A 60948-nucleotide genomic window follows, 5' to 3' on the forward strand; every position below is an offset into this window, starting at 1 on the left:
AAGAGTTTTAATGGAAAGATTCTTGTTTTCTAGAAGTTATTTGTTTCTATCTGTGACCATTCAATAATTAGCAGTGATGATTTACACTTTTGTAATTATTTTTTCTACAAAAAAGTGTTTTAGAACATTAATAAAACATCCAAAGACTTACTCTTTGTTATATGCAGGTGAATCACTTGGTGAAAGTTTTGAAAGACGCTAATTACTCTATATATATATATATATATATATATATATATATATATATATATATGACTCTTTTGTAAATTAAATACAGAATTTTGAAAAGCTGTTTTCAAACAAAATATAAAAACATTTGGTTTTGAAATCATCCCAACGTAACAATTTAGAAATAGCCTACTTATTAATCAAAAGCTTGAAGATACGAGGAAAGGTTTAAAAGTTTCGGAAATATTTACCTGTAGGGTATTCAAGCAATGATTTGCTGATAAGAAAATTCCTCTTCCCTGCAGTTGGCAACACTACTGGTGAAAGTGCCCAAGCCCTTAGCAGCTTCTTTCAGTGTCTCCCGTCAATACATGTAGGTCGTTTAAGATAAAAGAGATATATTCATTTGTCAGCTTTTGAAATGAAATCAATATTAGATTAAAATCATTATAGTTCAATAGTGTTACTGCTATTAAAATTATCTTGTACCAAAACCTTCTACTTGTTGAATTTAGCATTGGATATGAACCTGTTTTCAACATGTGTCAGAACAAAAATGAATCAAAATTTTGGTTCAATTGTGTTGTTTATGTTCTGCAGCTACTGTTCTATTGTGTTTTGTTACTACTGTTTAGTGTTTTGTCGTTTAGCCCAGTAAATGTTGTATTGTAATACTATTAATAACCTTATAAAACAATTAAATACTTAAATTTTTTAGCTTAATATCACACATAAAACATAAAATATCTATACACTGAATGGTTTTCCTTTTTTCATTCTTAGGTATCAGTGAAGTTATCAGCCAGAGTAGCCAATCAAAATTTAAACATTAGGCCTATTAACATATTCTGCTTGCCCTCCTGAACAAAAATATACAGAGTATTCACAAAAGGAAAAGCGGGTCATAAACTTCTGTTGCTGATAGTACTCATAATTTTAAACAAAATTATCATAAAAACATAGATTGAAAAATGACTTGCTTAAACGCTAGCTGCCATTTCATATTTTTATTACAAAATTATTACCTCTAAAACTAGTTAAGCTACAAATACAAATTTTGGCATAGAGGTTTGAACAGATAAGAGCAAATTTAAAAAAATAATACTGTTATTTTCTTTAATATTATCAAAATAACATCTGTTGAAAACATTTAAAGTCACATAACAAAAACACCAGTATAGTTATAAAACATTTACTAGACATTAACTATTTTAACACTTTCATTACAATTCTAATGGTAGGCCTACTTGTTTTAAGCTCTCAAAGCACAAGCGAGCACGAATACTTTTAAGGCAGGCTTGCAAAGCTGGGAGCAACAAACAACTGATACCTATCAACTGCAACATGTTTGTTGCAAGCATATCTTTAAAGTGGTCGTGCTCACTTATGCATTGATGGATTTCGTTGGAAACAGTAGTGTTGGAATTGGTAAAACAGTTATAAAATAGTTGGCAATTTGTACAATGTTTATAATCTATAAAAACAGCTGATGCCTACCAAAAGAGAAATGTTTGCTGCTCCCAGCTTGTGCAAGCCTACCTTTAAAGGGGAAAAGGAGTAAAAATTGTGTCTTAAAAATGGATATGTTATAATACACACACACACACATATATGTGTATATATATATATATATATATATATATATATATATATATATATATATATATATATATCAATAATGAAATTTAGAGATGGGTAAATAAACCCATTTTAGTGAGTTGATGGCATAGAATGACCCAGCAACAGGTTAATAACGCGAAACTTGTATTTTGCTACTCTGGCCGTTAAGTTCACAATTAGGCTACCTCTTATATTTTATATTTAGATAAAATATTTTTTTATTGTATAGTTTCCATTTTAGACAAACAAAATTTTAAAATGTACTTCTTCAAATAGGCTAGATATTTTATTATTTATTTCCTAAACTACTATTTTCTGGGTAAAATTAGCAGCACTTAGTTACGAAAGTAGACCTAAGGCTTAATGACATCAATTAGAACAAAATACAAATTTAAAAAAAATGTATAGCCATTTTTCCTCAGGAATTAAATATATCAGTTATAGCCTAGGGTTAAAATTTTGTTAATTTTATTCAAGCAAGATACTTGTTTTTTTAATTATCTTCTACGTAAATAAATGCTTACCTTACCAATAATTCTAAAACTAGACACTATTAAATTTTATACCTTTGACAATCTAAAAATATCTTGTTACATCTAGAACATTAGTAAGTAGCCTTGGCAATGCTAATAAAAAAATTGATCCATCCCACCACACAAAATTACAAATCTAAAATTACTTATTGGCGGTATAAAGTTATGGGAGGGATATTTAAATAAGCAATATGAATCCTTCAATTCCAAATAATTAACCTAAAAAGTATTCACCTCTTGCATCCATTCAGGTAACCTCCTTTTCTCCATGGATGTTTTAGATGTGCTAATATGAGATTTCGGATTAATCTTTCACAAAACTTTTGGGTTAGAAAGAAATAAGCCTAGACCTACCAGTAACGTAGTCTGATATGTTATTTAAAAATATAAATTTGTGGTAGTACATTTAATAAACATAAGCAACGAGTATTTATATTTATATATTCACCTTTAACCTATATTCGTTCTTTATGATTTTAAACTCATTCACGATTCAGTGTTTTTTTTTTTTTTTTTTTTTTTTTTTTTTTTTTTCTTTAAAGGCTATGACTTTGTCATTTAGCCCCGTTGTCCACTGAGTTTTTATAATTAAAATTTCTTCTGTGGTTGAAGGTCATTCTTTTTCTTTTACATCTGAAAAAATTACATTTAAATATTTAGTTACATAAATGTATGTTCATGTTAGAGTATAATATTAGTAAAAGTGGGATGTAGGGAAGTTTAAAAGTATGATAGAGGTTAAAAGGAGTCTTCTCGTCATGGGTCTATATGACATTTCTAACCCGAAAGGGGACGACCACGGATGAAGAATCCCAGTGAAATAGGTATACATAAATGTTCTTGTGTTTTATAAATGTTTTTGTATTATGTTCAAAAAGTCGCATAATTTTCTGTAAATGTCTGTGTTGTTAGTTTGCAAAATGTCTTCACTGGATGTGTTTTATCTTGAAATGTCTGTTTGATTTTATTTAATTCTACTCTAGCATGTTCATATTGGGGACAATCTATGATGATATGGTCTATTGTTTCCTCAGTTCCCATGTTGCATTTAAGGCAGAGGGGTGTAAAATATTTCTTTATTTTGTATAATTTACTGTTGATGTTAGCATGTCCAAATCTCATTCTATTAATATTTACTATGTCATTTCTTTTCCATTTTATGTGTTTATAAACCATGGGTTGGGCTTAGTGATGTCTAAAATGTGTTTGTACCAAATGGCTTTGTTTGTTGATATTAGTTGATTATTTACTTTTTCTTTATAATATCTCTTTCTGAGATTTTTAAAATCTTCATGGGGAATAAATGAATTTTTTAGCTCTATTCCTTCTATAACTGCCCTTTTTGCTAATTTATCAACATGTTCATTATGGTTTATGCCACTATGACCTGGAACCCACATAATATTTATATTTTTGCCTTCTGATAGTACTGTTTTGAAAATGTCAAGTACTAATCCGTCTGTTCTTTTGCCCCCGTTCACCGCGTCTATTGCTCGAACAGATGATATAGTGAGTCAGTGCAAACTATGATATTATTTTCGTCTATTTCATTAATAAACTGCAATGCTTTATATATTGCAAGCATTTCTGCGTTGTACGAGGAAAATGTGCTGTTAATTTTGTACATTTTTGCTATGCCGTGTTGAGGTATATAGAAGGCAATTGCCACACGCCTCTAGTAGTCTTTGATGCATCCGTAAATTACTTGTAAACAATGACCAAATTTTAGGTTAAGCATTTCATTGACTAATTGTCTCAGATAGGTTATGTTTGTTTCCTTTTTACTTTGATTATAATTTTCTAAGGTTGAGATACATTTAACTATTTTGTCTGTCATAAATAAGGGCAAGTCAAAATCCCAATATGTTGTGTTGTCTGTCCATAGTGTGTATATTAGGGTTATCTTGTTCTATATTGTTGTAAGAATTTATATACAGTGGTTGTTTATTATGTATCCAGTATTGTGAATGAGTGCAGAGTAGATTTAGATAACTAATGCTGTTTGAAAATAGGATGGTTTTTTTTCTGTGACAATCTTGTATACAAGTCTATCTGTAAGCATTTGTCTTCTCAAGTTTAATGGCATGAGGGAGGATTCGATTTCTAGTGCAACAATTGGTGTAGATGTAAAAGCACCCAATGAAATTCTCATAGCCTGATTTTGTATAAAATTGAGTTTTTTCAATTCACTATAAGGTAGGTTACCATAAATAAAAACAACAGTAGTCTAGTTTGGACCTTATTTAAACTTTTGTATATTTGTAGGGCAAAATCTGGGTGTGCACCGTATCTACCACCTGTTATTGATTTAATTATATTTAGGTCTTTTAAACACTTTTTGAATACATTGTTAATTTGGGGTTTTAAAAGTAAAAGCTTTATCCACTATAATGCCTAGTATCCTTAGACTGTCTACAATGGGCACTTTTTCGGTGTGAATAAGGAAAGGCGTTCTCAATTCATTATTTCTTTTTCTGGAAATTATGATGGTATTACTTTTACTAGCATTAAATTCAAGGCCAATGCTTTCAAAGTTAGTACACACATGTTATTTAGGGTGCATTGCATTATTTCATGTAATATATCATTATTCTTACCGCAAGAATATATTACAATTATCATCTGCGTATTGTAAGCACTTTACGTTTCTTTCAATTGTACATTGTATGTCCGCTACATAAATAGAAAAATAATAGAGCGGACTTAAACACGCTTCCTTGGGGTAAGCCCCTACATGTTTGTCTTGTAAAATTGGCTTTTGGCGTAATCATCTGTATTTGTCTATCCATCAGCCATTCTCTGACAGTACGTCACAAATCTTTTTGGAATCCCAACTTTGTTCATTTTATTTAATAATGTTGGTATATAAACTTTGTCATAGGCATTAGATATATCTAACGATGTTACAACTATATTTTCATTATGTGACAAAGCTATGTTGATGTCGCATATAAGATTAAGAATGTAATCGTTACAGCCTCGTTTTTTTCTAAACCCTTATTGGAAACTGGGTATAATGTTGTGCTTTTCAACTAACCATTCTAGTCTGTTTTTTACCATAGTATTAAATATTTTCATATCATGCAAGGTATGAGTGATATCGGTCTGTATGAAGTGGATAAATGTTTTTCTTTATTTGGTTTTAACAGGGCCTATTACTTTAAATTTTTTCCATACCTCTGGGATGTTACATTGTTCATTCCAAATCATATTGTATATATTAAGTAAATATTTTAACGCTATTAAAGGCATATGTCTTAACATGCTATATGTAATGCCATCTGGTCCTGGGGCCGTATCTTTATTTTTGGAATTTATAGCTATTTGTAATTCTTTAATAGTAAAGTTAACTTTCCAGATTATTATTTTGGTTGTATTCCAATTTATTTTGGGCTTAAGTTCGGTTTCATGCGGGACATAGTCTTGTATTATATTTTTCATAAAACTATTACATAGTTCCTCATTATATTGTATATCTGACATGTTAATAGCAAGTTTATTGTTACTTTTTAGTTTTTTTAATTATTTGCCATGTATAAGAGGTGGTATTTTTTTCACTAATTAAATTACATATGTTTTGCCATGCAGTTTGTTTTGCTAATCTAATTGTTTCTCTGGTGGTATACTGGGCATATTGATAATTTTGAAAATTCAGTGGTGTCATGTTGTGTTTGAATTTAGAAAATGTTAATCTTCTGTGAGCGACAGCCCGGGAAACAGTCTTCATTCCACCAAGGTTTTGGTGAGGGACTTTCCACTTTTTATTTTAAATTTGGGAATGGCTAAATTAGCTGCATCTTCTAAAATGTTATATAAAAATTTTAATACAAGGATCTTGTACATTTTCTAACAATTCTTTAAATTGTTTTTGAATAACTTCAGTATATAGTTCCCAATTGGCTTTTTTCATATTTCTTTTATTATTTGTTACCCAAGTGTAGTGGGGGTTTTCGGTTACGATAGCTGAAGTTTGAAATGTTATAAAAATTGGTAAATGGTTTGCTTCCTACAGAATCTGTTCCAACTTCCCAGTTTTTGAGAATTGCATGTAATTTAGGTGATGCAAATGTTAAGTCAATAGTCGAAGACTGTTGATTATAGTGGGAATTGTTGTATGTAAATTATTATTTAATAAAATAAATGCTGAGTTTGAATATGCATTGAAGATATCATTACCCCTTTTGTTTGCCTTTTTATCACTCCAATATGGATGGTGGGCATTAAAATCCCCACATAAGACAGTGAGACCATTATCATTATTAAAATATGTGATCATTCCATAAATCAGGTGTTATCTTTTTGTCTGTAGCATATATATTAAATATTTGTATTGGATGATCATAGTTGTTGATTTTTATTGCTAAAACTTGTATTACATTGTCATTGTATGAATAGATTTTTGTAATGGATATTGATTTTGTGTATTATAAATGCTACACCGCCATAGTTATCATTCCTACACAAGTTTGTTAGTTTATAATTGTTGTCATTTAAATTGTCATTTTCGTTCATCCAGGTTTCCTGAATGACTCCAATGTGTATGTTATTTTTATTTAAAATATTTATCAATTCAAGGAATTTTGGTTTTAAAGATCTGGCATTCCACTGTAATATTTTTAATTCATTTGGTTTTACCTGAGACATTTCTGTCAACTGTTAAAACCATGAGTAGAGTTTTTACTACTAGATGTTTTCATATTTTTATCAGTTGATTTGTTTTTAGAAAGTATTTCCTGGTCCATGTACGGTATTAATATTTCTACCATTTGTTTTTTTAAGGTGGCAGATAATGTTGTGCTGTTAATTTTGTAACGTATTTCAGCTAATTTTTCATGTAAGAGATTTCTTAAAATGTTCTCTAATTTGAGGGTCAAGTTTGTAATCTGGCTTGTGTAAATTTTGTAGTGAAGTGGTTTTTTTTATAGACTTTTCTTGTGTTTTATTGGTAGTTTGGGGTCTACTTATGCTACTGTGAAATTTATCAAATTGTTTTGTGTTGGGATTACTAAGTAATTTGTTATAAGTTTGATGCGGCTGATTATTTTCAGATGTTACTTGGATTTTCATTAGAGGTGAGTATTTATTGTAATTAGGTAGGCCTGATTTGTGAGTTTGTAAAGGGTCACATGGGTGTATTGAGTTTTCAGGTAATCTAGGGAAAAAATTTTCATCCAAGTTAGTTCTGGTTATTTGAGCATATGATGGGTTTTTGTTGTACTTTATGGATTTATAAGTAATGGGGATACAAAATACTAGCCGTATTGAAGTCTTCCTTAAATAGATTCATGCGGGTTTTTATTTTTCTCTGTCTGATATACTCAGGGCATTGTTTAGAGTTACTGCAGTGATCTGCAAAGCAGTAAATACATTTTATGGGATTTTTCACATTGATCGAGAATGATACTTATCTCCACAGCTGCGACAAAGGGCGCTGTCTCTCACACGGTTGCACTTGCTACGTGCCCATATGCAAAGCAGCGGTAGCATTGTTTTACTGGAATTATATATGTTTCTACTTTTAAGCCTTAGATAATTCATATAAACTACCTCTGGTAGTTCATCTGTATCAAATGTTACTTTAACAAATTGACTATTGATCAGATCTTTACCTACTTTCTTTTTAATTCTTTTGCACCGATAAGATGTCCACATTCAGTTACCAAATCTGTCAAAATGTCATTTTCGGTTATATCCGAGTCTATGTTTAAAACTCCTATGGAGGTTATTGTTTGAGGGTACAAAAACATTGTATTCAGGAAGATAAGGTGAGTTAACCAATTCATTGGCAGAAGTATAATTCTTACAGATAACTGATAAATTTTTACCTGAGCGGTTACTATATTCTATGTCATTATGATGGGTAATTAGAATTTTACCTACTTGAAATGGATTTATCTTTTTTTTTATCTTTACGTTGAACTATTACTTCAAATGGTCCTTTATGTTCGGGTTTGTAAACACGTTGGATGTGTATTCGTTTTAGTGTCTGGTGAGGGGGGTTTTGTCATTATTAGAGGAATGTGTTTTTTTCATTGTTAAGTGCTAATGCTGTACGCTTTCGGTTTTGTGTTGGGGTTTGGTCTAAATGTTTAGGGTTGATTGTGTCTGTTTCCATATTTGTATTCTGATTTAATTCTGCATTTAATGTTAATGATTCTGAATTGTCATCATTTGTACAATAATTATGTTCTATTATGGAGTTAATGGCTATTTCTGTTTCCTAATGAGGGCAGTATCCTGTCCCGCCATGGCTAGACCTGTTGCTGTGCAATCAGGTCCAGCCTTACGGAAGCGGTGTGGGTTTGTATTAAATTGGATAAATGTTACTGTATGTCTAATAAAATGTATTTGTTTTACTTACGGTTTTTTTTTTACACCACCTAACTTTACCAGGTTAGTTTTACATAATTACAAATTAGTTTACAAATTACAGTGTAAGTTATAAAATTGCGTGCTGATACGGTTAAAACACACTTTGATTATTCAACCACAGATGTCTATTCAACGAGGTACACTACGCGACTGGATTCAGTGTTTGAATTCTCCAATGAAATTGTAGGTCAGTTCAGGCCTTGATTATAGACCTTCTGATCTATAGTATGTATATATATATATGTATATATATATATATATATATGTATATATATATATATATATATATATATATATATATATATATATATATATATATATATATATATATATATGTGTATATATATGTGTGATATATATACAGGGTGATTCATGAAGTTCTCCCCCCACTTCTACAGCACATTGTACTAGTAAAAAATAATGAAAAAATGTTGTATAAACATAGGTCCGAAAACGCTTCGTTAGCGAGTTACAGCTAGCGAAAGATTTCGCCTGAATTCCTGGGGTAAAGAGTAAAATAAAGCCATACTGAACTTTTGGAAAGGTTAATTAAGTAAGAAATATCGTGGATTCTTATGTATTTTTACCTGATAAAGCTAATAACAATAGGTTTCAGAACTGTACCTGTAGTAGTTTTTGAGGGATTCAGGGTTAAATGCAAAAAATTGGGGCACGAAACAATGTTTTTTTAAGTTTGATGTACAATAACTTTGTTAAATTGGTAATAAATACATAAAATCAACAAACATTAATTGTAGAGAATTTAAATTCTGAGAAAATTGATATAATCAAAGTCTAAAATAAAACAGAAATAAGTACCAAAAAATCGATTTTATTCAGTATAATACATTACTAGCTGTAAAGAAATTACCGTACGGTATTTAGTTAAAATAAAAACAAAAACAAAATGTTTGTTCCTTAATGATGAGATAAATTGAGAAAACAAGATTAACTGTTAAATAAATTTGTTTGTAAATAAAAAAATCATGTTTTATTACGTTGTATTTTTTTTAATAAAAATTTACATCAAATGTTCGAAAATAAATGAAGCAAACATTTTCCCATTATTGTTTACTAATCATCGAAATGCAGTTTTTTGTTTTATTAATTTCTAAGTTGGTAACGCACGAATAACAGCTGATCAACAATGGTATTCTGTACTGTTACGTTAGAACTGTGTATTAGTGGTGTTTTGCAAGCTACAGCAGGAGATCGGGTTCTGTGAATTGTGTTATTAAATGCAATTTTTCTGTGAGTTATAATTCGATTGTTTATTCAGCGAAAAAATGCCTTACTTATTTACATCAGAGGAATACGCTGATATGGTTTTTATTTTGGGTTACTGTAATGGTAATGCTAGAGCTGCTGTAGAAGAATATGAACTACGTTACCCTAATAGGAGGATTCCAGATTACCAAAACAATTTCAGGAACTTTTCGTACTCTTCGGGAAACAGGATCACTACCAAGTACTAGAAACCAATTATGAACGAGCTGTCCAACTTGATGATGATATTGTTATTAATGTTGTTCATCGCAGTCCAGGTTGTAAGTACACGACGTATTTCTAGGCGGATAGGAGTTTCGCAGTCAAAGGTGTGGAGGTCACTTAATCGAAACAAATTTTATCCGTTTCATAAAACAAAAGGTTCAACATCTACAGCTAGGGGATGGTCCGGCTTCGCTTGGAGTTTTGCAACTTTTTGAATATTAATAATCAACTCTACAAGCGTATTTTGTTTACGGATGAGGCACAATTCACTCGGGATGGTGTTCAATAACTTGCACAAATGAACACTCATGGGCAGAAGAAAATCCACATGAGGTAGTGGAATTAGAACTTTCAACAACCGATTTAGCGTCAATGTCTGGTGTGGCCTTTTGCACAATCGGCTGATTGGACCTTTCATATTACCTGGACGCCTAAATGCTGAGTTCTATTTGCAATTCCTTCAAGAAGAGTTTGCCGCAGCTGTTAGAGAATGTTCCTTTACATCTCAGACAAAATTTGTACTTCCAGCATGACGGAGCACCTCCCCACTTTTCACGTGCCGTTTCTGCTTACTTAAATCATCAATTTCCTGGATACTGGATTGGTCCGTGGAGGGCCTCACCCTTGGCCACCAAGATCACCAGATCTATCTCCATTGGATTATTCCATCTGGGGATGGATGAAAGACATTGTATACAAGACAAAAGTGAATTCTCGTGTATGAATTACTTGCCCGTATTTATGGATTCGGCTGTGCAGATACAGGGAAGTCCTGAAAAATTAAGAAAACGCAACAAAAGCAATACACAAACGTGTGCTGCAAAATGTATTGATAATGATGGCCTCATTTTCGAACATCTATTATAAAAAGGTGCGTACGGTTGGCCCAACCTGATTAATTTTGCTTAAAACTAGTAATGTATTATACTGAATAAAATCGATTTTTTGGTACTTATTTCTGTTTTATTTTAGACTTTGATTATATCAATTTTCTCAGAATTAAATTCTCTACAATTAATGTTTGTTGATTTTATGTATTTATTACCAATTTAACAAAGTTATTGTACATCAAACTTAAAAAAACATTGTTTCGTGCCCCAATTTTTTGCATTTAACCCTGAATCCCTCAAAAACTACTACAGGTACAGTTCTGAAACCTATTTTATTAGCTTTATCAGGTAAAAATACATAAGAATCCACGATATTTCTTACTTAATTAACCTTTCCAAAAGTTCAGTATGGCTTTATTTTACTCTTTACCCAGGAATTCAGGCGAAATCTTTCGCTAGCTGTAACTCGCTAACGAAGCGTTTTCGGACCTACATTATTTTTATTAACATATAACATTTTTTCATTATTTTTACTAGTACAATGTGCTGTAGAAGTGGGGGGAGAACTTCATGAATCACCCTGTATATACGCTCTTATTAACAGCTACCCTGTGATGTGGAAGAACCATATCCGTGGAGGGTCAGCAATTTTTATACGTGTAAATATTGAATTTAGAATTATAGACGTAAGTGATTTATGTAGAGTAATCTTTGAAGTGGCCGTTATTGCACTTGATGTGTGCAAATTAACGACTTATCAGATAGGCTGTTATTGTTACTTTCTAAATGGGATGATTATACAATTGTGGTTGGAGGTGATTTAAACGCTGACTTTGATGTAAATCAATCCAACCGTAAAGTGTCATGACCTTTTTAATCTATTAAGACAATATAATTGCTACTGTTTAAATAATACACGAACTAGAGGAAGTGCCTGTCTGGATAATCTTTTTTCCAACAATACAGATAGGATTACTGATTGTCATATTTTAAAAAACTTTGTTTTCTCAGATCATGATGGGTTAGTTGTTAAAATAAAAAATAACAGAAGCCTTGATAATACAAATGATATCCCTCACGAGGCTTGTAAAAATCCTAGGTTTGTGTTTCCTAAAAGAAATGTGCCGTTACTGGTAGATAAGCTTAATAGTGTAGATTGGAATATTATGTTGCAGCATATTTCAGATGGTTCTTTAATGTTTACTACTTTCTTTACATCTGTAACTAAGGTTGTCTTGGATTTAGTTTTGTTAAAGACAGCGAGTGGTAAAAATTTCAAGCCTAGTAAAAGTAGAAAGTGGTACACATCTGAGTTGCAGGCTATAAAAAACAAATTAATTGATATCCATTACTTGTATCGTTTGACAAATAGTCCCAGTCTTAAAAGTAAATTAGATGAGATGAAAAATCTTTACAAACACAAAATTTCTGAGGCTAAACTTAGGTATAATAATTTGTATATTGATCAGAGTTCTAATAAATTTAAAGCGGCCTGGAGTCTAATAAAGAATGAATGTTCTTTTCATAATAGGCCTAATGTTGTGGCCAAGGTGTCCCCTACAGTTTTCAATGAATTCTGCAATGAATCTGTGAGGAATATAAAAAAATAAAAATCACCTACTAGTAATACTGTTTTAGATTTAGTAAGAAGTGGCAATGTTTGTAATACTGAATTTGAATGGAGAGTGGTGACTTCTGAGGATGTATTAAGAGCAGTTAAAACACTGAACAACTCTGATAGTCAAGATTTGTATTTTATGTCAAATAATATCATGAAACAAATAATAAGTAGCATTGTTAGTCCTTGACTATCTGTATAAACAAATGTCTGTTAGAAGGAAATTTTCCCAAGAAACTTAAAGTCTCTCGTGTCTGTCCGGTGTTTAAGAAGGGTCCTAAAGATAAACCAGAAAGTTTTCGTCCTGTTTCAATTGTTCCCATTTTCTCTAAAGTGTTTGAAATCATTATCCATGATCGGTTAAGTAGTTTCTTTGAAAGTCATTCTATGTTGTCTAAATTTCAATTTGGTTTCCGTAAAGGGAGAGCGACCATGGATGCCATAGAGGAATTGGTTTGCCAAGTGTTGTATGTGTTCGAGAACAGGCTCTTTGCTCAGGCAACTTTATGCGACCTCAGTAAGGCCTTCGACCCAGTATGTCATAATGATCTATTACTGAAGCTTGAATACTATGGTATACATGAAACTGCTCTGAGCCTTCTCAAATCCTATCTTGATAGCCGCAGACAGAGAGTGTGTATCAATGGGGAGTGGTCACAGTATATTGAACTCGAGTTTGGAGTACTCCAAGGTTTAGTTCTTGGCCCTCTTCTGTTCTTGATTAGTATTAATGATATACCTTGTAATGTTAAGACCAAAACATTTTTGTACGCTGATGACACGACTTTTATTAGCATAAGTAATAGTATTAACGACCTTAAAAATACTGTCCATTCTGTGATGGCTGATGCATCTGTATGGTTTCGAACAAATGGCTTTTATCTTAAACAAAATAAAACTCAAAATATTGTGTTTACCTTAAGGCCTTTTGATCCAACTGACAGTAATCTAGTAACTGTAAATGATGTAAAATTTTTGGGTGTTGTCATAGATAATCAGCTTACCTGGGGTAGTCATGTAGACCACATTGTACCCAAGTTATCTCGTGTGATCTGTCTTGTCGGCGTTTAAAGTCACTTGTTACCTTAGACTATCTTAGACTACTTTGCTTATTTCCAGTCTGTTATTAAGTATGGTCTGTGATTATGGGGAAATTCAGGTCGGTTAAGTGAAATTTTAATTCTTCAAAAGAAAGCTGTAAGAATCATTGCTAATGCTGAACGGCTTGACCACTGTAAACCTATTTTTAAAGAACTTAGAATTACTACTATTGTAAATCTTTATATTTTCGATCTTGTTGTATATGCTATTAACAAATATGTTGACTGGTTGTTTAACGAGGATGTTCATGCTCATAACACGAGAAATAAAAAATAATTTATCCTTTGTACACTGCAGGCTAAGTAAAACCTTGAAAAGTTATACTGTTTTGTCAAAGAAAGTTTATAATAAGTTAAGTCACCTCATTAAAATGTACAATACTCAAATCTTGAAAAATAAGTTAGTAGTGTGGTCGTTGAAGAACCCATTTTATCCTTTGAACGAATTCTTTACATTTCAAAGTATATATTTTTAATTTTGTACAGTAGGGTATTTTTAACCTATACAAAAAAATTTAATTTCAAATATTTTTAACTAGGCCTATTTGTTTATTTAAAAATGTTATTTGTTATCTTGTTACCTATATAAAACTTTTATAAAACTTGTTAATTTCTCTAAATGTTTTAACGAAACTTGCTATTTTTTATTGTTATTTAATTTTAATATGTTGTGTGTTACATATATTGTTTTTAACGTAAACCTAAAAAAATGTTAATTTTTTTTGTTAGGCTATGTTTGAATTTTCAATTAGTTTGTAACCCAAACTAGGACTTATGCCAAGTTTGACTGCTACCAGTTTGTGATTGACAAAACCTGTTGGTAGATAATTTTGACGTTGTCAATGCATGTAACTGCCTTAAGACAATAAAGAGAGATTTGATTTGATTTGATTGTATATACACGTGTGTGTGTGTTTGTGTGTGTTGCGCTCGCGCGCAGAATCAAGAATCTGTATTAAGTTTTCACTTCAACACCTCTTGATAGATATAACAAGTCAAATTGCGAAATCTAGGAGTAGCATATAGAATCGGAGTAATTTAAAAGTAGTACTAGCAGTTATACCTGTTACTGGAAGGTGAGACGGTATTTCACTAATCAGTACTTTGTAACGGTAACTTTTTACCAGTATCTGTAACGAATACTGGGAACCAAACATACTGATGACAGATACTCTGTATCTAGTACTAGATATGGTTAAAAATACTGATATTTGATCGTACTAATACTAAATTACTCTTATCCTCACTGATACCGAATACTAAAATACTGATTTGAACCTAACAAATAAAAAAAATACCGCGATCGTACCGCTCCAACTGGAAAATATTGCTACTTCACAATGTTTTAGATACGAGTACTATCTTATTTTAGTGTATTAAAATGAGTTTGTTCCATTTTTCGTAAACGTTCAATTTATCGTACAATGCATTAAGTACATCTCAAATAATATAAATGTGTTTCATAGTAATAAATTATATTTATACATTTTTTTTAATAAATGCGTTGTACTTTTGAATAATATTGATTACGTAAAAGCACTTACAAAACTGTGTTTACTAGGAAAATACTCAGTATTTTAAACGAGTACTGAAATACTGATTTAGAGTCTGTATTATTTACCAGTACGGAAATACTGATTTAAAGTCTTCTACACATTAGAGTAAGGGTATTCGGTTTTGTATTCAGCACCGCCGAGTAACGGTATCAGAACTAACGGATACAAGTTTGTACTGATTTAACCCACCTTTACTGGAAAGAATAGGTAAACCCATCACTCACTACCAGTGATTCTTCTAAGTTATGAATGTTTATAAGAACCCGGAGGTTCTCCAAAAAAGTTCACACCGCAGTAATTTATGTGCAGCGGCGTAAACGGCGCGACGAAACAGAATTGGAGTAAGGAATGATCAGTTGAACCACTATATGAATAACATTTCTTGCCGTTCAAAAAACGAGTTATAAAAAACGATAATTGAAGAGGAAAACATAAACTAATCCTGAACTGCAAACGGGTTCTCGTGACATATGTGCGGGTTTTGATGGTACGTGGCAGCGTAGAGGCCACCAATCCCTAAATGGTGTGGTCACATGTACCAGCATTGACAGTGGCAAGGTGATGGACATTGAGGTTCTATCCAAGTATTGCCTTTGCCTGAATAAAACTAACCATGAGATAGCTTGTGCAGCAAACCATCAGGGCTCAAGCGGCAGCATGGAAGGCGTGGGTGCAAAAAATATCTTTAGCAGGTCAATAGATAAGTACAATGTCAAATATGTGAAATAATTAGGTGATGGGGATAGCAATAGTGTTTCTGGTATAGTTGCTAATAGTCCCTATGGAAACACTAAAATAGAAAAATTAGAATGTGTGAATCATGTTATGAAACGTATGGGTGCAAGACTACGTACACTAAAGACGGACATGAAAAAGAAAAAACTAGATTATTTATAGTAAACTTACAATTATTGTAAGTTTACTATAAATATTATTGCTTAACGTTTCCTTCTTTATGGACAAACTTAAACGATGGTAAAGTTATTTTTCTCAAAGTATATTTAAATCAAATAGGTATTTCTGATAAATATAAATATAAAATACAAAAGATGTTTAGTAACAGTAACATAAGTACTCTACATCAGCGCATCTGTGTGGGAATGTAAGAACTAACGGCTAACTACTAGCACTGCTAGCGCTACCCCGAAGGAAAGTATGAACTATATATTTGATGTTCGTACATAGAATAATTAACTATGAAAAACGGTTTAAGGGGAGGCGGAATCCCTATCTCTGTAATGCTAAAATAAGGAACATTTTCTCAAAACCTACTAAGCCTATTGTTTTGAAATTTTTGTCAGTTATTCATATACCTTTTTTATACATAGCCTGAGTTTTTTTAAGTAGTTATATAAAAAAAATAAGTATGTTATAATTTTTTTCCCATGACACCTAAAATATTCAGATTTTTTTTTAGATTTAATTTTTTTTTACCAAATTAGTTAACTTAAGGCCACAAAAAAACTCAGGGTGTGTACAACTATTACATACATATTGTGTAAAAATTTGAACTCTCTATCTTCAGTATTTCCAGAGAAAATGTACCTTATGTCAAAAAAATATCGATTTTCGGAAAAACGGCTAAAAACTAAAACTGTGCATTTATTTACTTACATTAGTACATTCCACTCTTATATGCAGGGTTTTCATCTTCCACCTCTTCAAGCCTTCTCTTCAGAATCCTCTCTTTTCTTCTTGCCAGCCTCAAGAAGTATGAAATGGCTTTTTCAGCTCTTCGGATGCGTTCTGAGTCTAGAGATTTCATCGCGTTTATTAATCGGACACCAGGTTCAAGTCCATTGAGTGCAGGAACTCTGCATTTGGTAACCTGCCCATCATTGTAACTGGCCACTGCCTCATATACACCACGTTCCAGGGTTTTAATAGTCACAAAAAGTGTTTTTAGGAACCCTTGACCATATCACACTATTAACACTCTCGTTCACATTTTGAGTTGTTCCGTGTAAACACTTTTTCAGCAAGTCTCGATGGACCAACGCCTTAAAAGTTGGTTTGATTGCATTTATTATAGGCTCTGGTAAACTATTTAAATGTAGGCCTACTAGAGGTTTGTTTTCTGCTTTGGCTTTATTGTACTTGCACCATGATTTATTACCCTCTGGACATAGCAGATGTTGTGGTTTCTCATCTGATGAGCCTATGTGACAAAAAATAGCCCATATGGCCCTTCGCATCCCTTCTAAGTCAGTTTTGTTCTCTTTTATGGCTTTAAACCATAATAAAGACTGGATTTGATCTATTTTACTGTCAGTTAGGCGATTTTTCCCTCCCAAACTTTTACCATCCTCTAGTTTTTTCTTTTTCATGTCCGTCTTTAGTGTACGTAGTCTTGCACCCATTACGTTTCATAACATGATTCACACATTCTAATTTTTTCTATTTTAGTGTTTCCATAGGGACTATTAGGCAACTATACCAGAAAAACTATTGCTATCCCCATCACCTAAGTATTTCACATATTTGACATTGTACTTATCTATTGACCTGCTAAAGATATTTTTTGCACCCCACGCCTTCCATGCTGCCGCTTGAGCCCTGATGGTTTGCTGCACAAGCTATCTCATGGTTAGTTTTATTCAGGCAAAGGCAATACTTGGATAGAACCTCAATGTCCATCACCTTGCCACTGTCAATGCTGGTACATGTGACCACACCATTTAGGGATTGGTGGCCTCTGCGCTGCCACGTACCATCAAAAACCCGCACATATGTCACGAGAATCCGTTTGCAGTTCAGGATTAGTTATTTTTCCTCTTCAATTATAGCTTTATTTTCTTCTACAGCTCCTTCAACAGCTCTGGTCATAGATTCTAAAGCCACCTGTTTACATTTTTCGTGCAATACCGTGTTATATAGGGTCGGAATTTTGTAGGAGGCTGGGGGAGGTTCAGGATGCCGCATAAAGTTTGCGCAGCGGTCTGACCTTTTCCAATGCATCGCAGGCCATACACTAATCTAATATTTTCATCAAAAAAACTTCTTACTTGCTACATTAGGTATTTCAACCTTTTTAGAGTTGTTAAATTCTTCACAAAAGTTACAATGTGTGCAAAAGAGTTCTAGTTTCGACACTAAGCCAACATAATTCATGGAACGCAACTGTAAACCATTTTCTTACAGTTTTTGCAAAGAGAACATTCTTGGAGTTTCTCTGATAGTATACTGATATCTATAATTTCATTCTTACAGCTATGATCTGTAGCATATTGGCTATACTCCGAAAGTCAATGTTCTTTAATGAGCTCGACGCTTTGGTAGGCCTATGCCTAGGAGAGCTAGGAACACTAGCAGATGAATGTACAGGTACACCTTGTACTACCTTCTTTTTTCCACGTCCACCAACTCCTTTCCTGCTTTTAGTTGTTTTATAAGTAGGTCTAGGGCATTATGAATATAAATTACAACCAATAAACGAAACTGTAAGAATCACAAACGTTAGTAAAAACTTTCACAGAAACTAATAACGTCTATAAACAATAACAAACAAACAGGTTATGTTTACAACATTTATTCCTTAGCAACAGAAGACAGTATGCAGTTGTCTATATTCAGTGTTGCCAAATGAAGCAAAATTAAATAGCAACAGAAATGATGGGTAGATATACGTATGTATGCAAGCGAAAATATTCTAGTAAAAACTGACCCTGCAACAAAAGTTCAAGGATTTTATTTTGTAATGAAATATTTAGATAACCCAGGTGTATTATATATCAATGAACTCGGAAAAAATGTATATTTTAATAAAATACAATAAAAAAAGTTTGAAAAAAAAATATTTTTTTTTTTTTGTTCCGCCTCCCCTTAATATTGATTACTTTATCTTAAACAAACATCTCAGGTACCCACGTTCCTTTTTCCACTTTCATCAACCTTGATATACCGTTGTCAAGATATTAGACATTCATACAATTTAAATAAAAAGTTATAAATCTATCACTTCTCTGGGTTTAGTCGTAGTTTTCATATTATCTGGACATATTCTTAAAGTTAACATTATTTGTAAATTTTGAATTATTATAATTCTTAAGGTCATTACATTTATAACAGTTATAACACAGTTACTGTGTTATTTATAATTCATATGCATATGTTGCAGTGTATTTAATTTACGTCAATACTTGCAGTGTCAACTTAAAGAATGTATTCCTCTTTGGTTTGGCAGATGATCAGCTGAGTAGTCAGCTGCCCGTTTGAGCAGACGAAGTCACGGGTTTTGGAAGTGTTGGATTGAGTTCTGAGATCATCTAAGAAACATAATATTAGCCTTTTTTACATTTCATAATACCTTGAAATAATGGCATTGCATTCAGCAGCAAAAGGGAAACTGTTAGCCGTGATTGGCGACGAGGTAAGATTGTTCAAATTATTAAAATAATTATGAATAAAATTTAGTCCTAATCATAGCTGAAGTTTAAACATAGGTCTCCTCCCAAAGTGGCAATACCTTATACCTTATAATGGGTATTCCCAATCCTACCTTATGTCAAATTAAATGTCCTTTTATCACTTAATTTTTATGTAAACCATGCTAACAATGTTTCATGAATGAGAAGGTAAATATTTATTTTTGCCACTTCACACTATTTGTCAAAATTTCAAATTAAAATAAGAACATCATTGTATAGTAGAGTAGTAAAATATATATATATATATAGAAAAGGGAGGAAATAACTGAAATTACATCGGAAATGCCCTTGTACATGGGTGCAGGCTTCAGGCACCCTGTACTTCTGGCAAAAGAAAGAAAAACATCCTTGATATGGTACTTAAATTAGAGCTTAGCTCGTTCTTGTTTCCTCTCTACCAAAAATTCACTCAATGTCATCTGACGTTAGAAAAGTGGCCTACCTGGAAGCCAACCAGCCAACACAGGAATTTAAAGTAATAAAATTTCAAATATACTTAAAATAAGAAGATAAATAAAATTAAAATAATTTAAACTTACGGAGTACGATACACCTTAGCGGCTGCTCTGGGAAAGTTATGAAGCCGGTCAAGCGTCTAAAACAATGAAACAACAGTGTATCCTCCGCTAAAGAACAATGGACGCCACAATGCAGGGAAAATGTGCTTAAAACTTCATGTTGAACTATTCAAATCTATTAAATAACAGAGAACACCTACTGCACATTATATTCATAGGTGAAACCTCTTCACTATTTGTAGAAGGTAAAAGAAAACATGAATGCAAAATAGTTACTGGCGACGACAAAACACAAATAACAACATCTTTATTTTGAAGTGTACTACGCAGTAAAATCTGATTGAAACGGGTCAAAGTAATTTAATAACGAGATGCGCAAGATGTGCATTGGTGGAAAATGTTGCTAAAGTGTTGAGAAAGAGGAACAAGACCGAGGGCACAGAGTAAAAACGTTAACATAGAGGTAGAACCTGTTGCAAAAATGCTGACCTTTTAAATGTCTTGTACTTTTTTCACCTGAATTTTGGTATTCCAAATGGTATATATATATATCCTCTACCAATGCCTATCCTCCTCCCCCCTCCTTAGCTTGTTATCTCCCCCAAAACCCCTATTCCCCTCTGACCCCTAGATTGATGGACTGTTTGAGATAAAATGTAAAATTTAAAACATTATCAGTTAGTGTACAATTACGTATCACGACTGCCGAAACATTCTTTCTGGAAATAAAAACGGACTATTTTAAGAAATTGATAGAAGTGATTTGAGATCGTTGTAGCTAATGTGGCTAAAATAAATTATAACTAACAAACTTGAACTATTTAGTTGTATAACTATACAACTTGACCTACTATCTTTTGGATTTGTTTATTTAATACAAAAGGTGGACTTAATTAAACAGCTTAGATACTAAATTAAAAAATTCGCTGCAGGAAATGAGACAACGTGTGACCGTAAAATGCAACAACAAAAAATTAAACTGTGTTACTCACCCTTAAATGATGTGTGGATTTCTAAATTGAAGCTGTCCAGGAACTCTCATGAACTCGAATTGATAATGTCATTTCTGGGGCTGAAATAGCAACTCATTACCACTTTTTCCGATTCTCGTTCAGTCTCTGGTTAATACTCCGCTGATTTTTTTAGCGCTCACCTTCTCTGGTACCCGTGAACCAGTTTTAAAATATTTATATATTGACCAAAAAGAATCTCTCCTCTCATCCTACCAACAACAATATCCAGTCCCAAACAATTTTCAAAAATGTCACCATCAGACTGTCTGAACTTGAATCGGATTCTTCTCCATTGGACCATAGTTACAAATACACTGTCACAATATAATAAACACAACAGGGAAAATATGGCAATATGAGAACGGTTTGTGTGAAAAGAAACAGTGAAACTGGCAATACACTTGGTAAGCAGCACAACCTCCCCTTCCTGTTACTTTGCATTATGAGGCAATGAGTCAGGTTGGAGGGGTAGTATGGCAGTACTACAGAAACAGCATGCCACAGCAAATGTTTTAAGTACATTTTGTAACAACAGTAGTTTATATTCAAACTGGCATTATAATAACAATAGTTTATATTCAAACTGGCATGTTATAGTAGAAGTCTCATCATCCGAATCACTGGGTTATCCGAGGTAATTGAAAAAAATTAATAACCTTTTTAGAAAGCATGTACAAACACTTTTATGCTGATGTAAAAGGTTGTTGAATATTGCACCACCATGCTGCACAATTTGCATGGCTCTTGTGACCATTGTTATAGTTTATTTTTCTAAAGAAGATCTGTGACGGAGTCAGGTCCGTCAGGGATCTTTTTTTTAAAAAAACAAACTATAGTTGAAGTAATAATAGTATGGGATTATTGAAATATTGAATAGTTTACTTTAAAAGTCGTCTAAAAAAAGAAACAACATTACTACTACCCACTGCTAATGCAAGTACTGTTATCTGTTTGAAGTATCAGCTATTGAGTTTTACCTCCCTTGATTATAAATGTAACTAATTGCATAAAATATAACTTGAATATGTGCATTCATGATCTGACCCCCAAAAATTTATGTCCATAATCTAATAGATACTCTTTTGTAGAGTGTTTTCGATTGTTATTGTCAGTGTAGTGCAGGGACAACTTTACAGAGTGCTGCTGCAGACCGCACTGCTAGCTGGAGGTATTCATTTAGAAATACATGGTTTTGTTTAGAAACCACATTGGTTTATTTATGAAATGGGCTTTATGTTGAAAAAATAAGGTTTTAAATATTTCTTAAGGATGTTGTGATTTTTAATTATGATGTTTTTTGTTATCTATACATGGTGAGCTTATGGTTAGTGGAGGAAAACAAAATAAGAAATGTAAGGAAAAACTATTAATCATTTAAACTGTCTTAACTAAATACTACCTTCCTACTTAGGTGTATATTTATACTTTTATGTAGGTATATTTAGTTATTTCCTACGTGCTTACTAATATTGCCAGTTTTACCTACCTAACTACCCACCGCGTATAATACGAACAACATAGATTTTGTCATATAAAAATAATAATAAAGTATTGTCGTAGAGAATAATGATTGAATATTTTATAAATCATCATGTGTAATCAGCGTTTTTAAAACCATTTTGTAACTTTATTCAGGAGATAGGTAAGATAAGTTTAAAATCTTGAAAATAATTATAGCAACTGCTGCATTTAACCTTCTCAGTTAACTGATTGTATTGTTTGTACAATCATTAAATGCTATTTTTTAAACTGTTGATCTTGCCATGAAGATCTTATGGATTTTATTGATGCTGTAATGTGTTTTGCCACAATGTTCATCATAGTCATAAGATATAGTCATCTATAGTAAACAGTGAAACACTGAAAAAGTGAACTGAAAAACTATTAACAGTTTATAATTTTTAAGTACCACAGGATTACAGACATGTGCCCTCTTTATTTATGCTGGGACTAAGCCTCTTTTGGAAAGCGTAATTTAAATTTAAAATAATAAGCCATTATAAACTTACTTCCGGTAGCTAATGATATCTAAAAACTGTATAATGGTATACGCTAACACGTGTATGTGCCGACTGCGAGTGTTGGCTTTCGTTATTTATAGCCTTGAATGTAATCTGTTCCTAACGGAAAGTTAGCTAATACCATAATAGTATATACAGCAAGACTAATTCTTATAATGTACATCGGATAACTCGGAGCTTTGAATAGGCCTATGCAAAGATGCCTTTTGTTGTTTTAACACAAAACAATGGTAAGTGTCTGTAATCCTTGTTCCTTTCCTTAAAGCGTCACTGCTGTTGTGTGCATGTTTTTCAGCACTAACAACTTAACTATCCCTTTCTCATTCTTGCTAAAATCTTTATTTTCTATAAAGTATAACAAAAATATGCGGTTCATTGTTCAGCAACTGAGTGATAACTTCCATTCACTTCAGCTTAAAAGGCCTTTTGTGTTTCTACCGGATTAATGGGATATCAAGTGTAGGTAAGAGTGATTAGGGCTACTTCCTGCAGAAATGAAACAGAACCATGAGGAATAATGAGATAATGCAGGATTAGCAATTTCTAACTCGAGAAATAGAAATATCAGTACTTTTAGCCCATCCCAGTCAAGCGAGGATAGTTGGTCATGGTTCTGTAGGTCTAGATTGGGGGTCTAACCAGTCATATCATGCAGTGAAGTAGGCCCATCAACAAATTATCTCTCTCCCATTACAGTATCTCATTTGTGGGTTACGTAATATGTGTTAATTAAATTTATCCCCCATCACTTGTACATTATATATAGATTATATATTCATATTGTTAATTAATTTAATCCTTTAGCATTGTACTGCTCTGTGCTTTAATGCAACTTCCAGATTCACTTGTTTTATTCTGCAAGACTGTATTTTTATTAATATATTTAGGGAATTGTTTTTAAATATAATAGTTATTTGTTCTGTTTTCATCATGTAGGATACCTGTGTTGGTTTTCTGCTTGGAGGTGTTGGAGAAATCAACAAGAATAGACATCCAAATTTCATGGTCGTTGATAAAAGTAAGCCAGTTTTATCAAAATGTTCATTAAATACCATTTGACATTATTTTTTTCTTAGTTTTAAAGTAGATGTAGTTTTTAAATATACATATTAAATTGTATACCATTTAAACATACTCAGACTGCTTCACAGTGATTATCCTTAGTGGATGAAAATTAAATATGTAAAACGAGAGATCTCAGTTTCCTAAAAAATTTGAAGTAAGGCCTGGTTTTAGTTTCAGGAAACATGATTCCATTAATATGTTCACTATGACAGATGCTTTAGGGTGTGCTGGCTCGTTAGATTCCTTAAGATTGCTTGGCTTAGAGCAGCAGTGAATTAGTTAGTATAATCTACTGGATGGGTCATAAACACCCAGCATTTAGGGTTAAGGTTAGCTGCTTTTAATGTCATAATGTTTTATAAATAAATAAATTTAGGCTAAAAAAGTTAATGGACTCATTTGAATTATGTATGTCTAAATAATTTGTTTTTAACTGTTTTAACTATGTGTCGTGTAACAGTCTTTGCTGAAGTTACATGCTAAATTTGAAGTCTATGGTTTGTTTCCCGAGGAGGGTTCACTTCTGGCTGGTTTATACCTTTCAGTTGAACCCATAGTGGGAACAGTAAAAAACGATATGTCACTTAAATTTGGGAACCTTATGGATGTCCAGGAGTGGCACATCACTAACCGCAAATTTCAAGATTCTGGTGCGCTAGGGTAACTCGATAGGTCTAGTCCACTGCGGGAGATAATTGTTGGAGTTGGTGGGGTTTGTTCCCTCAGAGTCAAAGGTTCTTGCTAGCCTAGACATAAGGACAAAAGAGAGTGTCAGCCTTCTGAGTGGTACGCTTTAACAATATTCAACCAAATTCTATGGTTGGACATGCACCATCATAAAACTCATTCTTGTCTATGTAAAAATTAAGTTTCATGCAAAATTTAAGTATACTGATTATCTTTCTTGAGACACCACATGATACAATCTCATTTTTGTTCGCTGAGTTAGGTTTCATATCAGTGTTTAAATTTGAGTGAAGTAGGGAGGGTATTAAACAACACAAGAGTGTGCTGAAATCAAATCTTATCACCAACTTTTAGCGTTGACTGCCCACTCTATTATTTTAATTTTTATTGTATAAATAGGTACATGTGTTTAGATATCATGTTAAACTCTCATATATTTTTACTAAACTTCTTTAAAAAAATGTATTTATTCTGCTATTTTCTTGTTGCTGTACAATTACCTATAAGACCAATCTAAAAATATTTGCTAATGCTCAGCCAAATCCCATGAAGTATCATGCACCATCATCAAACTCAGTGTTACCTAGACCTAGACCTGTTCATGCAGAATTTCACGCCTATAGTTCAGTTCATTTTTGAGATATGGTGTGGACAGACAGGCAGACAGAAAAATAAATTTTTCCAGCCTTACAAGTCATAGGCTTCGCAAATGCCTAGCTAATTATTTTGTATTGCAGTTAAATGTACTATGTTATAACCAAAATTTGCTCTATTAGTAACTTAAGTTTAACTTGTATTAAACGTACCTAAATTCAAACTTGGATCACGTAAGCGCTATCGTACAACAATAATCAAAACTAATAGTATATTGTCATTCTCCCTGTATAAAACCAAGCAAATTCGTAATTAACAAGTACCGTTAAGGCAATAAATATAGCATAATTAATCATTTTAACGAAAATCACTAGCTATGATACATAATGACTGGATATTATGTATAATTGCTGGGTTAATTACTTTGGCTGAGACATATATACTACATTTCACAATCTAGATGTGAATAAGTTGTATCACAATCATTTCATGGTTTTCATAGTAAAACATAAGATTCAGTATTGTTTAGCAGCTTCCATCTGTCAACACAATAGTATCAGTTCTCTGTTTCCCAATCGGTAGCAACGTAATTATCTGTTTTGCTTACTACCAGTTTATCATGTTCTTGAAAGTAATCATATTCATCAGGACCCATTAGTTAGTTCATAAATATATAGCAAGTAGGAACAAACTGGTTTGAATGGAAGTATAACTTTTTACAATGACTAAAACAGATCTGTAGAGTCAAGGAAATTATAAATGAAATAAAAAAGTAGTGGGAAATAACATTGTGCGAAACATTGTCTGTAACATGAATGGGCGTAGTGCCGAATCAGAAAATCAAAAGCCATTATCTGCACTTCTTAAGGTGTGGATTTTGCCAATTGTATACAAGGATTGCAAGCTGATTCAATCATCAATCAATCAATCATATTATTGTTGGAATACAATTGTTACATTGCGTGACAAGGTCAAGGCACTTTTGTTACATACATTGTAAAGGCCTAACCATTCGTGAAATGTAGCCTGGATATACAAAGCCTTATAAAAATTGCTTTCATTTATATAGATATAAAATTACAAAGATGAAAACAATAATAAATAACAGTTAACATTTAAAACATCATCTACAGCGTGGACAACACTTAAATGTAGAGTAGCCTATATTGACTAGGTTACATATGCATATACATTGTCTTCATTTAGGTTAACTTTAAAAAGCATAAAATGTAAATGTTAAAACAAGTAATAATAGTAAGTTAACATTTGAAACAACAATGAGCAACAGTGATTAAAAAATGGATATAATTTTAACAAAATGTAGACTCTGCAGATCACTAATGTTAAATAAAAGAAATATCAACAGTGCTGTTCAGATACTCTTTGGCACTATAAAAGGATTATTAACCAACCAGATATTTAAAACATACTTAAATTTATCTACACTTATATTATGACTAGAAATAAGCAATTTATTAACTAACTTTATATATAATAGTTGAAATGCCTTCAGAGAGTTAAGTCTAGAGTAGGGTTGACATAGAAGTGAATAATTTCTTGTAAAATGGCAATGAATACTGTTTCTTATAGGATAATGATCTAAATTCTGCTTAAGTTTAACCAAGGAAGAATATATATATATATATATATATATATATATATATATATATCAGTATACTTTGTTTAATAAACAGTGATCTACAGTGAGCATTGTTTGGTGACCCTGTTATTATTCTTAGAGCTTTCTTTTGCAGGATCAACACATTTTAAATATTATGCCCGTTACCCCATAGTGCAATATTATATAACAAGATACTGTTAAAAAAGCATAGTAAGCCTACTTAAGGTAATTATTTGGGATGACATTTTTGATTTTAAGTAACAGCAAGATAACTCTAGACCGTGATACTTTAGAATCCAGAACAATACGGGGGGGGGGGGGGGGGGGGGGGGGGGGGTAATACCTGAGGGTTTACCAGTGCCATAGTCTACTATTTTTACTGAGGATCTCATTGTGTTTATTACTAAGAGTGAAATATATTCTGTGTTTTATCTTTGTTTAAATAAAGACCATTTGTTTCACACCAATATTTAACCTTAAACAAAGTGGAATCCACTACAGAAAATTTTGCATCAATAATTTTATTTGGTTTATGAAAAAAATGAGGAATCATCAGCAAATATTACAGAATAAGAATTTGTATTTACAGGAAAGTCATTGATTAAAACTAAAAACAGGAAGGACCCAAAACCGATCCCTGCAGGACACCACAATCGACCTTAGTAAGTAAAGAGAGCTTCTGGTTCATACGGACTCTCTGAGTACGGTTTGTCAGGTAGTTACAGGAAAATTGTAGCTCCACACCATTTAGGCCATAGTAATGTAATTTGTTTATCATGCGGAACACAGTCGAAGGCTCTGGTTAGGTTGCATATTCTGGTCAGTGTTCTTTCACAGCTTTCAAAGCCCTTGATAACTTAATTAACCAGAACCTCAACTAAGTATTCACTTACCTGATGTTTCACTATCCTTTCAATCACTTTCGAAAATATGGGTACTACTGAGATCGGTCTATAACTCTCAGGCGATGATGGGTCCCCCTTCTTAATTGCAAACCTCAACTAATTCAACCAAGAATTAATTGAAGCTGGGTTTTGATATTTTCATTGGGTACTGGACTGTGCATTAATTTTCTGCATTAGAACAATGAAATGAATACAAAGTTTTAAAGAATGTTCAGTACTTTTTTATTTTGCAATCAAATAACTTTATTGAAAGTTTTTGTGAGATATGTTTTACTAAAAAGGTACCTTTGAAATAAAAATGTTTGATAATTACTGAATTTTCTCAGTGATTTGAGTTCATTTGTTATCTATATCATATAAATTTTTATTTTGTAGCCTGTCAGAAGATGTTTACAATATTGTCTTTACAAGTCAGTGAGTAATTTTGCATTACTATGTTGTTCGAGGTACCACACATGTGAATGTTGAGTTTAGCTCAATGCAGTGTCTGATTCAAATTCAAATGGTTTATTGTCAGAATACAAAATATGTATATAACAACGTCATATTATAAATAATCTATAGCTTACTTTAAATAGCCTTACTTCTTATCACAGTTAAAAATTCATCAACAGTGTACAAACATGAATCTACTAACATTTTCTTTACAACATTTTTAAAGTTTGATCTGTTTAATACCTTGATATGATTGGGCAAAGCATTGTAATATTTGATTCCCTGATATCTAAAACTGACTTGAGTGCTAGCAAAGTTACATTTTGGTACAACTACATTATTTCTATTACGAGTACTATAACTATGAACATCACATTGATTAATAAATAATGATAAATTATCTCTGACATATAACAAAACATTTAATACATAAATAGACGGCAATGTTAATACACCTAATTTTACAAACAGTGGTTTACAGTGCTCACGACTCTGGACATTACATATAAGCCTGACTGCTCTTTTTTGTAACACAAACAGTTTATTCGCACTCTGAGATTGGCCCCACAAAGTTACTCCATATGTTAAGAAACTATGAATATAGGCATAGTACATAAAAAGCAAGTGTTTAGCATAAATAGTTCCATTAAGGGATCTTATAAGAAAAATACCTCGGGAAATTCGAGAAGCTACATAATCAATATGAGTTTGCCATTTAAGATTGGGTTGTATAAAAATGCCAAGAAACTTAAGACTTAAGTCCTCATTATCACTAGGCCTATTAGATAAGGTAATATGCAAATCTTGAATTTTTTTATCATTTACACAGAGCTTATTTGCTGCACACCAATCATCTACAATTACGGTCTTAACACTAAGTAGCTCATTACATTCGTTCCTCGTTTTTGCGCAGACCTTGAGACCCAAGTCATCAGCAAACAAATACTTACTAACATAATTGTCATTGAGATTAAAAGGCAAGTCATTTATATACAAAATAAATAGAGTAGGTCCTGAAATGTGTATAAAACTTTGTTGCTCCACTGTGCTTTGTGGTCATGTCTAAAACATCTTAGTGCACTGAATTGAGAACCTGATGAGACAATAAGAACACCTCTTCATATAGATTACACTGGATGGCTGTTGGGTAACCAGATAGAGTTCTTGTGTAGTCTAGGTATCTCTGATGTCGAAATAGTACAAGGAGTTTGTTTTGAACTTCTTTGTCACTGACTATTTTCTGGATCTCTTCAGATGGATGTGGATTCCAGATTCCAGATGTCAAATTATTGGTAGTGTCAAATTTCAGATGCTGTACTGAGTGAAAAGAAAAAATATAACTAAATTTAACATTCACATTTCATCAACCCATCCCACCATTGCTATGTTATGTGTACCAGACATTTTTTTAAAGATAGGTTTTGCAGTTTTATTTAGTTATAAAATTTGTTAAAAAATTAGCAGTCACTAGTTCAGTTTACCATTGTTGTGTGAAGTTTTTATGTTGGGATTGTGTGTTTTCAGACACAAGCGTCAGTGAGATAGAAGAAACCTTCAAGCGATTCATTAAGCGAGATGATGTTGACATAATTTTGATCAACCAAAATGTAAGGATCAAACATTTTTAATTTTAGAATTATATTAGTATAGGCTACATTTTCTAACCTAGAGAGACAGCAAAATTACCATAATATCAAATCGTGACAATACATTCTAGACACATTATCTAGCTAAACTAGCAATAAGTACTGAATATAGTGTTTTGCAATAGTTTCAAAAGCTATATGTTCTGAATTTGTAATTATATGAAGGCTTGTGGATAGTTCTTGATTGAGGCCCTTGTTTTCATTTTTCATTTATGTGGTTTTGTTGTAAAGCTAAGAGTATCAGCTCAGCAAGAGATTTTCAGGAAAGAGCCTAAATCAAAACATCTTTTTTACTGACTGCATAATATTAAATCAGAAACTTCTTTTTCAAAATTTAAAAGTAAACTAAAAATGTATTTAATAAATAAAACCCTTTATTCATTTAATGGACTATGAGGATAATGTACCGTACTATATTTTAATTTAATAAAAGAGCATACGTGGTCTTAATTTGTAAGTTTTTGACACCATTCAATTGTATTCATGTAATAGAGTATGAATAAAGAATATTTTGATTTGATTTGTCACCTAGTTTTATTAAGGTAGCCATAGATTTTTATTTTAAACTGCTTTTAAACATACACTTACATGTTTAGTAGACTAAAGTAGATGTTTAGATAAACACAATAGAAAAAGATTTTACCATATAACCTCTATTGCTGTAGAGTTGTATTGTTGTTTGTTTGTATTGCTGTAGTTTTGATAAACTTCGAGGTAAAATTAAAAATGATTATTTTACAATTGTATATATTTTCATAAGATAATAATCATGATAACATGTAAAATACTTATATAAAAACTGTAACATATATTTTAAATCCTTGCAAGTAGCTAGGTATAGCTGATACTTGTGTGTCTGTTAAGTATAAATAAAATCAACCCAGAATCTAAGGTGATGCCTGCTGCCTCTTAAGGCTCGAAATGGATTAAAAGTACCCATTTCATGGTTGTTTAGTTTCTTTAGACTTCATTTACTGTACAACTAGAAATTTAAGAATCTTAAATAATCATTTTTAGTGTTTGAAATTTATTATCTGAGGAATAAATATTGATTATTTGTTATGTAGGATGTTGTTTTAGGGACCATTTAGATAAAAATCCGAATTTATTCTGCTTTCAGCTTTGTTCAAATTTAAAAATATTTTGCAAGTGAATCTTGTTAAATATATACTATTATGCATTTTGAGTTTTATATTTTAATGGAGAAACATAGTTTAATTTTCTCTACACCTTTAAAATGAGATGCTATTTATAATACATTTTTTTAAACCTTGGAATGTAGAATTCTCCATTTTGGCAGTACTCAGTGTTTAAATTCAATCTAAATATTTTCAGAAGATTTTTTAGGGCCAATTTTGGGAAGTAGTTGAAATCAGAGCTCTTAACTCTTTCACTGCCAGGTTGTAAGCCACTTGTTAGTGTGTGAACTGCCAGAGTTATCTGTGTGGATGGGTGCATAGACCGCTAAGCTGGACCTGTGTCACTAGGCCACCTTGGCAATGGTCTGTTTTACACATGTGCACGTGATCACTTGACTTCTGCTTTTTGAAGATTTTTTAGTAATGTTTACTTCACCGCTAAATGGGATAAAAACACTCATTTAGACATAGACTATAATTTATTTTTGGATATTACTTTTTTTAAGATTTAAAATGTAAAAAAATATAGTTTATTTAACTAATCATTTAGGAATTTCGTTAGTACTCAAAAATATTGTTTTGACAAAAATCTGTTTTATACTAATTCACATCTAACTAATAAAAACTTAACCTAGTTATAAAAATAATGCCATGATATAGAGATGTATTGATTAATTTATTGGACAATTACAAAACTAAAATTTTCTTAGAACTATTACCCTCAGTATGTTATAAGTTTGAAATGATATAAAATTAAACATGGCTGAGAGTTTAAATAATTTAACATAATAGTGCTTGTATTTTTATTTCATAAACTAAATTAATGTACCGGATGTTTCTAAATGAATATCAAAGTTTTAATGTTTTGTAGTATTTGTTATATAAAACTTAAAATCTATAATTAATACATGAAATATAGAGCAACACAAATATACTGAGGGACAAAAAAAGTGGGACACTCAATATTATTCAATCTTTTAATGTTATAATTGATGTAAAACCAAAAACCAAATTGAAAAGTATTCTTTACACATTTCTGCAACAAACGGAGAACAATGTACAAAGATTTATTCGTAATTACAAGTTAATTCCTAAAAAAACTTAAAATTCAAAAAAGGAGAAAGAAATTAAATGGTTAAAATGATTTTTTCTTGAACTTGGAGTAGTCCAAAGGCGTTTTAGTATCTTGTGTTCTCACCTCGGGCTCTGATGACTGCGACCGATGCTGTCAATCAAGCCCCGTATCACCTCCTGGCCCAAGTTATTCCACTCCTCCTGCAGAGCCTCTTTGGGCTCTTCTGTGGCGCGGGAGCAGCCTAGGACCTGTAGCTGGGCGATAAGCTCCAAGTCCCACCTCCTGTAACCTTCTAATTGTTTGTGTGGAAACATTCACTCTACGGGCTCTCATAAGCTCATTACGAACTTCAACAGAAGTTCGGAACCGATTTCACAAACTTACTGACACAACAAAACGATCATCTCTGGCACTTGTTGTTCTGTTACGGCCTGATCCCTGCCTCCTTTCATAACTTCCTGTTAATCTAAAGCGAATCACAGCTCTGCTTATGCTGGATCTAGGGAACCCTGTGATGTTTTCTACTTCTTGCAATGTTAAGCCACTATCAACTAGAGCAACGGCTCTGGCACAATCTGTTGGTGACAGAGGCATTTTCTGTTGTTGTCTAAGCTGGAAATGACCTGCAGTAATGGATAGACACACAGACTGAGGCATGCAATGATCACAAAGGGGTTGAAAGTTCACTTCTGAGCTGATAAGGAAGACATTATTTTAGACTCATGATAAGATTAGCAATATTAATAAAGTAAGCCAGATGTTTCAGGATAGATTTGAAGCAATCATGTGAGGAATCAGCTAAAGATAAAAGAAATGTAGAAATATTTAATTTTAAATAAAATATTACACAGTTAAAACAATTTAAAAGCTTGTCCCACTTTTTTTGTCCCTTAGTGTAGTTATACCTACAAGCTTACAAGTGTTCAATGTGAGCTCCATTCGTCACTCGGCATACATCAAGTTGATAGTCCAGTTCTTCCCAAACTTCAATGTGTCTGGTGTGATTGTTACAACAGCTGCTTCAATCCTGTTCTTTAAGTTGGGTAGTTCAGCTGGTAGCGGAGGCACATAAACACAATCCTTTATGAATCTCCAAAGGTAGAAATCACATGGCGTTAGGTCGGGTAAACGTGGAGGCCATGCGATAAAGCTCTGTCATTAGGCCCCTTGCGGCCAATCCAGTGGTCGGGTACAGTGACGTTCAACCAATCAGGTACTGAATTATGCTAGAGAGGCGATGCACCATCTTGCTGCCAAATGAAGTTCTGTGGTTCATCTTCTTCCAAGTGAGGATATAGCCATAGTTCTAGAGCATCAAGATAAGAAATACCAGTTACAGTTCCTTCTCCAAAAAAGAAAGACCCATAAACTTTCCACCTAGATATAGCACACAAAACATTAAATTTAGGGAAGTCTTGCTGCAATTATACCATATTGTAAGGGTTTTCTGAGCCTTAGATATCTACTGAGGTAAAATGTTGATTCATCACTGAAAACAACATGATCCAGAACATTTTCATTGTCGTGCAACAACATTTTGTTTCCAAAATTGGCACATAAACTGTAGTCTGCAGGCTTAAGAGCCTGTACTAACTACAAACAATAAGGACGTAGTAAGTGTTTCCAAATAGTCGTCACTGGAATTGCTAATTCACAACTAGCCTTCCAAACTGATTTCTGTGGGCTACTGGTGAAAGTCTCTCTCACTCGCTCAACACTTTCTTCACTAACCATTGGTTGTCCCATACTCTTCTCTTTGCAAAGGCAGCCAGTATCTTCAAACCGATGATACTAACTACAGATGTTATCAATTGGAGGAACACAACCGAACTTTATACAGAGTGCATGTTGCACAGTTACTATAGATTCAGTCTTTGCAAACTGCAGAACACAAAAAGCATTGTGTTCATAAGTCATCATTTCTGCTACGAGCACTTTCTAATGTATGGCGGAGGAAACATTCCGTCCACATGCGCACAGGTTACAACAAACAAAACTGTTTGAGTTGCTCTGTGATTTGATGTATGTGTTATAATATTAAGTTATATGTAAAAAAACTACTTAGTGTTAAAACTCTGATATTCATTTATAAACACCCTGCATTTAATAGTGCAGGAAACTGTATATAATGAAAATTGAGTATATAAAGGAATATAAACTTTAATAAATTTGAACTTTACAAATTAGAATATAAAAATTAGAATTTTTACTTATATAATACAAAAAAACCTTTATCAAAGATATAAATATTCATACTGCATAAAAATAATAATCGTGTGCATAAAAGCACATGATTTGGTGTATCATCTGTGGCAAGGATTTTATAAGATGTAATAATAATAGAGGGCCTATATAAAGGCTCTAGGCAGTAAAAGGGTTAAGGGAGGGTGGGTTACAAGTTTTAGATCAAAGCTCTGAACTAGATTTGAATGTGAATTTGAAAAATGTTGCAGTCAAGTGGTCTCAAGTATTCTTTAAATGAAATATAACAGTGTAAGTAGAATGCTTTCTGTGAAGTACCTGATTGAAAACTTTGCAATGATTTTGAAACACCAATATTAAACATGAATATCATTTTACTTTAATCAATATGGATTGTAGTATTAGCTAATTCATATATAGAACTCAATGACATGGAAGCCATACAGTGATCTAGAGAATTGCAGTTGAATGTTTTGTGTACTTTATTTAAATTTATGAAATCCATCAACTGTAGTAATGAAGTTTAACCTTTTTAAGGTCACCTCTATTTTGAAGGTGGTGTACTGAAGTTAAAACTTTTTAAATGGGTATTTAGTGCTTTGAAGGCCAAGGATTCTTGTAGCTGTAGGTTATAGCTTTAGTAAAGAATTGTAATATTTAAATTTTTATCAGTAAAATATAAATGTTATAACAATTTAATTTGTTATAAATAATATTCAAGAAAGAACTGTTTAAGACATTGACAGTGGTGGATGCACATCACTTCTAGTTCCACTTTCCTAAAGTCGGTACATGAATAATGTCATAGTGAAGTTGTTAACCTGGTAGTGTTTAAAGAATAAAAAAGTGTTAGTTTGTAATTATGTATTAGGTTAGTTCTTTACCTGAAGAAGAGATCAGATTGCAGATCTCGAAACGTAGTGTTACTGTTTTCTTGTTTCACTGAACGATGGCAAATGTCCGGAAAAATCCTGTTTCCTTCAAAAAAGTGTTAACAGGTAGCTTTTTAGTTGTTCAAAAAGTTCAATCAGTTATAATAAATATTTCATATTGCTTCCTTTAACATTCAAGAAATATTTAAAATTTTCATATATATATAAAATAATAATAATAAACTAAAGATGTATTTTAGTTTAGATAAATTCAAAGTGCCTACATTTTGTAGAAGTGAAATTACAACAGTATGCACTATTAAATATTATTTTTTTTTAATAGCTAATTTGATACAATGTGTAATTTGTTCAGTGCAAGAAAGCATATTTGTATCCAGCAGATACATTTTGTTCATAAACTGTTTGTAACAATATATTTAGTGTTTCATAAAGCCTGTATGTTTCATTACAGAGAGCTCAAAACCACAAAAATAACTAGAAAACAGCAAATTAAAAAACAATTGACGGGGTCCCGTTATTACTGCTTGATGTGAACACATTTTTTACAACTGGAGCATATTACAGCAGTCAGCATTAAAAGGAAGTAAATACTTTTTGTGTTTGAAAGTAGTGGTGATTATGAAAATCAATCCACTCAATTAAAAGTCGATCAATATTTTAAGTGTAGTTGTTCTATGTGGGCTGTCTGAAAAAATATTGTACTTGTTAATTACTGAAGTATCATGCTTAGGAAGATTAATTTTATGTAGCTCTATAACTAGGCTCAGTAGTGCACATTTAACATATAGTCAGGGAGGTAATTCAGTGATTATTTTTAGTAGTAATACAGTAATTGAAATGGTTGCTGTCATTAAGCAACCCCTCCAAATAAACTGTTATTTTTTGTGGATAAAAACTGTAAAGATTACAGATTAATTGACAAATGAGTGCAGTTTTAGGCAAAATGGTTTAAAATCAGTTTTACTGCATTTGATACACAAACATAGGTAATTTTCCAGACAATCCTGTATTTCACTTCGTGTTTAAATGTAGTTTCATATATGAGAGTGGAACTTAAAACAAGTATATACAGTAGAGTCCCGTTAATCCGACCTAATTGGGACCGACCCCTATTCGGATTATGTGATTGTTCGGATTAGCCAGAATTACAGAAAAATACGGTTTTTAAACTTGAGAATGGGTCTATTTTGTTATAGAATTATCAACATTGTTTATTAAAACATGTTTTATGACTGTTGCATTGTATTTCTTGACAAATAAACGTGTTTGCGAATACTAAGCACATTTACCGTATTTAGTGTGAGAGTTCTATTGTTAAGCAATGTGAGTCATCCAATAAACTCTCTTCAATGCGACAAAAGACAATAACTGAATTTATGTCTTTTAACAATTAATATTATACTCAATAATAATATCAGTACTGTACGTCCAATTTTTGTTTGATTTCACTTCTTAATACAGTAATATAACTCATAGTTAACCTATAAGTTTCAATTTGGTACTGTATTTAACTTCATTATTTATGCACTGTACCGTACACAACTTGTCTTAATAAAATACTGTATGTCAATTTAATTAAAGTTTTCTTTGTTTATGTATGAAATGATGCACCCATTTTCATTTTTTAAGTAATTAGTTCCTATAACTGTTCATTATCGTTATAAATAATTCCTCCTGGACCTGTTCGGATTAACCGACGTTCGGATTACACGTGTTCGGATTAGCGGGACTCCACTGTACTTGTTATTTTTTGTTAATAAGACAAAGCAACTGACTCATGCATGCTTGCTAATAAAAAATTGTAATTTTATGATCTTAATTTATTTGTACGGATATTTTGTATCGCTCATTATGTACATAGGAACAAACTCACCAAATTTCAAAAAGTAAAGGATATTGGAGTCTTGATTTTTGTTATATTTGTGTATTGTTCCACAATATAATTTACAACTTTTTAAAATTAAACATAATGGGATGATTTTTGTTTTATCAGGGAAACGTACGATATTACTTATACTATTTATTTGGATGATTAAATCTGTATACATTTTTAAATTAATAAATTATACAATAAAAATTTAATTATTTAACATTTTGATAAAGAAAAATTCTAAATTTTTGGTCTTAATACATTTGTACACAACTTTTTTATTGTTCCCTGTGTAAGTGGGAACAAGTATAACTTAGCAAGTTTCAAAAATGTAAGTGCTGTCTATGTAATATTGAGTATGACTTTTCTTATATATTAGTGCCAAATATTGAAAATCTGCACATCAATAACAGTTGTATCTCATATTTTGTAAATAGCTTTTATCAGATATAATCAAATCAAGATAGATAATCTATGATTATTTGATTTATTATGTATAAAATGAGACTAAGTACAAGCCTTATGGCAACATTTAGTATCAGAATAATAAATATTCAAAAAGTAAATGTAGTCGGTCCTGTACACTTTAGAAAAAACCCGTGGGCTGATGTAATCGGCTCTTAACACTCTAAAAAGGGTTAATCTTCAAAAATGTATTAGAATATGGGTGTTAGTGATGAGTTTAAGTAGTGCAAACAATGTGAAAAAGTTCATTGTAGAATAGACAATATATAAATATTCTTTATTGACAAATATTTAAGGATTGCACAATATCATGCATCAACAGTTATAAATATTGTGGCAATCAATTTCAATTAAGTACAAAGAATTTTAGCGTATTTATAACAATGTTTTTCAAAGGTTTAACAGAACAAATTGACAAATTGATCATCAGTCTGTAGATTATTAACCCTTTGAGCACCAGCCGCTTGATGTTACGACCTACTGAGGAGCATCTAGGTGAAATTGGCTGGTTATTAAAATTATTTTAAAGTGTATTTAGTAAAAATGTATTAAAAATTGTTATTAGTTTAGAAATTTGTCTTAAAAATTTGAGTTTACTGTAAAGTTAGGTAAATAAAGCAAATTATATATAGAACCATTTTTTATTTAGATCTACAGTTAATTATAAGAGTATATACAAAGATACATGCAAATAAAAAACAAAATTGTTAAAAAGTTATTTTCAAAAAGTGCTATTTTAGTCTTTGTTTACAAATTTACTCATTTTCTCAATAAAAGTTCTGTAAGTCTAACATTTTTAGTCCTAGTGCTAACATTTTTATAACTTTACAAAGCGTATAAAACTAAAAGAACCTGCCAATATAAATAAGAAGGAGATAAAATAACTGGACAAATTCATGTAATTTTACTTATAATATAACCAAAAACTATCTATTAGTGTTAAAAAAAAATATACATGTACATTATTTTATTCTTATTGGCACGTGTGCTTGGGCAACATAAAGGATGTACACCTTTTTGGTACATTTTACAAACAAAAACATTTTTTTCCATCTTCCACCTTAACTCGTACTAATTGCATTGCATACATAATAGCTTTATTGCATTTTACCTAGTTAGCGTTCAAGCTTTAGCACTCAAAGGGTTTACATATTCCATTAGATCCTTAAATATTGGCATAGTGAATTTTGTTTGCAGTATAAGAACGATAGTAGCATACCTTTACTTTATATTGTTGAAGAGAAAGAATTGTGATGACCTAGAAAAAAAATTTTATGTTTGGTGGAAAACTCCATATTTAAATATCTTTAACCCAAAAAGGGTTATCATGAATACATTGGTTTCTGCTTGTGAGCATTGATAGATACCACATGGGTCTGGTTTTAATGAAATGTTGCGTTAGGTTTAATTTATCTTGAGGTTATTTTTCGTTGTCTAAAATTAATATTGATCCAAAACTATGGATTTTGCCAAAAGCCTTAGTTTAATCAAAATAGATTTTATTATTTTAATTGATAATTGATGTGGATTTTCATCACATCAGTGTCAACAAACATATGGTTTCAAAGTATTTGTATTATAAAGTTGATACAAAAATAAATTTTAAATTCGAATAAAAATGAAATAATGAAACAGTCTAGGCAGATCTGACAATTTTATCTTGCAATAAGTCGTTTACATAATACACAACATGGTGTTTTTAATATCTCAACTCAAAATTATAGAATCATTACAAATTATAAAAAAAGTGGAGATTATTTTTATGTTGAAAAATATGCCTGCATTAAAAAAATGCCCCTTTTAAATAGTATTTTTTTCTTCTGTATGCAGTGAAAAGAATCCAACTCATCCTTTTTAATGAACTCATAATTGCATAAAATACATATTTTATTTGTTAATCACTTATAAAGTCATGAAATAATATAAAACACAAATGGGACACAAGGAAAACATGATTTTATTATTACATGAATTGATATACGGTTCAAAAAACCTGTAAAAAGATTATGTTGTCACAAATTGCAGTACATTTTAATGTAGTATTTTTAAATGAATAAAAATATTCGAAATTAGAAAGAACATGTTAAGAACATTGCATGTAGTTTTAAAATTACTTTCCAAGTATAATATGAACAGTACAAATAAACTGAAAAAGTAGCAATTAGTTTCCATTTACTTCAGATTTAAGTTGTATCCAGGTCATTCAGATAAATAAAATGTAGAATTAGAGAGGCAGTTGCTACTATGTTTTTTCTTATAAAACCTAATAGTAACAAATAATTCCAATTATTATTAAATAAGAACATTTTATTCATTTCGCTTATTGAAAACATTATGAAACAAGTTTAATCAGCTGTAACCCAATTGAATCTTTGTGTTTACGGAAACTCTACAATATCACAAAATTTAAAAGTTTGGAGTTGATATACTCAACGTTAACTTGAATGGACTCAGTCACAGAGATCTATGAAGGGGTCTTTGTATCTGTTCATTCACCGAAATGATTACAGCAGTTCTTACTGGAGCATATTAAATTGATTTTTGTTAAATTGCTTTTACTACTACACTTAAATTGTTACAGACTAGTGATCAATGCTATGGCAGTAGTGATTCACTAGAAACTTTTTTAAGCTTTTTCGAAACTGTGTACTCTATACATTACTTTTTTGATATTAGACGGGTTGTAGCACATCACTCCATAATACATTCAGTCTAATGTTAAAAAAAGTAAATATACATCAACATTTTAAGATTTAGGTAATTATATGAGTTTATTATTGGTTACCAAAAAATCTTTCAAATTAATTTAAATTTGAATCTGCATGAAGTTCTAATAATCGCTCATTGTGGCTCATATTTATTCATGACAGCATAGAAGTTGCCCCAAACTTTTGAGTGGTTACCTTCTCGTTTTGTGTCACATACCAGAAGTCAATATAGTTATTAATTTTCTAGATATTGCAGATTAAAATTTTCAATTCATTGTACAAATTTCCATTAAGTATTGTCAATTTCCAAATAGATAACAGAAAATAATTTTCGATCATTTCTTGTGAGTACATCATTATAAGAGCTTGTGCTGAATTTTATTTGAAAGATACTTGAGATCCTGAGCATTTATATCTGTATGATTTGAAATTTTCCAAATATATAGATTGGATAAAAATGTTGTACATGTATCAAACTGAATTTTTATTTCCAATATTTAGAAAAAAAATAAAAATAAAGACGTCACAGTATAGAGGCTATTGTCTTAAATCTGATCACATGCATTATTTTGTTCTTTGTACCGCTGAAGTTAAGAAGATTAAGATACTTACAGTTCCATTTCTATCTTGGGGTTAGTTTATTCCTCAGTCTTTGTTTTTGGGAAATGGTGTCATGTACCTCTGCATTGACTTCAAGATCAACTCAGGATCTAAGTAGATGGATAGGAAACACTCCAGGGGCGCACCGGTGGTGGTGGTGGTGGGGGGGGAGGAGAGACGAACAGGTCCTGTCCCCCCCAAAGAGCATTTAATTTCAGAAATCAATCCCCTATTAGTTTATTTTGGACTAAAAATAACATTTATGTTGGAACTTTCAAATCAGTTATAATTAAATATATATAAATTCAATCTTTATAACTTTGTAATTTACGAAATACACAACACTGCACATACAATTCAGTTTAGTACAAAACGCGAAATATTTCGCCGTCATGCAGTAACTACGAAAGTGAGGTTAATTCTTGCGGCTTCTCCCTATAGTCGATAATTTCAGTAACCCAGTGCAAAATATACTTGTACTGACTTAAAATTATATGTTACAGAGTACTCTTAAAATGTTCCAGTTAATTTTACTGCTAAACGAGTCCAAGTACTTTGTACCAGGAATGGCGGTAAACATGTAAAGTATCTGTATCGTAAAAGTAACCTGTACTGGATACTTTTGGTTTGCGATGACTTATACTCTCAGGACGACGTTGATACCTGTTCGTTTGACTCAAAAGTAGTCTGGGAATTTAAGAATTCTCTAGCTGAGCTGGCAACGAATAACGGAGTAGTAACACTCGGTTGGGTGCCAGGTCATATGTGCCTTCATGGAAATGAAAAAGCAGACATCCCCACCAAAACAGGAGCGGAGTCCATAATGGTGGGGCCTGAGCCAGGTTGCGGAATAGCTTTCTCCAACAGCAAAGTTCTTGTCAAAGATTAGGAAAAGAGGATTAGAAACATTAGTTGGAGTAGAGCCTCAGGATTAAGACTATCCAAAATGTTTATGTCTTCTTACGTTAAAGGGTGGACAGCTCTCTTTGATCAGAGTAAGGTGGATATAAGACTGATATTAGGGATGTTGACAGGACATGGCCCCCTAAGGAAACATCTTATGAGGGTGGACCTTAGCCAGACTGACGAATGTAGACTCTGTGGAGAAGAGGATGAATCAGCAGAGCATATGTGGTTAGATTGTCCTGCCATTTTAGAAACTCGGAAAAGATTCCTGGAAGCATATCTCCTCAGCCCCAAGGATATCAGAGAGCAGGAGCTCTCAAATCTGATAGGCTTCTACAAAAGCCTCGGACTTTAAGGACACAAATTTAAGTAAGGGGGGTGCAAAGGTCCTTTTAGGACTAAGCGCCGGGGCAAACCGTCCTTTTCCCTCAGGACAAAAAAAGTATTTTTTGGAGTAGTCCCAATATGATCAGTTGTCACAGTAGTATTTTGCCAAGCTCTGAGCAGTTCTAAACTGTGTTGTGATTTGTTGTCACTATGAGGCAATACCACCCTGAGGAGTGTGTTGATTTTCGTGTTAAAACGAGCAGTTGCCAGTTACGGTAAGTTAACGAAACGTGCTTAATTTAATCTGTGTTAATAATTTAACATTTTTAATAGTGGTTTACCAAATTACATGCTTAATAACTAAGAGCTCCATGACGTGACCAATACTGAATTTTGAGGATCACCCAGTCAAGAATAAAAGTTAAGATAGTATTTTGATAACACCTTTATTCCATACTACTCTAAGATTCTAAAAAAGTACATACTCAATGACAGTACACTTGCATAAATCTTGTATTAAATTTTTATCATTATCAATACACAAGTTTCCGAGTTTTGAACTGTGGGCTAAAGGCGTTTGATGAAATGTGGTAAATAAAAGCTGATAAAAAAGCTCATGAGATGATAAAAAATGCCAGAGTAGCAGCAAGAATTAAGAAGAGGAAGCTGGAACTCTGGAAGAATGAAAATGGCTTTATAGGCCTGGAATTGATAATGTTGTCTGAATAAAGACAATATTTTCTCTTTTGGTTTCATTTCCCGAAAACTTCAAAATTTAAACCTTACATACAGTTTTTTCAAAAAGTGCTTAATTTTCATCACATATCTCTTGCAATCTCCTTTGTTTGATATACTTGAATCTACTCAATAATAACTATTAAAAAAGTATAATTTCAAAAAGTTTTTAATTCTGTTTTTATTCATAACATATTTGTATATATACCTTTTTTAAAAAGTTTTTAGGGTACAAAAACTTAAATTTGAGGTATAAAAGTTAGTCAAGAGTCATAACAACTCGTCAAGAAGTTTGGTTTTCATAGCTATAATAGTTTTTAAATAACTAATGGTCAAATGACAAATTTATGATATACAGTATGACAAATTTAATATTAGGTTAAATGAGACGACAGACTTCCCTTAAAAAAACTTCATACAAACTGAATTTTTTGCAGATTTTAATTATCCCAGTATAAGCATACTGGTAATTGGTGGTAGAGTGATTTTACTGTAAACTTTATACACTCTGACCCTGCACTTTGCCCTTCTTAATAAATAACCATTTTAGGACCTAATATATAAAAAATTTCCAGGGCTCCCTTACTGATCGGGGGTACTTCCATGCCCCCGACTCAACGATGTACTGAATAGCCCCTAGAGAAGATTTCTAGGTACGCCACTGGGACATTAACTTGTGTTTTGATAAAGATAGTAAAGGCGTCTTTGAAATTCCAGTTTTACTTAAACAATGTGTTCATTACTCCTTTCCCATTTTTATCATACTCGTATTTTTTACTGAATCAATATTTGTCTTTAGTTTAGCAATATTGTGGCTCTTGATATAAGCAATGACAGTGGCTTCCCAAATATGTGTCTGTTGGCTTTTTAATGTAATACCAAGTTGTCTTATAACAAAAGAGGTATTGGCCTGTGTTATTAATACTCAGGTAGTGATTGAGGTTCTGTGATCGGTTGCTTACCATGAAAATGGCCAAGTATCGGAATAAGTCATAGAGCTTATCTCCAAAACAGTTACCTATGTAATATTGAACCAATGAATGTTTGTAATCTGTCAAGGTTGCAGAACTGATTCGTCACTGTATCGATGCACATCTGCAGCCTGTCCCAGCAGTACTAGAGATCCCCTCCAAAGATCATCCTTATGATGCCAGCAAGGACTCAATCTTACGCAGAGCTAAGGTAGAACCTTCTTTTTATTTTCAACTATCATAAGATGATGAAAGGTCTAAACTGCAATGTTAAGTTTATCACTGTTGATATATTGTTGTGCATGTCTAATTTAAACCGGTAGTAATAAATATGTTCAACAGAAATCTGCATAGTTTTTACTGAATACAAAACATCACAATGCTAAAAAACCCGACTTTGATTTTTTTTATTGAAAACTTCATTTACAATGTTATGATATTTCTTAGAAGAGGAATATTATTTGTACTACATGACATGGCCCTCGGAAGACCGATTCCAAACTGGATTAAAATTAAATTTGAGTATCATGTGCTTCTAGAAATAAATGCCATTTATCTGTGATGTCAGTAAACAATTAGCTGTGCATTTTTAGTGTTCCGTCTTGTTTTGAATAATGTTATTTCATAATCCCACTACTGAAGTAACTAATTTTGATTAAAAATTACAATCAGTCAGTAGTAATAATAGTGATTATGTAATATTAATGTAATAATGATTCTGTGACATAGCATATGTTGCTATAGAGAACATTTAACAAATTTATCCAGCAGCCGTTGTGGCTATAACCGGACAAACAAATTGAGCATAATTGTTCTTGAGCTTATTCAAGATCTACATTAATTAGTATAATATGTAACTGTAACAACATTTCCAACAATATTGATCTGAAAGGATACCAGGATTTCTGACATTTGATATTACTAAATGTTCAAGAATAGAACACAATAAAGATGTTAAATGTCCAAAATCCTGATATATTTTCAAATCTACCATTGACAATAATAAATTTTAATTAGTGTTGATCTTGTGTATTATTCTTTGTTCTTTTTTTTAATGTAACAAGTTTTGGTGTTAACATTTAAATATTCGTTCTGTTGACGTTAGATACAATTTTTATTAATTTCTTAGAAAACGTAAACAACTTATCGTTTACGAGCATTCAATGTTTATGCTCGAATACCATATGTAAAACTATAAATTAATAGCGTCTTCTATATTTACCTATATTTGTTTTTTTTTTTTTATGCCATGTTTTTGTCTATAGTTTTATTGCAGGGGTGGCCCAAGATAGAAATTTAATCCATGCCAGACTTTATTTCTACGATTAACGTTGCAAAAGTTACGTGATGAGATTTCAATATCTATTTGAGATATTTTATTTCATTGGAAACATCTAGATGTCATTTTGGATGGGGCAAAAGCCTTGTTTAATGGTTAAATTTATCATAGAAGTGGAGATAATACAGTGATTGGAAATGAGTTAATTGCCATTACTGAGTCGTCTCAGAGGAACTCAAAATGAGTCACTGGCCAGTAGAAGGATTATTCTTTATTTTTTAGAATGTATATTTTAACATTTTTAATAAATATCCACTTCGTAACGACCACATCTCCAAACTTACAACTATACTTAGTTTTAGAACTTATCATAACTGGAAAGTGAAGAAAGAGTTCATACAGTACAGATGCACAGCAGAGTTTTAGTTAAAGCCAAACACATTACCCAGATACTTGACAGAAACAAAATAGTTTCTTTAACCATTGTATGCACTCAACATGATGCAGGTAGCAATGTGGACTAACAAACATATTTACATTCCCCAATCTTATACAAAGTAGGAGTATGCTACCACACGTGTCACGTAAAAGTCAATGAAGGTATATGCAAAATTTCAAATATATAAGATATAAGTTCATTCTTAAGATATCCAGTGAACAGACAGAAAGAAAAGTAGAAAACACAGAAAGCCAGAAAAAGGCACAAAAACCAGCTTAAACAAGCAAATGTATTAACAAATCAGGCAATAAATAATGTCATTTTTAAATTGATGCCTAATTTCATCTCTAGAGAAATTCTATTGAGTTGTCAAAGTTTGAAAAGAAACTAGTTTTTAATCAAATAAGTTAAAATAAGAGTCCTAATTATTACTGTTTAACTCCTTGGCTGCCATGTCACGTCAGCGGCATCACTGGAGTGACCAGACTTTAGCTCGATCCTAAGGTCATCGGTAGGAGGTAGCTAATAGAAACTTATTACTTCTAAATCGGTATAGAGAGATATTTGTTCTTAAAATTGAATATTCAGAAAATGTTCAATTTTATTTCATGCCAAAGCTATAAGTAGAATTATACTACTATCAGAGAGTGTTATTAAGGATCCGGGTAGGGCCTTCTTAAAATCATGTTGTAATCCACCAGTTTGTGTGATAAATACCTCTTGATAAAAAAGTCCTAGAGAGTTGAAACTTGGTACATCTTGGGGTCTTGGTACTCTATTGATTTTGGGGTCAAAAGGTGAAGTGCTATTCGTCTGTCCATGTGATAAGCTTTTTGTTATGTTCTGTTAGATCCTTCAATACTCCGTTGTATTGGTTTGTTATTTCGAAACGTTTATAGAGGAAGACCTCACGGCCGCCTATATATGTCATTGCAATTACTCAGTATAGGTAGTTTTATTTTATTTCTCTAATTTTGAATTCACTTATCTTTGAAATTTTGGACAGGGAAGCGAGCAGGAAGGAAGCGAGGCGGTTGCAATTAACAACCAGTTGAGTTGTGTTTTCAGTTCTCAGAAGAATTGGAGACAAAAGTATTGCCTATAATAGTGCAGAAGCTTTTCAAAATCCATTATATTAATGACAATGTGGAAAGATATTACACCTGGTTGTGTATGTAATTTTAAGGTGAAATCTATCTTTGTAGCATATTTTTATTATTCCTTATGATTTGGCACCCTTCCCTAAATGGTGCCCCATGCGGCTGCATGGGTTGCACGGGCCTAGAGCTGTCTTTGGTTTTATGCTTCGCTATTGGACTGTGTAATACTAAGATATTTTAGCATATTTGTTTTATGTGGAATTATAAAATTTGAATAGAAAATGGTAATTTACTGAATTTCCTATGGTTATTTTTAAAGCAATTTATTTGTAATTTATATAATTATTCATAACCCATATTGTAGGGCCTACTGGTAGAATTTATTAGGTTCATTTTTTTCTATTGTAGTATAAATAAATAAATTAAGTGTTCTATAATTTAATAATAGCATAATGTCACTAGTGTTCTTTTATTAAACTGGTGATTCCTTGTGTAGAATATCAACATGGATGATATGGAATGAAGGAACCAAATCATCTTCTATCTCTCTCTCTCTCTCTAGTACATGTAATTATAGCAGAGTGCTATTTTTGAGTGAAACTATAGTTAGTTTGGTACTGTAACTATAGTTTGTGACCTGCATGATAAATGCTTATTATGAAGGATTCTCATAATCAATTGCTTGTTGGCCAACATATTTCCTTAAGCAATGGACTTTTATTTCTTTGGCAAGCGTGTAATAATGCCAGTAAATCAGTTAATATGACATTTTTCATTTATGTTTTGATTTTAAATTATTTTTATTGTATTTGAGTTAACTTGGTACGGATTTGTGGCTTACTTACTAAATCCCTGCTAGCTGACCATTTTACATGATTATATTTTCCATACCAAGAAAATAATATTTTATCATGTAACATATAGTTAACTTTCATTGAATTAATACTCATTATGCATTATTAAAAATTAAGTTTTTTATTGTATTTTCTATTACACATACATAAAATACTTTTTTTGCCTTTTTGTTTTCTTTTTAGTAAAAACTAAGAATCTTTAGGGTAAGAGAAGTATTCATGTTGGTTACTGAAGAATAGATATATCTAAGGAGATGTTGGAGCTGGCCTTTAGTGTCAGAAGGCCTGAGGGCAAGCAATCTGACCTATAACTGTTTACTGTTTGTGCAGCAATCTCTTTCTTCAATGTGGCAGTAGTTAGAACTTACAAAATCCATGGATGGAATACAATTAAATACTCTCCTTTTCTTGCACTCAACCATTAATTCTTATCTGTTTGAGGTACAAAGGAAGTTAATGGCTGAAATGCACTCGAATTACCACCTTCCCATTACCCTAAAAACAATAAAGTTATCATTTAAAAATAAATATTGATGATGACTTGATTTATTTAACACAATTTAAGTTTATGATGAAAATATTCACTTTCCCTGATGAAACAAAGAGTTCATTTACATATTTACAATCTTATGGCAGTACACACTGATGCCTTAGAAGAATTTGACATTCTGGACATGTTTAACCCTTTGAAATTGGCATCAAATTCATATTATTGTCCTTTTATATCTACAGGCCTCATCGGTGGCCATAGGATATTCTCTACCTCAGGTCGGTCAGGTCATTGATCTACGACAACGTCCTGTCTCTCAGCTCGGCGAGCCACACCTAGTGGCTCTCACTGTTTTGCTATTCTGCTCGCCAGGCCACTAAGTGTGCCCCACTATCATGCAAAGTTATTAAATTCCATCCTTATACAGTTATGGCTGAAAAGTGCTGCAACCTCTCGGCCAAGTAACTAAATTAATATTTCTCTATTTGCAGCACATACCATAGTACACATCGTACAGAATTATTTATTATCCGATTGTTTGTGTCACTGTAGCTGCTATATTGTATTCTATCTACTTATTAAAATACTAGAAGTACTGCATGTAAAAAGAAGGTCACACTATTACTTAAATTGCATACTACTTTGTTCGTTATTTAAAACTCAGTAATTTAAGGAGCCGAAGGTCCATTACTGTTATTTTAATCCAAGTAAAAGTGATATCTATGGTTACGCAAGCCCTGCATGATAACGCAGAACACCGCTGGCCACTGCGTGGCCCAGCCAGCTGAGAGTGCAACCACGTGAGACTAAATCCGAGCTGAGCAAAAAATAGGTATTGGCCACATTTGTGGCCTCCCGATCACAAAGGGTTAAGGTATATCAAGGCATTTAAATCAATTAATTTCTCCAATTTTATAACAATAAACACAGTAACTTAGGAAGTTTTTATGTTTCACTTATACTTCTAGTGCTGTGACACAATTGACCTTCACAAGTATTACCATATTAAATTGATGTTGCTTGTGAATTAGAGACGATCATGTATCTACGCATATGTTGCATGGCAATACAAAATAATGTAATAGTGTTTAACACAGTGTGAACTTTGCCTTCTTACTGGTGAAGTATTGCCATGGAAACAACAATATTCAGTTTTTACAACAGGTTTAATAAAACAACTGTTTTAACCTCAAAGATTACTTTTGTTTTGGTCTGAATTAGACTTTTTTACATTAAACAACGAAACACTTGTGATTAAGATAGTATACACACCTTTAAAGAAATAGGAATTTATCCTTTTTTCACCAAACAAACTTTATTATGATTACTTGAAATTATTGACTCAATATTATTAATACCTACATTAATCTACTTCTTGTAATAAAGTACCCCATTTTTACAATATAAGACACTTAGTATAGCCTAAAGGCATTTAGTTTTGATAAAAACATAATATTATAACCTAATAATGTATCCATTATTGTGAAAACTGCAACTCAAAGTTTGGAGTGCTATGAAAAGATTGTGTCAGTAAGTGAAAATGTTGTAAAATATTTTTAAAAAATTTTCAAAATAATTAAACTTGCCAAATTTAATTTTTTTTGGTAATTGTTAAAATTTTGTGCACTAAAACTAGAACACACAATCTCCACTCCAATATTACAAGAAGTACTAAAGCAGTGCTCAGGACTGTTGAGTCAAATTAACTATCTGAAATAGTGTGAAAAAGAAGGCCACCAGGTGTTAAGTTATAAAATAATTAAGTTATTAAGTAAGCATGAAAATTCTACATTTAATAGAAATGTACGAGTTCTAACATTTATTTCGTTGCAAGGCATAGGTCAGGTGCCTGCAACTTGAGTGTTATTGTACATTATTGTGAATGTTTTCTGATCTGTTGCAGGGAATGTTCAATCCTGAAGATATGCACTAAAAGTGCACTACCCAGCTATTGGTTGTGGGAATCAGTTCACTGCTTGGAGAAAAGTTGATTGTATCATTGGTATTGTGCTTAGTTACATTGATGAAATTTGAGGTTTTAGAAAAATGTTTGAGAAGAGATAATTAAAACCAGTCAATAGTTATAAAAGTGTTATACTGTACATAATATATACATAATTTGTTACCAAATTTATGAAAGCATGTATGATTATTTGACTTATTGATCATTATCATTGGTTTGTATGTTTTAGTACAGTATTATTGTAACCTGTTACTTTTTATTCAGTATTGACATAATATCATTCTTTAACTAGTTTTTAGTAAAATTTAATGTTTAAACTGAGCAATATTTTTATTATTTATAAATTTTTGTAGCTGTAAATATATACTTTTGTTTATTTTGTTTTTATTTGGAAATCTATGTATTAAATAAAAGAAAACTAGAGAGTTATTTGTTATATTTTAAATATGAGTGCATTGTTTGATACAAACTAATGTTTTGATACATAATTTTACTGCTTTTAAAAATGGTTTGTTAACATATCTGTTATATATTTTTTGTGTAGAAGTCATTACATTTGTATTTACTTGATCATTCCAATTTGGTATTAAGTTGTACAAATTAAAATTAAATTCTCATAATAAAAAAACTATTTTCTTATTTCATTTTGAGCCAACTGTATGAAGATAGATCCTGGAGTTTTCTGTTGGTAAGTCCATATTATGAAAGAAGATTGCATCTATAAACTGCATACACATACACACATGCACCTACCTGAGAAATAGTTTTTATCTCAGGTCACTGACTTCAAGGTGTAGAAATATATAATCAGACAGAGCTGGCATGAACGATCCTGGTGCTCCAAATAAGAACTATTTTCACTGGCCCCTTTTCACTGTTCGGTAACAGTCTGGATAAAAATAACCAAATTAGTAGTGTAAATTCTTTATTTTCACTTATTCAAAACTTTAACACTATCCCCTTCCGTATACTCCTCTCCACGTTCCTTACACTCTATACAAGTTTTGACTGGTAAAAATAATGTTTGAAGTCCTCTTCTGAGAGCGTATTCATGGTATCCATAGTTTTTTCTTTCATGATTTTAACTGCCATAAATCTTGTTACTTTCATTTATGGGAGGAGAAAAAAGTTAAAGGAACCTCTGCCTGGTGAGTAGTGTACATTTTCCGATATAGTGATACCAAGCTTATCCAAGACTTGACAACGAATGAACTGTGGGCTGGATCATTGTGCTATAAAGGTTAAGTTAATTAAAAAAAATTAAAGTTACAGCTCTTGTCAATAACCTCCCGAAAACAGAAAAAATAGAACAACAATTTTACACTCAACAAAGAATTATAGACATTTCAAATTGGAAAACTGGGCAATTTTGTTATAAGGCTCACATAAAAACGCTGAAGATGGCAGTGTGAATTTTCTTAAGTATCTATATACATAAGTTGTAGGTAGCTTCAGAAGGTGATGTGTTTTGTATCAATTTATGGTTTAAAGAAATTGAAATTTTTAATAAAATACAATTAAAAAACTTATATATTAAAAAAAATAAAACATTATTTAAATAAACCATTTTTTACAAATAGAAAATATGTCATTCCCTCCTTACATCCTTCATACTATACATTTTGTAAACAATTGTATCCTTTTCTTCAACTAGTTTTCTTTAGGCATGATTATAATTTGCTTATCAATATCACTTAAATGCCTATGGAATGATAAACAAAATTTTCTCTTTTTTCTGCCATAAATACACATGTATTAAAGAGATGTATTTAACAATTTTTATTTAAAATTTGAAAACCATTCCCATATAAAACACTGATTGCACCATTGTAAAGCACTCAAAAACATATATGTGACATTCATTCATCACCTTTTTTTTGTGAGGACTTCCCTTTTGGTGGACTTGCGCTAATTAATATTAAACTTGCACTAAATAATATTAATTTGTTGCTTTTTCAAAACGCTAAGCACTTTTCTGATGAGCAAAAGATATGCTGTTTGACACGAATTAAGGTCACGGTCAACAAAGGGCCGGCTAGAGAGAATTAAGGTTGCAGGTATCATGTGACGCTGCGATGTAGTATTTGACCTTGAGACCCATGCTGCTTAGTCCAGAGATTTAGTAGTCACAAATTACATGATAGATAGACCCTACCTCTGGTTTTCTGCCAACAGCTTATGTGTTAATGAAGGGAGAACAGAACACACTGTCTTTAGCTTAAACAATAACTGTGAAAACAAGTCTGTCAACCTGCTAGGAATTTATCTTGACACCAAGCTCAATTGGAGAACCCATACGGCCTCTGTTTGTATTTATTTATCTAGAGTTATTTTTTTGTTAAAAAAACTAAAACTTTCTATTAGCTCTTGTTTAGTAGTTAATACTTACTTTGTACTCTTTCACTCCAACCTACAATATGGTACCCTTTTATTGAGGGGAATTTTGGTGGTGCTAAGGAGGCATTTCTGTGCCAAAAGAAAGCTTTACGCACTATTTTTTAATAAGAATGACACAGAAACCTGCAAACCAATTTTTTAGAAAGTGGTCTACTCACTCAACCTTGAATTTTTATTTTACAAAGCTTACTTACTGTATGTTAAAGAAGAAGTGCTCAATATGAAAAGTCTTAACTCACTACTACCACACCAGACAGAGACCTGATTGATCTGAAACATGTTAGGCTGACTAGAACTCGGAATTCTTATCTATTGGTATAAAACTTTTCAACAAGTTACTACTTAGAGCAAGGGATATCACTATTAATCACTTCAAAAATGTTATTGTAAAATTGCTTAAACAGAAAGATTTTTACTCTGTGTGAAAGAGATGTTGTCTGGAGGCATTGATAGTAATTTATTTATCTAACCTTTTGACTTGAACTGTTGACCTTATGTATTTAATTTGTATATTTGTTAGTGTAGGGCCTTATTTTAATGTTTTATGTTAAATAACTCTCTGACTTTGTCAGAACATTACTTTGTAAGTAGACTAAAAAATATTTTTGATTTTAGTTGAATATATTGGTTATTAAATATGTTCAGGTGGAGGTAATTTTTTTTTTTTTTGGAGGTAAAATCAATAATTTTCATGAAAGTTATTAAAATAAAATATAATAATAATGCAGTGATAACAGTAAAATAAAGCATTAATGCAGTGTAATTCTCTATACTCAACTTCAAAATCTACAAAATGATATAATTTAAAACTAAATTCAGAAGGTACAACATTTATTTAGTTAAAAATAGATTTAACTTTCAATGGTTAATTGTGGACTAAAATTCTGAAATAAAACATAGTGATCAACTGTAATAATCTGTATATTATTAATTTTTAAATAAATATTTTAAAATACATGCCACAATCTCGGTTTATAGTTGAAACCAATTTGCTGATGCAGTTCTCAAACTAAACCTTTATCTTATAATATGTACTTACAGCATAAAACAATCTGTCATATTCTTTGATGACGTGTTTCGCACAATTATAACATTGTCAAATGCACACTCAAGTAGATTAAAACACAATGTAGGCCTACACACACTTACACATAACACAAAATAAATAAATTAAAAGTTCATCTAGATTAAAAATATGGAGAAAAACATGACGTCTGAGTTGAATGTTGTGCACAGACCGGTTGGTTTGTTAGCACATGTCTCTGGTCAAGGTAATTTCCTCATTATCTGTAACATCTTGCTTGAGTTGAACGCTTTGTTTGCTATTTTGAAGGTCTGTCATAAATAGGATGGTCGTGGCACTGATTCTTTCATTAAAAATATTTTCTCACTTGTATAATGGCCTTCATATATTTCTATGTCTTTTAATCTATTTAATATTTGTCCTTTATGGCATTGATTTAATATTTCCATATTATCTGTATAAGAAAGGTTGTAATTATTCAGGTGCTCAATGAATTTAAACTGTCTGTAAGTTTTATTAAGGCCTGAAATGTGCTCTTTAAAGCGGGTTTTAAATATTCTTCCTGTTTGACCTATGTAAAAACAGTTCAGTTAAATCTATAAACACCTGAACTAGAATAAATATCTGGTTTTTCAATTGTCAGTTTAATTCTGTTCTGCATTCTTAGCGGTCGGTTCGGAGCGAGATGCACCAGGTAACGAGGAAGATACCTTGAACAGAAACATTGATGATGTTCAGATGTGTCGGGTTAATTATTTGCCTCATGTTGGTGATGCCATGTGTTGAAGCTCAAGTTAGAATATATTGGAAGCCCCATGTTGTTGTGTAATGTGTAGAAACTCTGAATAAGGGTGGTGGTAATAACAACCCCACGGAGGTCAATGTTATGTATTGTCACACGTTGATTGTATCATGTGAAGATATTCAGATGCGTGATTAAATTTAACTGACCAAATTTGCTAAATTTATAACATTTAGTTTACTTTTGAAATATCCATGTGGTCTTGTGTAGGTGGTCGTGTACGTGATTAAAGCATGTGTCAATCAATATAGGCCTAGCCCAGTCTCAAAATCTAGCATACTCACCATCATCAATATATACTTCAGTTAAAAAAAAAACTTTCCGCACTTTAGTTTATGTCAAATTTATTCACACAAAAATCATAACCACATGTAATTCGAACACATCAGTTTTGAACATTTTCCCAAAGTTACCATTTATCACTAATGGGGACACAAGATGGCTGACTGTGTAGTTTACCTGTATTTTGGTGCTTAATAATCTTTAATTTAAACATAATCTACTTACATTATAATATCAAAGTTGTGCTCATTTCACTTTTGGATACTGTGAGTATACTGTGAACAGATAATTTTTAGCAGGGCACTGCACTTTCACTACTCAACCACCTGAGGTATAGAGCAGGTATAAGGATTATTTATAACCTGTCTTATCAAGTCAAGATCAACTGATAACCACTCTGCCTTCAACAGATTACATATACAATGACACTGACTGATTTCTGCTTTTGTTTGTAAATAGAGAGCTCTTCAATAAAAATCTATAATTATAATTCATAAGCACTCAGTTTAATTTGGAAATATTTTAATAAAAATAAAAAACTTATTGACAAAATATTTTGCTTATGTACAGTGGTGAATTTAGTAGCTACTGACATGAGAAATACAGAGATTATATAAATAAAATTTTAATTTTTAAGGCTGATTTATAAGTGCTATTATTAGATTGAATAAAAAAAAAAACTAACCAACTATAACTATAAACAAATTATACAACATTATCCAAAGTTAACAACCCCTTCAACTTACAGATGCAATAATAGCTCACCTAAGTACTGCATACTGCCTATATCTGACAATGACAGGAGAAGAAAATGAACTGACATCAGTAGATATAATATTCTTTGACAATCTCCCTCTACAAGAGCATTATTTTTAACCTTAAGAAAACAAATCCATTTGTAAAAATGTCAAAATATCCCTGTGGAGTCCTGTACCATAGGCGTCAAACATAAAGGTATTTTTTGCAATGGAACTTGTAAACAATGGTTCCACGCAAATTGCGTCAATTTGTCTAGTAAGGAATTCAGAAATTTAGCCAAGACATCAGCTACCAACTGGATGTGCAAAAGCTGCATTAATCCCACAAACTTGCGGTCCTAAAAATACTAAGCTGGCTAATGGTCAGCTCTCAATACAAGAAGAAAATAAAATATGTCTAATTCATCATTACAAGAACTCGAGCAAGGCATAATGGAACTCAATCCAAGGAAATACTGAGGACAGTCTAATTATTGCTGCCAAAATAGGGTCTACTTTATTGGAAGAGAACAAAACCCTAAAAGTAGATAAAAGTAAACTTTCATGTAAATTAGCTAGTTTGGAAACCAAACTTGAAGAACTAGAAAGAAATGAAGAAAAATACTTGTTAGCAATGGAAAACCTACAACAAAGCAATGCCCACTTGGAATCTCAAGCAATCAAAGAAAAAGAACGGTCTACTAGATATACAGCGTATTTTCGAAGAACATGACAGGAAACAAGCAGAGCTTATCGATAAATGTGAAGCAAAAATCAATGAACAGAAAAAGAGATTCTATCTTTGAAAAGAATACTGTCAAAGGGAAAATATTCTAACCAAAAAGAGGAAAAATCTTTGAACAATGTTGAGACACAAACAGAACATGAGCACTACTCAACACAATCCAATTTCTACATCTCTAGTAGCAGAAATAGGATTTTTAAAGAAAAGCCATAATTTGCTTGAAGAAAAAATACAACTTTTGGAATTAAACCTGAAAAATCTCACTAATAAAGAAAATGGAAAAGTGGTCGAGAAATGGTGGGAAAGCTAAAGAAGTGATCCAAACTCCGGCTTCAAAAATAAAAAAAACACCCACTCATAGCTACATGTCCTACAACAAACCATGTCTAGGTAAACCACTATATACAAGAAAGGCGAAAATAAATTTAGTGTCTCCCTACAATTGAAGAAATTGAAAACCTTAAATCAAATATAGAAACACATCATATGTAAATAATGTCAGGAAATCTCCGCACCATAGTGCTCTGCCCTGCAAACCCACTCTAAAACCCCCTCAAGATGCAAAAAATACGAAAGGATGGTGAGACAATAGAGCAATTTTATTTTAACCCATTTTCAATACTACCAGGGAAAAATAGAAGAAATGAATAATCACAGAACCTACTCAACTCAGCCAGGAGATAATACATTCCTAGCAGCCTCACCAAACAGTCAAATAAATAGCCAACAACCCCCCAGCACCCCTTTTTTAGGGAATGCCACACAGTGAACAAACAGAAGACATAAGGCCAGGAGGTCTACACTTGACTACTTTCGAAATCATTTATATAGGAAAAGAAGATGATAAGATTGGAAGAAAAAAAAAACCGAAGGAAAATCTAAAAAAGGTAGCAAATTTGTAATCTACCATCAAAACATTGACAGAGTTCGAAATAAAATTGACACACTAAACCACTTCCTACACTTTTCAAAACCTGACATACTTGTACTTACTGAGCCATGGCCTCAGTGCTGATTTATTGAAAAATGTACGATTAATTAGCTATGTACTTATTGCAGAATATAGTAGGGAATTGCACCAAAAAGGTGGTGTTGCAATATTCAAGAGAGTTAATCTGGACAATGAGGTGGAAAGTGTAAATCTTGATAGCAAAAGCATTGAACTTGTTTGTGAGATGACCGCTGTTAAAATCAATATAAACAAAAAAAAATCATGTTTACATTTCTGGGTGTATACCGACCACCAAGAAGCCCACTGGATCATGCTCTTGAATTACTAAACTCGTCACTAGAAGAACTCCCCATAAACAATTCTGCAATTTGCATTGTTGGTGATCTCAATATTGACTGGCTCAGCACACTGATGGAAAGAGAAAACAATAAATTAAACAACCTCCTATCTGAGTATAACCTGACTCGATGCCTCCTACCTGCTACCAGGGATAACCCTACAAGTGCTACATCAATTGATGTTTTTTGCACCAACTTGGCACCACATAGCTTCAATTTTCGAAATCATTGAAAACGGGCTCTCAGACCACACCGGACAACTTTTTACTTCATGGATTTCCCCTCCACATCAAGTAAACAATCTTCATCAAATGGAAGACGTCTCAGTCCCAGATAACATCTCTCAAATTTAAATGGGCTTCTTGAAATTCAATCATGGGATCGGGTATACAACTCTCCAAGTGCAGAGGATGCCTACTCAAACTTCATTGGAACTCTGACTACAGCATTAGACATTACATGCCCTCATACAACATCAAGAAACAGATCCAGGAACCGAACTCAAGAATTTAACAACCCTGAAGTAAACATACTGCGGATGTCTTTCATCCAAGCCCACGAGCGCTACTTAGCCAGTGGACAAATTGAGGCTAAAGAGGATGCTGCCCAGAAGAAGAAATCCTACGACTTAAAACTAAAAAGTCTTAGAAGGGAAACAAACTCCAACTTCATCGCCGAAGCAAGCAACAAGAGCAAAGCAGTCTGGAGCGTCATTAATAGCGAAAGAGAGCACCAAAGAGGGAAGCTTCAGAATCCACGTGGAAATTAAAAAATACTGATGATGACACCTACCTAGACGACATTTTTACCATAGCTGAACATTTTAATAATACCTATTTTACACAATTGCAGAAGTAACTCTCGGTCATAACAATGCTCCTAGTGCCAAAGACGTTAACTTATGTTCAAACTTCACAGGAACAACAGGACTTAACATGTTCAATCTTACATCTAATGAGGAAAGTATTCAACACTATAAATTCTCTAAAAATCCTCTTCCTCCTCAGCTATTGATGACATTTCTTCAAAAATACTGAAGTATTGCAGCTCTGTAACCTGCCAACCCTTAACGGATGTAATCAACAAGTCTCTGACTCAGGGATTATTTCCCTCAAATTAAAAATGTCAAAGTATATCCACTGCATAAGCAAGGGAGTAAGCCATGACATCAAGAAACTATAGACCAATCTCCCTTGTGCCCACTGTATCAAAAGTTTTGGAAAAAATAGTTCTCTCGAGACTGTTAGAAGCACCTTCAGCGTTAACAATCTGCTGCCAAAAGGACACATGGGTTCATCCCGGGCAAATCGACTATCACCGCCCTTGCTGAGCTCATTGAGTGTATTAATTGATAATATTGAGTCTGAAAATACTGTAACAACTGTTTTTTCTCGATATGAGTAAAGCATTTGACTCACTGTCTCATAAGCTTATTTTATATACAAAATCAGAACCTTGGGTGTCAGCGGTATAGCCCTGAAATGGTTTCGAAAGCTACCTCTCTGGGCGACAGCAAGTAGTTGAGCTGAAACACACAGCTAAGGGCTTGACGAAGGCTCTTCATTCACTTCCACAGTATGTTAGAAGAGGAGTTCCGCAAGGATCTGTGTTGGGACCCGTCCTATTCATTTTATTCACTAGTGATCTAGGTAAAACACTCGAGGCTTTTAGTCATCCTGTATCAATACGCAGATGACACAGCTCTTATCACCAGCAGTTCAACAGCGGAGTCACTAGAAATCAACACGTATATATCTGTTAGCATGGCCCAACAATATTGCCTAAATAACGACCTTGTTTTCAACCCATCCAAAACAAAACTCCTTGCACTAGGCAGACATAAAGACCACATATCAGGCCACCAGATCTAGAAAAAGTGGATGAGCTTAAACATTTAGGTATGATATATAAGACCAAAATCTTACATGGAGTTGCCACATTGATTACCTTAGCTCAAAGCTCAGCTCTGCTCTCTTTGCTCTCAAAAGGGTAAAAGCTACGGGCACAAACATCTGCTCTAAAAATAGCCTACCACTCTCTCTTTGAGAGCCATCTTTGGTATGGAATCATCCTTTGGGGGAGTTCTTCAAATGGTAATCTCCAGAGGGTACTAATCTTGCAGAAGCGGGCCATAAGAATCATGGCCGACCTCTCTTCCCGAGACAGCTGCAGAGAATCTTTTACTGAACTCGACATTCTCACTGTGACTTCAATTTACATCATCGAAGTCATCATATATGCTTCCAAGCAAAACTTCCCGAGAAACAGTGAGGTGCACAACTACTACACTAGACAGGCTCAAGCTCACCGTCTACCAGCTCATAGAACAACGCTCTTCACCAAAAAACCATCATTTGCTGGAACCAAGCTTCTGAATTCCCTTCCTGATGCCATCAAGACCGGCAACGCTAAAACTCTAAAAAGAAGACTACACAAGTGGCTGGTGAAGAACTCTATCTACAGTCTCGATGAGTTTTATGACATTCTCAACTCCTGACTTGTAATGTTTTTGTTGTTAATTTTTGTTCCTTTCCTTTCAATGTTATGTTTCATAAACTTATTATTTTTTATTATTGATTGACAACTATTCTGTTCTGTTCTTGATGATCATGAATAAAGCTTTCTGTATTCTGTATTCTGTATTCTAATTAGAATTCACATATTAATATCTGTACACAGTTTGTAACTTTAAATCACTAATTCACAAATTTGAATATATGATTAAATTCAACTAAAACGTGTTTTTTACAAGAAGAGTGAGACATGTCTTTCCACTACAATGTCCTAGCTAAGAAAAAGGAAAAGCTAACGCTCGTAGTGATGGGGTTGACAAGACCGGAAGTCGTGAGTATAGCCTCTGACCCAAACTACTACTTTTGAATTTTATTTTTTGTTAATACCGCTTATAAATTATGAATTTCTTTAGTAGCTTTTACAATTAAATAATTCTAATTTAGTCAAATGTAAAGCTGACATCTTTTCTTTATTAATTATTTATATCTTACATAAAATTAGGTGTTTGTCATGGACAATTGTATTTCCGCTTACCAATCTTGCTGCGAAATATTTGAAAATTGAATTTGAATTGAACTGACCTGTTACAACATGTATGTGAACAAACCAACCAGTCCTTACATGAGGCTCAACTCAGACATATTGTCAACTGTTTTAACCTTGATGACACACTTAGGCAACATTTTAATTAATTTACTTTGTGTTTGTGTGTGTAGGTCTACACTGTGTATTTTATCTACTTGAGCATGCGTTTTCCAATGCTGTAATCGTGCGAAACACGTTGCAGAGAATATAACAGATTGTTTCATATTGTGAGTACATAATATAGGATTTATACCAGCAATCCCAGAACAAGATTGAAACAAAAAAGTTTATGAAATAAATCACATGCAATGCTGATAAACTTTATAGAACCGGAGC

General features: G+C 32.3%; 2 protein-coding genes and 1 long non-coding RNA gene across 4 annotated transcripts in view; 1 reads left to right on the plus strand and 2 right to left on the minus strand.

Annotated features, from left to right (window-relative positions):
* LOC124368933 (Werner Syndrome-like exonuclease) overlaps window positions 1-2811 on the minus strand; it is a 14163-nt gene extending 11352 nt beyond the window's left edge. Inside the window, exon 1 of the mRNA XM_046826487.1 lies at window positions 2556-2811. Within this exon, the coding sequence (XP_046682443.1) occupies window positions 2556-2591 (36 nt within the window). The 5' untranslated portion in view covers window positions 2592-2811. The remainder of the gene's footprint in view (window positions 1-2555) is intronic.
* Window positions 2812-19492: 16681 nt separating this feature from the next.
* Window positions 19493-50867, plus strand: LOC124368934 (V-type proton ATPase subunit F). Of its 2 annotated transcripts, XM_046826489.1 has the most exons (6): window positions 19493-19657; window positions 24204-24285; window positions 30099-30181; window positions 44200-44322; window positions 47426-47496; window positions 50177-50867. In XM_046826489.1, exons 1-5 carry the CDS (start codon window positions 19604-19606, stop codon window positions 47450-47452), a joined length of 369 nt encoding a protein of 122 aa, XP_046682445.1. In that variant the 5' UTR covers window positions 19493-19603; the 3' UTR covers window positions 47453-47496; window positions 50177-50867. The 2 variants fall into 2 exon arrangements, with proteins under 2 accessions (XP_046682445.1, XP_046682444.1); XM_046826488.1 differs by lacking the exon at window positions 47426-47496 and having other exon boundaries at window positions 19495-19657.
* LOC124368935 lies at window positions 47886-55343 on the minus strand. Its single transcript, XR_006923021.1, has 3 exons — window positions 54967-55343; window positions 50990-51125; window positions 47886-48278 (listed from the first exon to the last, which is right to left on the minus strand). It is a non-coding gene; the product is annotated as an uncharacterized LOC124368935 (long non-coding RNA).
* Window positions 55344-60948: the final 5605 nt, after the last annotated feature.

This window comes from Homalodisca vitripennis, chromosome X, assembly GCF_021130785.1.
Source record: "Homalodisca vitripennis isolate AUS2020 chromosome X, UT_GWSS_2.1, whole genome shotgun sequence".
Lineage (NCBI taxonomy): Eukaryota > Metazoa > Arthropoda > Insecta > Hemiptera > Cicadellidae > Homalodisca > Homalodisca vitripennis.

Bases quoted from the DNA above. Each gene is read 5' to 3' on its own strand.
- LOC124368934 (XM_046826488.1), top strand. From the start codon at position 19,604: ATGGCATTGCATTCAGCAGCAAAAGGGAAACTGTTAGCCGTGATTGGC. The intron at 19,658-24,203 runs GTAAGATTGTTC...TTCATCATGTAG, and splicing joins TAGCCGTGATTGGCGACGAG to GATACCTGTGTTGGTTTTCT. The intron at 44,323-50,176 runs GTAGAACCTTCT...GATCTGTTGCAG, and splicing joins CAATCTTACGCAGAGCTAAG to GGAATGTTCAATCCTGAAGA.